Source organism: Nymphalis io, chromosome 20 (assembly GCF_905147045.1).
Source record: "Nymphalis io chromosome 20, ilAglIoxx1.1, whole genome shotgun sequence".
Lineage (NCBI taxonomy): Eukaryota > Metazoa > Arthropoda > Insecta > Lepidoptera > Nymphalidae > Nymphalis > Nymphalis io.
Window position 1 is genome coordinate 3,835,117 of NC_065907.1, and position 72,089 is coordinate 3,907,205.

A 72,089-nucleotide genomic window follows, 5' to 3' on the forward strand; every position below is an offset into this window, starting at 1 on the left:
TTAAAAGACATGGTCTTCAAATTATAATGGGACGAAATTTCATGACCAAAGTTAAATATATATATAATATATATTTTACTATAAATTATCATAATTTTTCAAATTTAGAATACAAGATCTGAACCAAGTAATGAACTATCAATGTCAATACTTTTGCGCCACTTAACATATATAAAAGATAATCGAATTTCAAATTTTCCATTATTTAATGGACAATTCAATCTTTTGAGTTTTGTCTACTCTAGTGATATTCTGTAAATATATTTTCGTCTTGAATAGGCGTGAATCTTATTCTATCACGCTACTCCAATACGGGTCGCTGGTAACAAACGAAGCAGAATTTTAATCGACATGCAAGTATTCTCGCAATGTTTCATATTACCTCCAAATACTAAATAAGCTTTTTGTTTAGCTATGAAAGCGAAAAACTGTAAGTTTAAAAAAATATGTTTACATTTAATGTCACTCATATATTCAAGTTACTATTTATAGTTTTCACACTTGAAAATGAAAGAGTTTCCATTTGTAAAAAGTATTTCTATCAACGCCAGGGACTTTCAAACTTTATAACATAAGGCATTACATATATCACCTTATGATCTTATGACTTATTACTCATCTTTTTCAAATTAATTTTGCAGACTGTACTAAGAAAATATACGTATTTGAAAATTATTTAAAAAACCTACCCTAACTTACCTACCAAGCGTTAAGTCTTAATGGTCAAAGCCTTTTTTACGCAGTGGGAAACCTTTCACAAAGCCCCTGTGGTTGGAACTGGGTTATATGGGATTTTTACCTACTAAGATCACTGCGAAGGCCGTTATTGTCACGGGTCAGAGAGGCTGCAGGATCGTATCGATATACGCATCCACATCCCCTGTGGTGCTGTGCTCAGCCCCCATGATGCCAGTATAACATAGATTTTCACAAGCGTAAATTTCCGTATCGATATCGTGTTATACGGGCCTAAGTTTGAAGACCTCTGTTATACGAGAACGAATGAACTCAACAGCTTGACTAAAGGCTCATAAAAGGAGCTGTTTATTATTTGACTTGACTGATTGAAACTTTTTTCAGTATATATAGTTCAATAAATAACTATATTACCTTCACAAATATATTTTTTAGTACACGGTACAGCCGCAGTATAGGAGGTTGACTCATAATCAGACTCCATCTAACAATATAAAATTAATATGACTGGCAGGTAATTTGAGGCATGGGGTGCATGTCAGTCACCTCCACGTGGTGCACCCTGGGCAACGGGGTCGACCAGCAATCCGATGTGTTTTTCCGGAATGCTTGTCGATCGCGGCTGAGACTGACGCGGCGGAGGAGGAGAAAACCTCAATAAAAAACAACAGGTGGGTCGCTCACCCAAAGCGACGGCCGCAGGTGGGGTCGCGGTGGTGTGCTAACGCGTTCCCGTAACCCCGCCACCATGCGGTGAGAAGGAAACGAGGAGGTTTTAGTGGGTAGGACGATGGCCTTCTGCCCCGTGAGTCCCACATACCCGTCCCGGTCGTGTCCGGGCGGCAGGCGTAAATGCCTTTCATCCTCGAAAAAAAAAAAAAACAAAAAAAGGTAATTTGAGGCATAGGCTTATAAAAAATAAAAAAAGTATATGATGATATAGAATAGCGACATCCATTTATTTTAAAATACCTAAGACCTGCTGCCCCGCCACACGCCAATAAGCGTAATCTAATTTAAAATAAGATTTAAAAAATACTCAATGAGATGGCACACTTATTGACAATAATTATTAGCACCAAATGATCCCATTATGTATGATATGACGAGCCGGTTGGCGTGATTAGTACTTACCTTTCACGCCGAAGGTTGTGGTTTCGACTCCCACACAGGACAGACATTTATGCCCATGAACATGTCTGTTTATCCTGAGTCTGAGTGTAATTATCTGAATAAGTATGTATTTACAAAAGAAAACTACTTTTTCAGCCAAGAATAAAAAGAACATCTAATCGTATCTTTATATATTTTACGATTCGATACTCAATTCTACAATTCGATTTAAAATATATATATTAATTCAAAAGTTTTGTTTGAATATACCTTAAGGATCCGTCTCCGTTTTCGTTCACAGTACATCTTCGTATAAGGACTCCTATGTATACGATGAACTTGCTAGCGTTAAGATATAGTGTTACCAATTTGTGAAACTTGTACTTTGATAGTTACTGGTGTAAACTCAATATGAGGTTCGTGGAAGATGTCTGTATTCAATTACAGACTAGATGCAAGTTAATTTAGTGACGATTTTTAGGTATTTGTTAGCATATATTACTTTATTTTAAAACGTGCGATAAATTTTAACATATTAATTGGCTTTGAATATAAACAAGTTTTATGTAAATCGAATGCTAAATTGTCAATCATTTTAGGTCTTAGCTTGTTATTAATAAGATTTTAATTTTGACAACGATTGGTCTCATTTGTGTCTACACTTTTATACGTGACATTGGCAGAATATTTTGCGTTCAACGAGCGTAGTAGAAACAAGCTAGAAAAAAAGGTTTCTTATTAGATAAATTATTTATTGTTCCATGACTCGCCCTTTTGTATGAAAACAAAAATAAAATTAAAAATATTTTTGATTGCTCTTTCAAAACAAAAGGAATTATAATAAAGCCTTTTAAATTAATAAAATTGAAATATTAAGATTTTAAGTAAACAATTACCGAACATAAAAAAAAAAACATGAAAACAGTGGCGTGTTTTAATTTAACAAAAAAACGACATTAATAAGGAAAAATAACTCGTATTTTATGTTACCCTAAAGATAAATGTTTACGAGCGTATCAAAAGTATTTTAGATATTTACTAAGAAAATTATTTATTACTCGGAAAGAAAAAAAGTTCTTTTTTTCTTTCAAAGAATTCTATTTGAATATTATGTTCTTGATTTATAAGTGTCAAAATTATAAAATATAAATAAAGCAACCACCTTTGGTTACAATCATACAGTGCACATTAACTTCTTACTTAACAAAATTAAAATAAATTTCATGTAAACAATTCTTATTATTATTGGATCAGCTAAACCTATTTCTAACAGTGAGCGATGCGTTCAACTCGGAGCCTCGCGTCATTGTATACAAAGCGTTATTATATTCTTAGCTTAATGTGTTCTATAAACATTGATCGCGTTTGCAGTAATTAACACGTGCTATATTTGTTTGAAATTGGGACAAGCTTTGAAAAAACCTAAGGTCACATTATAATTATGCCTAAAACAAAATGGAATTGTCCTTTAGTTCTATAAAAAAAAAACCTTGTTCCATTTATAAAGATAAACATTAAAACCAATAGAGTTTTTTTATATAATAACAATGTTAATTTATATAAGTTCGATTCATTTTTATTAGCAATTTTTTTTTACGTCACAGTAATTTTATACAAATTACGATATTTATTATACTTGATTGAATTATAACCAACGCCAGAAGGTTTAAACTGGTTTATAATTCGGTTGAAAGATTTAACCAACACATACGTAAAAAACAAAAATATTTTTGTTTAACTTATAAAAGAATATGTAATAAATCGGCTAGATAGGCTATTGTTGCATCCCACTGACAAGATGCGCTCTAACAATTACGGTTTTCAACAATATAATGCTAACGCTAAACACATTTAAAGTTAGGTTTTTGAATCGCGCTTTAATATTTTTCTTTTTGAAACATTTAAAATTGATACAATATCGTAGGATTGTTATTTTTTATATACACACAAAAAACAATCGAAATACACATTAAAATTAAGGACTTACGCATTGTTAAGCAAGATTACATTTCTAAGCACTTTCTAACAAGATCGCAGTTATCATTCGGAGACCGAGATCTGACTCCCAGCTACACTACAGCAATTGAAGTCGTATAAAAATATAAATAAACCAATAAAATATCAATAAATGAACCAATAAATGAATAGTTATAGTTTAGTCGTATTTTCATTAGCTAAACAAACCAGGTATTTATTAAATATTTAAGTCTCATATTCCTTTATAAGCCAATCTATAGATATCATTAATAATCGCAATGTGGAATTTACTTCAAGCAACGTTCAGGATGCATTTGACGTATCGATGGCTAAGTTGTCGGAATTGGCGCTATACGTTTTCCGGCACAAAATTCAATTATTGACTTCTTGGAAAATCTTTGAGAGCTTATTTTGAAGCCGTTATTACATATAATAAAATATCATGGAAACGCATTAAAAAAAACTTGATTGTTTATTAACAACGTAATTTGAAAAGTTTAAAAAACGATTGTATTCAATTTTCACTATTATGTTTAATCACATTATGTTTAAATACTTGATAATATAAATATGGCCTTTTTTAAGTATAGGTAGGCACACGAGCATATGGGCCACCTGATGTATATAGTTATGTCTCTAATTACCATAGACATTGTAAAAAGATTTAACCATTGCTTACATCCTTGCGCCACCAACCTTGGGAATTAAGATGAGTTGTATCCCTTGTGTCTGTAATTACACTGGCTCACTCACCCTTCAAACCGGAACACAACAATACCAAGTACTGCTGTTTTGCGGGAGAATATCTGATGAGTGGGTGGTATCCTACCCAAACGAGCTTGCACAAAGCTCTACCACCAGTATAGTTAATACCCTTGATTTATTTTAGTATTAGTAAGCTGGTTTATGCATGGTATAAATAATCATTTAAACTTGCCTCTATATAAACTCATAAACTTAATATCAAAATGATTATCTTTAGTAATATTATTATAAATGCAAGTCTGTTTGTTTGTTACGCTTTCAAGTCTTAACTATTCAACCGATTATGAAATTTTGCATACATGTTGTCTGGGGTACAGAATAGGACATAAGGTACATAACATCTGCCCTTCGAACACGGGAGAGGCCGCGGGCGGAAACTAGTACATATAATATGTTAATTTACATGCAGTATATATATTAGATTTAGTTAAAGTATTTTCTAAAATCACGAATATTTTTGCAAAAATGGCATCAAATTTGTTGTATTTTCTGATAGCGTTATTAAAATCCCTGTATATGGAGTTATTGTTTGAAGTTTTATCAGAACGGAGAGCTTTATGGACTTGTTTGCGAACGTGTGGTTTATAATAAGAGATAATTTTAGTAAGTTTGTTATACGCGTTACAGTCAATATTGCCAACATTCGTAATTTAGATGCCTTGAAAATAGATTTTATGTATATTTTCAATCTCAAACATGATAACTATAGAGGTCACCGTGTTTTAAAAGTAACGATTACTTTTTTAAAAACTTCTCACAAATGATCGATAACTTTTCAGAATCCAATGCAAGGACTATTAATATATAGTTGGAGTAAAGAAAAAAAATATATTATGGAGCCGAATATATAACGATTACGTTATCTCCAGTCCAGTGAATAGGGAGTTGTTCCGACTACACATTCAAAGTGTTGCGTCCGGCGGAGCTTGTCGCCTTTGCTAGAATTTCGCTCAAACAATAAAATTATAAGCGATTTATAAATAGAATTGTGGAGCGCTGGCGGCGGCTGATCGGTGAGACTCGGTATTCCCAGTCTGGAAGATTGGAGGCGTGTGGTGCGCGCGCTCAACGTCTGTCGACTGCTCGCAGGTTTGTATCACACCTGCCTCACCTCGAGATGTCATTATCACTATTATTATAATACACTTCGCATAGATAACAAAGCTTCAGTCATTGCCCGCGCGCCTTCCCCGACCGCGATCCGTGACTTTGAAGTGTCAAATATCTGTTATGAGTGAAATAAATCTTTACTAACAAAGTAAGTGAATATTATGATGTATTAATTAAAATAGTTCTCGCATGACTTGAAGCAATTATCACGGACTTTATGCGAAACAGGTGTTTTAATTAAGCGTATTCTTTAGGTGCTTAAGTTTATCGTGTAAAATTGTTTTTCGTCTACGATAAAGTTTTTAGTGCATGAAGTTCGCTAGCTATTATAACTTGATCATATTAACTTAGTTCGTAACTTAGCTCATCTTCAGAATCAGAACATGTGTAGATCTTTAAACAGCAACTAAATTACGTATTATAGGTAGATAATTTATATCTAGTGAAATATCTACGTAGTTAGTATATCGGCGAATTGTTTTAAAACGTAAGAAATCTGATGGCAGTCGCCAGTTGCGTGGTATATGTAGATTATTTTCGATGATAGCGTGGGTGGCGTTAACTTTTTACGTTCTGTCGCAATATAAATGCAGTATGAAATTAATTTTGAGTTTATTTTGAGTGACGACCTCGTGCCAATTTTAGGCCTCGTCTGCGTCTTATTTATTTTATATATTGTAATATACAACTCAGTATCTATTAAATAAATATATGGTCCTTGCACTAAATATTTTTATTTGAATTTATTATTATTAATAAAGTTTTAATATTACTATTAATAATTTGTTCATTATCATCAGATATATAATGTAAATATTTTTCATAAGTTTCATTTTCGAAGTTTATTAGATACTACCATAAATATGCTAATATTTATCAGGCGGCCTTTTAATACGAAAGACTGAGCAACAAACTTGGTATCGATGGAAAATTGGGCAATTTTTATGCCATTTTTTAATCATAACTTATTCTTTGAACAGGGGTTTCTTAAAAATATATATATAGATGTATATACTTGTAACATTAATTTTAACTTGAACAGAACAGAGTCAGAAAGTGATATGCGACATTGACCATAATAATTATAACATTTCAAGAATACACCTATCAATGGAGTATATCGCAATAAGTCGGTTTTCAATATTTCACGGGTGAGTAATGAAAAGAGTTTTTACAGAGTAGGACAGTTTATATAAAGTGCAATGCGGTTTTGTTTGCATCATGCAAAATATATCATACCGCGTGATAAACATACATAAAAAATAAAGAAATTTGATAGTAACAAAAATCTATAATCTTGAATGCAAATATATGTTACCTTATATTGCTTAGAAGAATTAATTATATATGTAAGGTTTCTTAATAACCTAGGATATGCTATCTAAGCAGTATTTATACTTCCGTGCCTACCTGTTTCGAGTCGCATTATCCGTCCAGTCAGATTATGGGAGTGACGAATGTAGAGTGCAATGAGTGTGTACTTGTGCTCAACAATATTTCCTGCGCGAGAGAAATCGGACTATAGGACATCATAATCACCCTGCAAATTATGGATGTGATTTCATTCACTAAGTTAACTATTTGTTTAAGGGTTGAATAAACCACAATTTTTTTAAAAAAACATATTTTTCATCTATATATTTGAAATGTTTGTTATATAATGTAAAATCTTGTTTCAGTTTTATTATATTACGTGTACAAGAAAATTATTTATTGTAAGAACGTGATACGTTCCAAGAGATTTCGTAATAGCTTCGGTTAAAAAATACGTTAACATTTCAGTGCCAAACACATTATTTCATTTGGCAGATGTTAGGTAATAACGCGAAATTTGCTGCAAATTATAATACACCGCAGACATTTTCGTAAGCTTGAATTATATTCTCTTAAGAATGTTATGGTGGATTGATATCGTTATTTTCTCGGAAATAGCAGTAGCATCTGTATTATGACCATAGTCAGACCACATAAAACATAACTATGTAAATAAATAGGGCGGCTTGACACCAGTGCCCTGTGTCTATGATTTAAACTTGAAATAAGATGATGTTCATACATTTATTTCATTAATTATTATTTATTAAATTTTAACATGTTGTCTTATTTGCGAAGAGGGTCGGTCGATTTTTCGCCCAGAGGATCGGATTTGAGATTCATAGGAGGAGTGCTCCTCACATTTTATTTTATATTATACTATGATTTTTATATATTTAGGCTTTAATACAGTAACAGCCTGTGAATGTTCCACTGCTGGGTTAAGGCCTCCTTTCCTTTTTTGAGGAGAAGTTTTGGAGCTTATTCCACCATGCTTCTCCAATACGGGTTGGTGGAATACACATGTGGCAGAATTTCGGTGAAATTAGACACATGCAGGTTTTCTTAAGATGTTTTCTTTCACCGTTAAGCACGAGATGAATTATAAACACAAATTTCAGCCAAGACCAACGGCATAACGTGCATTCGCCTTCTCTATAGTATATACCTATCGATATCAAATTTATCCAACAATAGTTAGTCTTTATTTTCCTATTTTTCCGTGGTGTAACAATTTAACTGGTTAATGATTTAGCCATTTCTCGAAAATAAACACATAAACAAATATACCCACTATTGTACTATGGCAATATTTCCTAAAATTTAGTCCATTCCAGTTATTATGGATACGAATTTAAGATTTTCAATTAAATATGGTATACCTATCTGCTGCAGCGGCTATCCAAATATGACATTTGACAAGATGTCGATATTAGTTCCGATTTTGGCCACGCGCCATAATATCCTTGTCGGACTATACAGACATCTGTGCTTATTTTCCGCCATATTTTGATCTTTTTTAACATATAAAATTTCGCCATTTTGTACGTATTTCTTATTTTTCAAATTTATTCGTTTGTGCCTATTGAAAAAAATTGTACTATAGTAACTTCTCTAGTTGTAGCATCGGTCGATCGTCGATATCATATTTAGCACAATATTTTACCCTACGTATACAAGTAAGTGAAGAAGTCAATGTAGTTTTCGAAATATCTATCTTTGTATAATAATTATTAGAAATAGGAAAAAGTTTCTAAACTTTGAAAGCTTGATTAATTTTTCTTCGTAATCAGCAGCACTCAGAATGATCGATTTAATTAAAATCCATTACCCATAATCACTTATAAAATCTTATCTTTTTTTATTATTAATTTAATGAGCAAAGACTTTTGGTACGACAATTTTAATTTAGTCACCTTAACACCGTTAAAAATTGAAATTAGATGTATTTGCTTGGAGCTTCCTCGCAATTATTTATACCTGAGCCGAGTAAGTCGTTAAAATTACGTAATTATGACGTAATATCGGTAATAGTCTGACGTTATCGAAGGTGTGTCAGAAGTCTTATGATTTTGTCTGGATTTAATTTAAATATGAGGGTAGAAAATAATTTAGCTTTACAGCTAAATTTTTTTAAAGAAGATACCAATTGCATGTATATTTTTTGTTTAACAAAAATATTATAGGATTTAATAAGTTATGTATGTAGGTAGGTAACAGCTCGTTAATGTATCACTGCTGAGCTAAAACCTCCTTTACTCTTAGGGAGGAGAGTCTATTATGCCATTATATATTTAAAGTATATATAAAGAGATCGCTCTCTTAGCGATACGACCGCCTTGTATATACCATTAATTTTATTTTTGTTGCTTTATTTTTATTTTACTCTTTTGGCGTTAAATTAGACATTTCATTTCATTTCATCGGTGCTATTTTGTGGTTACATTGTATTTAATATTTAATTATTTTATTAGGAAGAAAATATTATTCTTTTTTCAAATGTTATCATCATTATTGTTATTATAATGTTTACAATAGCCAAAATATTATGGGTTCAGAGTGTCAGTTCAAAGTAACTATAAAAGTTGGTACCACCCACTCATTACATAGTCTACCGCCAATATCAATATTAGTATTCTTTAGTTCAGTCTGAAGGGTGAGTGAATCTACAGTGTACCTACAGATACAAGGGACATATAAAATCTTAGTTCCCAAGCTGGGTGTGTAATGGTTTAAAAATTTGTTTTTAACGGAAGGAAAAAAAATCAAACTCTCGAATAATAGCACGGAAACAAAAGTGCTTGAGAGATGATGAATGAGAATAAATAGGAACCACTTAGTAAGGAATTGAATTCAAACGTTATTTGTATTAGTAAAGTTTCGAGAGGAGATATCGACTGTAATGAACTTCGTCTCTATCAAGACTTCTTGTACTTTGGAATCTTTTGGTTCTTCGAGTGCCAGAACTGCGCACAAGTTACACAAATCTGTTCGTTGCCCGAAGTAAACACGAACTATTCGAAACATGTTTACACTTTGAAAACTTTTACGTCTTATGGATTATGTTTACGGAAAATTGTTTACTTATATATAGCAATAATCAATCAATGAAAAAGTTTTTACATAAGACAATTAGATAAAAATAAACAAATGAAAATCAAACGCAACTATATCCCATCACAAAAAATAAAAATAGCTTTAATAGCTAAAATCAGCTTTTTGTTGTTTCAAATATTTTTCTAACATGTGGGCGAAAAAAAAGCGTTTTTATGGAAAAACATTGTGTTGAAGTAAATTTGAAGTAAAAACCCATATAATTACACATTGATTAACCTTTAATTTTTGTAATGACGAACAATGTCAATTTAAAAAATTAGTTAGAAGACCACAAATCAGCGATAAGTATTTAGTCAAATTCTTTTAGGAACAGAAGTTAGAAATTTCATTTACGATGAAATAAATGTATATGATTTTAAATATTAATGAAATAGAAAAACAAAGTGGGACAACGGGAGCTACTATTATGTGGCATGATTTTGAATCACTTTCATAAATAAACAATAATATTCAAGTGAAATCATGAATTGAAAGAGGTTGGACGATAATGATCACCATTTTTAACTCATTAAATAATTGAAGAATACGTAATAAAGCATCGTCTAGCATATAAGTGCAATTTTATAGACCCATTTGTAGAATGGTATTAAATCTCAGATGGAGGTGTGCCAATATCGTGACGTCATGTTAGGTCATCCAGGTGGAATGTGCCAAGTGTTAATGAACTCCAACGTCGGATAATCTTTTTCCATTTTTAAAGTCGTCAAACCGTACTTATACTTCATAAATTTGGGTAATTTGAGCCTATTTTTGGAAGGCGCGATTGCCTTTCGTGTGCAGGAATGTTTTTCGTTAATAAATGTTTTACATAATTCTATTAAATATCTTGGTATAATATCATTTTCACTGTTTTCGGCTATGGTGACAATTCTTTATGGTGACCAGCTACGCATTAGCTATTGTTATGCATAACTATATTTATGTACAAATTATTTGGACAAACACACGAACATCATCATCATCATGCTAATAATCTGATTGGAATCCATTACGAAGCTATCGATAGGTTTTTTATCCACCACATTCAAGTTTCTTCACGACGTTTTCCTTCATCTCCGAGTACGAGATGAACTATAAACACAAATTGATCACGAATGGTGGTGGTGCTTGCCCAGGTTTGAAGTTGGAATCATCGGTTAAGATTCTTGTCTTCTAACCACTGTGCCATCACGGCTCTAAGCGCATAGATATTAATATCTTCATAAATTATGCGTGTGGTTGCAACTGCAACCACTAGCTGTAATTTATTTCGTGATTTTTGCTGCGCAGCTTAGCCGCTACGTACATAACGTAGCTCCTAGGCGATTCTTAACTTCGAATCATTTCATCCAACTGAAGAATAAAACTTACCTTATAAACAGGTCCATCTTAGACCATACTTATGATTTTGACACATTTTTTTATAGAATAGGAAGGCGGACGAGCATATGGGCCACCTGATGGTAAGTGGTCACCAACGCCCATAGAGATTGGCATTAACCATCGCTTACATCACCAATGCGCCATCAACCTTGGCTCACTCACCCTTCAAACCGGAACATAAAAATACTATAATCTACGTCTAGCTTTTCAATTTCAGGACCATAAATAAGTCCCCTTATGGGATATAAAGGACTTTTGGGTTAAGAGGGAACTACCGACATAATATATTTACGAGTTCTAATATTTAACTTAATGAGCCATAAATTCTGTAACCTCATGTACATATGTAATATATGTTAAACGCCAGCCTTGTTATTGGCTAAATCAGTTATATATAGTTTTATTACAGTCGTATCTATTAATTCGTGCCGACACCGTGCGCAATAAACAGTTACATCGTTGCAATATTTCAATTCCTTGGACTCGCATTCCATACAGTTTATCACGCCAGCTTACGATTAATGAATGTCCAATTTTGAGACTAAACACAAATATCCCTATCTCAAGCACATACATGACATAAAGTTACGTTTTTTGAATATATAGTTCTATCTTCTTAACATATATGCGTAATGTTTGAATGATGGTCATATGTACTCATTAGTATGTGTTTCGTGCTCTTATTTCACGTGGAGTGAAAATCTATAATAATATTATAAATGCGAAAGTAACTCCGTCTGTTTGTTACAAACTGCTAATATAGGTATATATAGGGCTAATATAGGTAGGTGGACGCGCATATGGGCCACCTGATGGTCAGTGGTCACCAACGCCCATAGACATTGGCATTGTAAAAAATGTTAAAAATTGCTTACATCGCCAATGCGCCACCAACCTTGGGAACTAAGATGTTATGTCGCTTGTTCCTGTAATTAAACTGGCTCACTCATCCTTCAAACCGAAACACAACAATGCCAAGTACTGTTATTTTGCGGAAGAATATCTGATGAGTGGGTGGTACCTACCCAGACGAGCACAAAGCCCTACCACCTGTCATCAATTATTTGACATTCAAAAGGAGATGATATAGAATAGTTTCACTAATCATTCCCTAGTCATTAGCCACAACATTTATAGGTAAAGCCTTTAGATTAGATAAATTAAGTAAATTGCAATTTGTAATACACAAATAAGTAAATAGCGTTACATTGATACCGTCAATTTGTAAAAAATACAATAATGTATGGAAATGACGTAAGTGTATGATATGTCACGTGATCAATGATTCACGAATGGAAAATGACGCAGCCAATTGTGTATTTTTAAGCGATTAATTCATTCGATATCGTTTAAATATGGTTTCTTCGGCAGTTTGTCATAAAACTTCTACATACATGATCAGTTTAACACGCGACTTTAATATGTTTTGTCTGCGAATCAATAAATTCTTAATATAAAATGTGTTTTGTCTGACCTCGCTGATATTATACTGTATTCATTATCAAACTAAGCGATTTCTTAACTCATTTAATATATATCGTAATTTCCAATAATACTGGTCATAATTGCAACAAGTAATTCGCGATTTTTATTTGAGTATCTGTTGACGTTTTGTTTTTAAATTGAAATTAAATAATCAATGTATTGGTTTCATTAGATTACTAGTTTCCGGCCGTGGCGTTCTCTGCGTGTGAGTGAGGGGAATATTAGGTACCTGTGCTTGTGTGTACCCATACAACGTGTACGCAAAATTTCATGATGATTGTTTGAGAAGTTAAAACGTGAAAGCGTAACAAACAAAGAAACAAACAAATTGTTAATAAACGAATATAAATTATTATAAATGTATATTACATTTATTTAATTGTAATTTTTCTTTATGATAGTGATACTCCGGATTTGACCCACTGTGTGCGAACTAGTGGGTTAGTTTTAATAAAATTTGCACTTTGCTTAATATAAACCCATTTTTCCTACAAATCCAACGTATATCGTACTAGAGGAGTTATTAAAGGCACATACATCTCACTGCAGCCGTAATTGCAGTAAATATGGCAGCAACAGCTCCCACTGGCGATAAAATACACATATGTCGGAAAAGAAGGTAGCGTCCGCAAAACAAATTTCTTTTTATTTCGTTAGAGTTATTTATGGACGAATAATTCGTAAATTTGTAAAATATATAAAATAATAATAAATATATATAAAATATATATAAATATTAAAACTAGAGTGAATATATTATTAAATTAATAATTTGTCTATAATTAATATTTAACGTTAATGTTGAAAATTAGATTTATTTTTGTTTTAGTCAAAAGTACGATTATTACATGTGTATTATTTAAATGATTAAAAATAATAACAACCGAGTTTCTTGCTGGTGCTACGCGGTAGATTCTACATTCCAAATCGGTAGGTTACATTTAATTTTACCTTGTTAAACGACGATTCAAAAGTGACCTTTCAACATTTGGGAAAATCTACTCAAAAATGGCATCCTCATGAATGTTAATGAAGTCAGATGACTATCACTCCGTGCAGTCATTAGTTTTATCAAGATCGTATTAATAAGTAAGATTTGTCAACACAAGATGAAAATACTAAGAATGTAATCTAATTTCATCCCAAATGTATACTTTGTTGGTAAATTTAGTGAGTTGTGGCGGAGTTAATAAAGGAATTCTTCTCATTGCAATAGTAATTGCAGTAAATACAGCGGTAACACTGGCCGCAAGCGATAAACAAACACATAATTATGTAGTGAAACAGAGTACCGTCAGCAAAACTAAATAATTTATGGAGTTTGTGATTTTTTGACTCATTAGAATTAGATATAGAATAATTAAATTCTGACTTAAGCTTTGATAACAATTTTAATTTAGTTGTCTTTATAATGGATTTTAGATGATTTTAACAACTTTTAATAAGTTTAGCTTATTAGTTCAAATCTAGTCAAGCAACCCTTTTAATATGCTTAATTTGTGTTTGGAAAGTATATACACACAATGTGTTATTTCTTTAAATCAACATATCATTCTTTTTAAAGTATCACATGCTTCACAGTGAAGCTAAAATATCTTAAGGAAACTTGCATGTGTCCACTGACCCGTACTTCAGAAGCGTAATGGATTAAGCTCCAACCCTTTTCCATAATAGGAGACGAGTCCTCGCTCAGCAGTGTTACATTAATGGCTTGTTAAGTTTATTGTTACTTAAATTAATATACATATTTAAATTAATAAATTATTCTAATTTCATCTTAATCGAAAAATTTAGCTGCAAGCTGTACTGACATAAAGACTCATGTAATTGAGATAGTAGATAATAAAACGTTGTTCTCGCTATTCTCCCCATTATAGAGGTGACTTTAAAATAGTCTAGACGAATTTAAAATACCGTTTAATTTTGTGTATCTTGAATAGAGAATATTCCAGTAATGACATGACATGAAGCGCATGAGCACAAACGTAATTTACCAAAATATAATTAAGAAAATTAAAATATTTTTTTCTAAACGAAATATAGCAAGTATATACCTAAGTTTATTTACATAAATACATATGGTGCGATGTCTGGTATAAACAATTTTTAAATTAATTTTCAAGGACCTTAAAATTTTTGGCTATTCTATTCCTTATGTTTAAAAGGTTAAAAAAGATAGCCAAGCCTTTTAGTTCACCCTTCCATGTTCCAACGCAATCGGTGGATTCACACTTGGCAGATTTTTATCCGACATATGCAGGTTTTCTCACGATGTTTTCCATCATCGCCTAGCACGAGCCGAAAAAACGAATTACCTGGGTTTGAATTCATAATATTCGGTTTAGATTCACGTGTTTTAACCAATGGGCTATTTACTATATAGATAGAGATTCAGTGTATGTGAATTAAATAGGCAACAAGCCAAAAGTCGAATACGTTTGGATTAGACAATAACTAAATCGTGTCTAGAAATGTATTACGTCGACAACTAATAATTCATCTAATTGCTTAATGGACTAAACATAATGTATGTTATTTATTGTATACTGACTTCCTAACTTTTCGACTGCGTTTGATTTGATTTATTTCGAATAGAATTGCATTAGAAAAAAAGTTTTTTAATCTATCATAAAATTCTTACGTCATTCTTATATTAATTTAAACAATTATTATACCATTTGTAGAATATATAAATAATATGAAAATCGATGTATACTTAAAAAAACTTTTAACTAGATTTTTTGAATATTCAGTGACTAAATTCGATGTTAAGAGGAATGTGCAATAATAAAGCGTATAACAGGCTATAACAAGTCTTATGTATAATTAGTTATTTAAACGAATTGCGAAATTAAAAAAAAACCAACTTCGTCATTAATAATAATAATAATATGATTTAAATTTGTTACAGGAAACATATTTTTACATGATTTATATAATGAAAATTTAATCTTAAAACCATATTAAAGTCTACGCCCTGAACGATATTATCACAGTAAAATATATTTCCGTACTTTTATATTGATATTTTAAATCAATTTCTTTCCTGTCCGTTTCATTTATAAGCGTTGGAAAATAAATTATTAGGATGTCGCGAACAATAATGAACTGTTCTTAGCAGTAAATAATAACAAATGCAATTGCTTTTATGGTGTTTTTTTCTATTCAATTTAAAGGAAATTAAGCTAGTGCAAGATGTGTTCGTGGTTGTTATATTTATTATTATTATTTACTGGAACTTGTTAGATTAAAACTATTAAGTTTTTATAAATTTTCAGTATGTATGGGTCAAATCTTGTAACTGTATTTGAAAGCCAGTTTCAACCAATTTTACTTTGGTGGTAAGGCTTTGTGTAAGCCCGTAGGGTAAGTACCACCCACTCATCACATATTCGCCAACCAGCGATACTTAATATTGTTGTGCTCTAGTTTGAAGGGTGAATGAGCCAGTTTATCGGCGGTAGTGACCACTTACCATTTTGCCCATGCCCTACTAATTCCATAACAAGTCCAAAACTAAAGCAAAAAGACATTAGCTCTGTAAGTAATATTAACCAACCCTTACATGCTCCACCATCTTGTGAAGTATGTAATCATATCTTATATTATTGTTATTTTTAAATACTTTTATTATACCTTGCTTTCATATTATTGCTGGTTTCAGGGTTTGATTAGAAGCCACTATGCAAATCTGTACTGTATAGGTTCCACTTACCAGATAACCATTAGTATCAATGATATGTACTGTGAAGTTACGGTGATTGTTGAATCAAGGTCACTGCTATATCAACTGGGATATTATCAGTAGCAGCCTGTGAATGTCCCACTGCTGAGCTAAGGCCTCCTCTCCCTTTTTGAGGAGAAAGTTAACTCGGATATTCGTTGTTAGTGATTTGATGTTGTCTATCAAATATGTCTAAAATTACCAATGATGTGCAAAGCGAATTTGGTAAATAGCTGATCACATTACAAAGCCTGAGCTCACTATCATCATCATCATCTTTTTGTCGTCCACTGCTGGACATCTCTTTAATGGAACGCCACTGAACTCGATCTTCAGTTCAAGAATCAGAAGATAGAAAAGGTCACTATGTGACACTAATTTCACTTACAGGTAGTGACAGGGTGCAAATTTGATCTAGTTTAATTTTATATACAATTTTTTTAATATTATATACAAATTTATATACTATAACTTTAGTTAAATAGTAGTAGCTATTTAGTATATTCAAATAATATTGTCAGACTTTGGTTTAGTTCCGATTTCGATAACCTTTGTCAATGTGCAATCTGGAGTTTGGTCATTCGAAGTATGCACAATTCACGGTATCGAAACACAAAACAAAGTCGGGTGTATTGACCCGTCGGATTATGAGAGTGAGAGAATAGAGAGTGCACCTGTGATTGCACACACTTGTGGACTATGTCGTCATCGCAATCATCATGTAATGTTGTTTATATTTTGTGATACTTTATTACGCCAACATAGTCGGTCGCTTTCCAAATGAACGCTGCCAAAACTATGTATTTTTAAAAACGCCAACAAAAAAGTTTACTTACCTTATAGATATGTAAATAAATTTCCGAAAAAAAAACAGGACGGTGGGCATATAGTTAGATATGTTAACAGTACATAAGGGCAATTAGAGATGTATGTTTATGTCTCATTACATAAAAATTGTACTATAATTTATAATATGTACCACAATTTATTCATTTAAATACAGCGAGCTTACATATTTCTGGAAGTTTCCTTAACAGGAATGGTGGCTAGCTGTACGGTTACTGATAGTAAGAAAAGAATCGTTTAACCTTGTAATATATTTTATATTATATCGAGCGAACGTTAACGTATTTTGTTAACAAAGGCAAACAGATGTTTCCTGTAAATAAAAGTATTCGTAGTAAGATAAACTGCTAGATTTAGTATAAAATATTAGTAACTTTCTATAAACAAAATGTTTTCGTTTTTGTTTACCTATATACATTTTTCCAATATATTTGATAGTTTTAATATCGATGTATATAAAAGTATGTTGTCCTTTCAATACTAACCGGATCGTATATTTAAATCTTAATAAAAGGAATTTTCTTAATAAAACTATACAAAAAACATTTTTATTATTAATCTTAAAATAAACAAATAAAGCTTATAGGTACAAAGATAGCATATAAGAATATTTTGATTAGATAAGATCAAAATCCATGAGGTATAAAAGAAAATTTATTCAAAACCATTTATACCATCAAGTAACGTGCGATATAATATTATACGAGGTCTACTGCCGCAGGAAATCTCATCCGAACGAACTTATCCCCGAGCATTTGGCTTTCAAACTATGAGATTTTTCCGCAATCTCCGCCATTATTTCGTATAACATACGGCATACGCAGGTCTATTCAGAGCGAACAACCTAATGGATATTTCTTCCTTCATTCTCGGCTATATTTTATCAAAAGTATTCTTTAAACCGGACGCAAATCGCTCGCATGTCCACTGCGATGTAAAATGGCGTGGCATGAGCGTGGCGCGTCCCGATTTATTAGAACGCTTTTATTTTTAGGTTTCCCTCCTGAAAAAAATAGTTTATTACATGGATCTTTCCATTTGCTTATGCATGAAAGCTGGATAACTCTTTGATCAGGGTTAATGCTCGTATCTTGTTGGATTGCTGCCTAATGCTCACTTGACACGCATGATTTGTTTTTTTTTGGGAACTCGTCAGAAATATACATGCACTAATGCAAACATTTTATATTTGATGTAGAAATATGCTAATGTTGGTATTCCATCGTATTTATGATCATGTTAATTTAATATAATATAATAATAATAATAATATCCTGGGACATTTTTCACACACGGCCATCTGATCCCAAATTAAGCTTGTACAGAGCTTGTACTATGGAAACAAGATTACTGATATACTACATATACTATTTTTCTTTTGTGGACACATACTTATATATATAATTACACCCAGACTCTGGACAAACAGACATGTTCATCCATACAAATATCTGTGTTACCGTTTTACATAACACTTTTCCAATCAAAATCACGGATAGAAACTAGTATTGAATAAAATAGTATTCTTAATTCTTAAGCAAATTTTATGTTGTAATTTGTTAAAGCTTTGTTTGATAACGAAATCGGAAACATTGAATATTGCTTATTCGAAGTATATTGTCGCGTGTAAAGGTGCAAGGATGCATGCAAAGATAATATCTCCGAAACCCGGATGTCGGCAATGCACTGCAAGCTAGTGTGAGAAGTTTACGATTTCTGGAAACGAGATCTGTCTGTCTGAATTATTGTTATTTTAGTTTGGAAGAAAATTATTCGTTTTTATATATTTCTGGTATTCAAATGAATCAATCGATTAGAAATATACTTTATTCAAGAATCAAGCAATTTTTAGGATCAAATTCAATGCATTGGAACCACCTGTTCGGAAAATTATAGTATACAATATTTTACATATATCGTATACGTAATATCTGTCTTTTATGGGAATCACCAAATGCTTTTTTAATAATTCGAATTGTGAAGTATGTGCTTATCATCTTTTATAAGTAGATTAAAATTTGTTCATTTGCAATGATAAAAAATATTTATTTAAGAATTACTTATAATCTTTGGAATGAAAAAAATATAATTATTTCATATAATTAAGCAATATCAACATAATTCACCGAAAATTACTCTATAAAAATCTACTGAAGATATAAAGAGATATGTAGGCCAAATAATATAAATAATAGATTGTAGCAATAGTTTTTCTTTGTCAATAGAATTGATAATTATATTCAAATGTAAAAACATATGCAAATTGATACTTATAATAAATATTGTATATGAAAAGTTAATTCTGTACCACTGTGAGAATTATAGTCGCCATAAATCCGAGAATTTACGTATTTTGGCTCGAACAATAGTAACGTAAGTAGTTTACGATCAATCTAATTGTCCAATAACCTTATTAATGTGTTATTTGTGTTTTTAAATATTTGCGTTCTGAAAATATTATTGATAAATAAATAAAATCGAAAGTATTAAAGAATCGAGTTGACAAACGAGAGTCTTAGAAATATTCACACTCAAATGGAAATAAAATGTTTATTCATAGTAGTTAAAATTTATACTATAACTAGTATTCTCCTGTGGATTTAGAGGCTTACTAACTAAAAGGTAAATTATAAAGATAAATTAAGTACATGATAATTCTGTAATGTTTGCCCGGCTTTGAATCCGTAATCATCGGTAAAGATTCACACGTTGTAACCATTGGGCCTAAAATTAAAAAGTTGAAATGAAACAATCAATTAATCACAGATATAATTACAGAGCTAAATAAACACTTATGTCTCTCATAAAACCGTCTAATGGTCGAATAAATTTATTAATGTGCTGTTTACATTTTACGTATGTTTTCGTTTTGAAAATATTGTTGTTAAAAGAAAAAGGTATTAAAAAATTGCTACATCTTTACTGTCTGGCATGCATTGCATTTCTCTTTAAATTTTATTATACACAATTATCTGCTATGCTATGCTATGCCAGCAACCTTCGCGCACATGCCAAAAACAACTGCACAATGTTTCACATCAATCAGTTGCTTGAACGGATATAAGTACTATAACTGATTATATATATTTATATATATTTTTTTGCTAACAGTTTTTGACAGGCCGGTTGGCGTGGTTGGTAGATACTTGCCTTTCACGCCGAAGCTTGTGGGTTCGATTCCCACCCAGGACAGACATTTGTGTGCATGAACAAGTCTGTTTATCCTGAGTCTCGGTGTAATTATCAATATGAGTATGTATTTATAAAAGTAGTACATGTAGTATATAAGTTGTCTGGTGAATAATGTCCCAGAATATTATTATTATTAAAATGTTAGAACATTACTCGATAGTAGATTTCAATAGCCCGCCTGGGTAGGTACCATTCAGTGATCACATATTCTAGCGATTAATCGCAGTTGTTGTGTTCTCGTTTAAAAGACGATTGTACCAGTGAAATTAAATTCATAAGGGATATAGCATTTAAGATTTTCTGGTGGTACATTGACAATGAAGTGTTTTGTACTTATTTCTATGCTTGTGTCTACCATTTACAATTAGGTGCGACCTATTTGGTCAAATAAATAAATATAGTAAATTATATATCATAAAAACTTTACATTTTTGACATATAGTTTCATTTAATCAATCTCTTAACTGGTAATATAAGTAAATAATTTACAACACACTGCGTACACTTTCTTTTTATTTCATTTATAGTTTATTTTATTTAAAAAAGAATATATACGTATTTAATTCTATAAACTTAAATTATTGCGAAGCCATCAAATAACAGCTTTCGTGACGATTTTATTGTTACTATCGTGATTTTTGGTCAAAAATATCCGATTAATAACGCATAAAAACAGTCAAATGAAAGCACCGCTTAATTTTATTAAACCATTTTCCGATAATGTTGGATTTATATTGAATTTAAAACAATATGTTCGATAAAAGTAATTTTGTTTGACTTTATTATATCTTCATAATTTAATTTGTTCATGAAATTTATTATATAAAGAACAGTTTCGTATTACGATGGTAATTGTATTATTAGTACATATTATTTTCTCGCCTGTCTGGGTTGTTGTTGATTGGCTATTAATAATTGCCTTCATTTTCACCTCTCGACATCTATAAACTTTGAGTCTAATTCAATCATAAACAAACATATTCACATTTAAATTTATATATTAGTAAGAATGCTGTGTGATTCGATTAATGATATCAGAACTAGAAATACCCGGCAGACGTTGTGCTGTCTGTGTATATGCATATACATATAAAAGAATAATGCCTTCGATCGATTTCGGTTACGGCGGCCAATCTCAAGAGAGATTAGAAACTACGCAGGAGATATTATAGTGGACAAGTGTGTGCGCGAACACAGGTACACTCTCTCTTCCCTCACTCTCATAATCCGATGGGACGGCAATCCAACAGGACCGGAAAGAGTTCAGGCGCAGGACCAACGGCTTTACGTGCTTTCCGAGGCACGAGAGTGTACATATTCCAACTTCCAGACTCTGGGATGCTACTGAGAATTTTCTGACAGAAAAACCCAATAACGTTTTATTGGCCCGACCTGGGAATTGAACCCAATACCTCCGGGTCTGCGGCATTACATCGAGCCACTAGACCAACAAGGCAGTCAAAGAATAACTGGCTGATTGAATGGCATATAAACGCACATCCCAAACTATTGGGGCACCATGCATACGGGTTCCCTTGAGAAGGTAGCACTAAGGATAAAGGTAATTAAATTTTGCGTGAAAACTTTTATTTTTGAAGAAAGAGCTATGGAAATTGGTATTTAGTAATTCAGAATTATGACGCGAGCAAAACCGCTGGTAAAGCGTTGGCATATATCAAGTGTCTCGGCCTATATAACATAAAACAAATAAATATCTGAGTGAGAATCGATTTTTAAGACCAGACACTAATACTTGTATCAATACGGCAAAAAATATTATGAGTAGTAAATTATTATTAATTACATGTTTGTATTTAATTTCGAAGATAACATATCTATTAAAATTCGTATATTTTTTTAAATAAATTATTAATTTTGTATGTACAAGTACGTTTGTTTCTCAGACAAACAAGAAATACGAACGAGTTCGAATATTCAGTAAAATTTTGTGCGAAAGATTTTGGACCAACTTTTTATTATCAAAATATCCCATTTTAACATTGTCATTACCGTCACAAACAAATCGCATTCCACTACTGAACATCTCGCTATGTGTGCTAGAATTCCTGGTTCTCTGCTTTCCGTATTCAGTTCTACCTTTTTCAAATCAATGTATAAGAATATTATTTTTTAAATGAAAATAATAGACCACCTGATGATAAGTGGTCACTACCGCCCATAGACATTGACAATGTAACAAATATTAACCATCCTCTACATCACCAGTGTGCTACCAACCTTGGGAACCCTAGTGCCTGTAATTATACAGGTTCAATCACCCTTCAAACCGGAATACAACATTACTATAAGTATGGCTGTTTGGCATAATTAAATGTTGGCATGGCAGAATAGAATATATGATGAGTAGGTTTTGCCAACCCGGTTTTGCACACAATAATAATAATTTATCGTAAATTAATGATTGTGTTGGAAGCAGAATCTGACTTTCACGTAACTCATTGTGAGAATTTATTTCTTTTTAAAATATTTTCCTATATTTTAATTGGAAAAATAATGAAACAATCATTAATCGTGAACGTTTCTCTTTGTATTGGTTTATTATTTTCTTATTATTTATGTTTTTTTCTTTTTTTACAGAATGTCGTCTGAAGGGGAGTCAATTAAGACAGAAGTGAAAGTAAGTCAATAAGTGTGACATAGAAGCTCTTGAAAGTTAACAACTTAAATACACTTTTTAACATAATACTTTTCAGTGTTTATTTACTGATATTGATACTAAATAAAAATATTAAATAACAGTAATTATAATAACAAAGTATATTAGATTATGCTTTAGCTATTGCACTTGCAATTCTATTTTGTAATAAAAGATACAGATTAAAATAGTAAATATATAATTATGAAGAAAACCCATCACATATATATGTTTTGTAGAGGAAAGTGACAACATATAACTATAGCTCGATCACCTAGTATGGTTCCCATGAGAAAATACATGCGTAATTTATAAGATAATGGTGAATATGCCAAAATGATGGCTCAGTGATAAGAACGCGTAAATCTTAACCGATGATCGTAAGTTCGAATCCGGGCAAGCACCGCTGAATTTTCATGTGCTTAATTTGTGATTATAATTCATCTCGTGATAGACGGTGGAGAAAAACATCGCGAGGAAACCTGCATGTGTCTAATTTCACTAAAATTCTGCCACATGTGTATTCCACCAATCCGCATTATAGCAGCGAGGTGGAATAAGCTCCAAAAACCTTCTCCTCAAAAAGGAAGAGGAGGCCTTAGCCCTGCAGTGGGACATTTACAGGCTGTTACTGTACTGTAGTGTACTGGAGGAAATACATTTTGTACACAATGGAGTGATTGTATTATTGACACCTAGCTCCATATTACTGTGAATAAAATAATTACATAAAAAATAACAGTTATAGTTTATGATCAGTAATCGAATAAAATCATAAATCGAAATGGCGCGAAAATCACGCAAATGCACAGATAATTATAATGAAAATAAAGTAAAAACGGCATCAATCACAACCAGTGACGGATCCTATAGCCATTTATTGTGGAAATATCCAAAGACTTTAGACGAGATTATGACGAATTAAAGTAAATTAAAAATGTATCCATTGTTTTTTTCAAGGATTTCATACCATTAGTTCCTATCTCTAACAGGAAATAGATAATGATGTCAATCCATAGATTAGCATAGAAAAAATTCTTTGTCACCGGATTTCGTTGAAGGAAACAAACTTACTTATTAAGCTAACACTGATTAAAAATTGTGGAGTTTTAATGTAGGTATGTAAGTTTTAATAAGGAAATTCCGACACGAAGGATTTGTTGACGGATTTTAAATGACTAAAAAAAGGTCATGAGCTAATTAATATGAAAATAAGGATCGCGCTAAAAATACGACAGGATTTATCTTTAAAAATATAATATTTTAAATAAATTATTTGTCGATATAAAATATAGTATTATATATAATGTACGGCAAATGTATTGTCTAATATGAGGAATATAATAAAAAAGTAATGGTAGGAAAGGGTAATGAACTGCAGGTCCAAGAGCAAAATGTTTTGGAAAAAAATATTAACAAATGAAATAATAATTATTAAACTTCGAATCGACTGACAATCAATTACCTGGTTATTCTGGGATGAGGATAATGCCTTTCTATCAAAGATATATCTCATAATGTTAAAATATTGATAAAGCTTAAAATATATCGCACTGGAATGAATAGGTCAATGGACTTTGAATTTCAATCGTCTTGTCTTTCGACAATACATATTCAATTCATATAAACATTTTTATTCTGTTTAAATAAACTTTTTTTTTGTTTGTGTATGTTGTACAGATTTAATACATTTTTGGATTATGGCCAATGAAAGATGCATAATCTTCTTGGCGAAGTCGCATTTGTATTTTATTCTAAAGCCATTGTGAAAATTTTCTGTAATAAAATTAATCTGAAGTAATTTGCTGCAACAACAAATGTAGCGAGTTATAAATAATGGCGATTAAAATACATTCCTTAAATATGATATGTTTTTCTCATGTCTCACGTATTTATACAGCATGCTGTTTTGAATGAAACACTTATTACTGAACAGTATGTTTACAAGACGTGGTCGAGAACAACCATATATTTTCTTAAACGAGAAGCAAAGGAACTATTTGTTTATGCTACTACTGCAAAACAGCCATCACACTGGAAAAACAGTAAAAAAAACCTAAGCAATTGTTTTGATCAGAAGAAATCGTATTAAAAAACACCTGGAATCAATCGTCAAATTCGAGTATCATATTTACTAAATATAATCAATCTTTCGAAAGTAACCATAACGTTGTTGTGACGATACGCCCAAGACAAATTGTAGACAAGGCGCCCGCTAATATTGGGGTCGCGACCAAAATACATGGCGGTAGCGAGCAAACGGCAGTAGGCGGCAGGCGGCGCACGCGCCGACCGCGCGCAACAATTCCCGGATTCAAATCCATTGGCTCATTTACTATCTCTATGCTATATATAACTTACCAGATAATTTGCATTTTCTATCACAAAAAGTTATTATTTTCCTAAGTTTACAAGTGACGTGAATACCGATAAACGTTTAGTGTTGTAGCTGGTTAGTGAATTGTATAAATGTGTTCACAATACAAACACTCCAAATATTCATGACGTTACAGTACAGGAAGTACATGTAATAATTTACCGTTAACGTCGGCTCTAGTGAGTATCTCATATCTATTTTTTACTGTACTTGTCAATTTGCCAAATGGCTTTCTTGTTTTCGACGTTATTTATACCGTAACGGTTAAATCGAATAGATTAATGTTAGTTATATTTAATACAATATTATTGTAAAAACTCCTTTCAGCAAGATGAATCCTCCGTCAGCGTTATACGGAGCTATGAATAAAGAACGTAAGCCGTTCACATATACGCCAGGAGGACTGGATCTCTCAGAGATTAAGTCGGAACGGATGGCTAAGCGATTAATGAGAAATGCTATGAGCGAAGGAGTTCCTGAAACACCCGCTCAAACTTTAAAATCTCCTCCGGTCACTCCTGGTACCATACCGAATTTCAATTGCTTGCCGGTGCAGGTTTTTCCTACATTTCAATTACCAGCTAATCCCAAGTCTTTACTGAAAACAAGGAGTATTTCGGATGCACCTAAAGAATCTCCATCGAGTAATAATCCTCCGACGTCTACACTGAGTACTAATAAGTACAGTAATGATTCATGGAGAGAAATAAACAAGCCTTCGTCGGAATTCTCTAATAACAATATAAGTTCTAATTATAAACCAGCTGTAATTGATAATTATAAGAAAACAACTAGTATTCCAACTACAATACTACAAAATTATGGTAGCTATAGTAGTACCGATATTTTACTGCCTGAAAAAAGTTATGATGCTAAATATTTTCAATCTGAACCTCAAGGAACAATAACGGATATTGGAAGAAAATGGTCTGGTACCGAAGAAAAGACTCAGCAATACGAGAACTCCCAAGTACATAATTCAAATGTTTTACTAAAAAATGCTACTGATAACGAAATTAATCCAGTATCAAGTATCAGTATCCAGTTAACATCTACGCCATTGCAAGATGTAGCGACAAATAATTACGAACAGGTCGATTTAAAATTACTGTGCTCTTATTATATCTGTATTTATATGTCTGTTTACATTGTATGCTATACGTATTTACTCTACAATATTAAAGAATTCAAAAGAATGCATTAATACTAATTGTGAGTTTATTAACTTTTCTTATTACTTTAAATAAGTTCTAACTTTTATCGTTACTATAACTACTTCAATATATTTATGTCACTAACCATTTAATTATATGGTAATATTGTCTATTTTTATATATTATTTGCTATAATTATTGATTCTTATTTTCATTTATTATATTTCAGAAACAAGTGAAGATTGTTAAAAAACAAACCAACACGGAAAATGAATCGGATCCAAATGGAGATACTGAAGCAGCAGTTTTTATTAAGCTACCTACTAAAACGTCAGCCGCAAAAACTGAGACTAAGGTTGAAGTTTTAAAGAAAATTTTGCCTGATGGTACCATTGAAGAAATTAAAAAAACAATTACGAAAACTACAAAAGACGGTAAAACAGAAATTTCTACAAAAACAGAGACTCGAACAATACCTAAGGAGGTCGCTGATGATGTAGTCGAAATTGAAGAAGAAGAGGACGAAATTGAAGATGATGTGGAGGTAAACGATAATGAAGATGACGTCGAAGTGTCAAAAGAAGATTTTAAAAGTAAAGTCACTGAATCCAAGGAAAATGGGGAAGAAACTGTAGAGCAAAGTGATGATGAAGTGGTTAGTGAAAAAACAAAGACTGAAGTAAAAGAAAATAGACATATCATTACAGGTGAAGAAAAATTAGAATCGAGCACAACAAAAAAAGTTGTTGTAATACAATCGACTGGTGAAGAATCTGAAGAAGAAATTGAGGAAGAAGTAGAAGAAGAGGAACAAGAGGAAGATGGAGATGTTGATGTTGAGGAAGTAGTAATAATTAAGAAACCAACAAAAACACAACCTGAAGAAAATGAAAACGAAAATGTGGAAGATACTGAAGAAATAGAAAATGCTGTAGAAATTACGAAAGAAATAGAGTCTGATGAGCAAGAGAAAGAAATCGAACAAGAAGAGGAGATTGAGGACGAAGAGGAAAAAGAAAATGTTGAAAAATCTGCTTCTAACAAAGATGTGGAAAATGTGTTAAAAGAAACTGAAGCAAGTGATGAAAACGAGCAAGAAAGTGAGGAAAAAGTACAGAAAACTGAGATAGAAAATGTCGTAGAGGAAGATAACAGCTTAAAAAAAGAAAATAACGAAGAGGTTGAAGAAAGTTATGAAGAAACTGAAGATCTTGAAACGAAAGTTGAAGTCAATGAAAAGACTCTTGTTACACCTATAGAAGAAAAATCTCAAAATGATATTAATTTTGAGTTAAAAGCTAAGGAAGAAAATAAAAGCAATGACAAGGTAGATATCTCACGCGAGCCTGTAGCCGAGACAATAACCACAAAAGAAGAGACTAAAAAACAAGAAATTGGTGAAGAATTTCTCCACAAAACAATTAATTCTGAACCTAAGGTATCATTTAGGGAGCCTTCAATACCTTTTGAAAAAGTAGAAGATATTGAAATTAAGCCTATTGGTCCAGCTCAAGAGATTATAAAAAAATCGCATACCGAAATTATAACAAAAACAACAGACCAACCGACTGGAGCTTTAAGTACACAGACTGAATATAACAGAATAGAAAATGTTGTAACGGTAAACCGTACAACAAAGACTTTAGATCATGCCTATGAGCAACCACAACAAACAATTCCTACATTAAAAACTTATTTTTCACCAATTAATGATAGAGTATTGACTACTCCACAACCAATATCTAAACCATATCAGCCTATATACACACCAGATCCACAAACCGAAAGACGTCATAGCTTACTTCTAGACAGGCTGAGTGTGGATCGTCAAGTTCCTACTTCAGATATATATCAAAACAATTATCAGAGTAGTCAAAGCTATGAACAAAATCAATGGTCGGAAGAGCCACAATCCGAAATTTTAACAGTAAGTAATGTAAAACCTAGCACAATAACTAAAAACCAACAGTGGTATCAACAAACTATGAAAGAAAACGTCATATCAAATACCGTATCACCGACTCCTGTTCTTCCCAGCCAAATTTGGAATCAACAAAATCAAGCTCCATCACACACCCAAATACCAACGCAACCACAATATCAAACATTTACTCAGCAACAATACACACCTAAACCAGAGTTCCAATCGTCTTACGCAGAAAATAATGCTCAGAACATATATAAGAGTAATACAAACAATGCTCAATCTAATATCTATCCAAGTTATACGCCAAAGCCAAGTTGGGTAAGCAGTACGTTTGATACAAAACCGATTTCTAATACTGCATCTAATCAATACTCATCATTGAAAAAAGAATCCACAGAAAGCTATCAAAAGTCAACACAGCAATTTAACTCGTCCTATGTTCCACCTCCTTGGGAACAGGATTCTAGTTACATAACTGAGAATCAAAGTTACTATCAACCACCACCTACGATATCTTATACTCCTAGCATAAACCAAACTAATCAAAGCTGGAAACCAAAGCCGCCACCAGGCAAGTTTTCAAAAGCGACACCTACTGCGTACATACCGCCAGCTCCAAATCAGTCTTTCGTTAAGCCAGTGACGGTTGATGATACGTCTAAAATTTCTGGCCGTAAAACGTACTACAGTGAATATGAACGGCGTTATATATCTGTACCGGAATCAACTTACGTACCAAACGAGACTAAGCTCTCAGTTCAGCCTGACCCATCGCCTCAATATTATTATGATAACAATGAACCAACCGAATTTGTAGAGCCTCAATGGCGTAAGGAATTAAGAGAGTTTACAGAGAAGGCTTCTCAAACGACTACTCAAACTGAAAATACTTCTATAAGACCACCGTGGGAAGATGATCCTAAGTATTCTGCAACAAGTGAATACTCAGCGACAGTGACACCAAGTTGGACGCAAACGTTAAGGCCACGATCATGGCGGGAAAGAAGCTATGAGCCAGAATATATTGGTTCTAAAGAATGGCCAAAAACAAATACTCTTGGTCGTGGACGGCCACAAAGTTCGTATGTTAAAAGTAATATAAATACGATTCAAGAGAGACCAAGAGGAGTATCGGTTGATAGATACAACCCAAATAATTACCAGTCTCCATTACCGTCGGAACATCCACCCGTTCAGAGCCACACGTTAAATCCGACTATTCATCCAAAAACTTACCATAACCCAACAGTGCCTGCATACCACAGTCGTGCTTCTGCAGAACCAAGGTTAGTCTTATGATTTAGATCGTTGGTATATTTTGGTTTTTCCTGTATCTTAGAGTAAGATGAGTATTTCATTTAACGATCATTATAGACTTATATTAAAGGTTGAATTGGTCCAGTTTCGACCATAACACTTGGATCTTTACTGAAGATCGCGGTTAGACATTCGCAACTTAGTGGTGCTTAGTTTTCATATGCTTAATTTGTATATATATCTCTTCCTCGACGCAGAAGTAGAATGTCGTGAAGAAACTTTCATGTGTCGGATGAATTTCTGACACATGTTATTAACATTTATCTTTGATTTATAAATCGATTGCTTGAAAAAACAAATTGTAATTTAAAATAATAATCACATAATATCTCATGCGAAACTTTGATGAAAATATTTTTAGTACATTACCTATTACTATTTACATTTAGGTAATTTTTTTTTCAATTCGCATGAGATATTATGTGTTTACTAGTGGCTTTGTTACACCAAAGTTATTATTTAGGCTTAAATTAAAGCTTTTAGTAGTAGTAGTACAATAAAATTATATATAAATAATGAATTCGTTATGTCAGAGTAATGATTATATAAACAAAAAATACCGTAAATTATTTTAAGGGCTTGGTATTCTGAGCAGATATTCTAGTGTATGTTTTTTGTTTAGATATACATGGAAACTAAAATTATTACTATTATTATTAATAATATTAAGCATTGCTGTGTAGCGGTAGAATATATGATGAGTGGGTAGTACCTACTCAGCAGGACTTGCTTATTGCCCTACCACCTTTGTATGATATTATTATTAGCTATTGCGATCCCGCTTCGCTTTTATTTTAGGAATACTCGACATGTTTCGGGAACTCACTTTCGATCCTCATATAAGACCGAAATAACTAATAATAATAAAGAAGTAAATTACTAAGAAATACATTATTTACCATGTAATTATATTTATGGCAATTTGTATATTTACAGAGAGCAAACAACGGCATATCCAAAACAACGGATGAGAGTAGATACGAGAGCGCCTCCCGTCCAGTCAAGATCGTTCAAATACCTCCAATGGATAACCGGTACCGAAGATTAAGTAACTTATTCGTTATTATAAAAATACTGTAATTATTATTTTTAATATTTGCTAAGTGTATCATCTATCGAATCATTAAAATATCGAAAGCGAAATATTGTTTCTAAATTAAGAGCATAAATAATGTTTTATATTAAGATTTTTATTAATTATTTAATCGTTAACGACATTATAAACGTTGTTTAGTTAAACAATGATTTATCTCTTTCTGTTATCAATGATTTGACATTTGAAAGAAGAAGACACAATTGTTTAACTTATTCATAATAAGCTACTGAAATTATGTTAAACAAATTTGCAAAAAATTAGTTCAAATTTGTTGAACTATTAAGGTTCATATATTCATATATTTTTATCAATTTTAACCATAATCATCATCTTATTAAAAAAGGCATTGTTTATATAATATTTATAACACACAATATCGTCTTAGTTAAAAATCTCTCTAGTCTTAGTTTTAGGAGAATTTATCAAATTGATATAATTAATAAAAGCTGTTTCTTTCTGTTTTTATACTCATAGTTTATTTAACTTTGAAAGAATAGTTTTATAAACTTGGCTTAACCAAATAAGTTCCAAATAGGTAGAAATGGGTTGTATTTATTGAACCATGTGTAAGCAACCAAACGGTTTAATTTGCCAGCAAATTTTTATTTTTAACGCATAAACTTTGAGCCGTTGAATCCTAAATTTACTAAAATATATTCATGTCTGAATGGGTTTGTATTTTTTTGCCAATTGTGAAGCAGTCTTTAAGTCATACTAATTTTGTAACCCGTCTGGGTAGCTACCACACACTGATATTCTACCGTCAAATAACAATATTTAGTATTGTTGTTTTCCGGTTTGAAGGAGGTGGGCCAGTGAAACTACAGGCACAAGGGACATGACATCTTAGTTCACAAGGTTGGTGGCATTGGCGATGTAAGAAATCGAAAATTAATATTTCTTACAGTTTCGATGTCTATGGGCGGTGGTAATCATTTACCATCAGGTGGTCCACTTGCCCTTCCGCCTAACTATTTTATAAAAAATAACGTGTTTATACGTACGGTGTTACTCTACATTTTTTTGTAATTAAAAAAATGTTTTATGTTCTCCCTGGTACATTACTGATTGCTTATTTACTTTAATTATATTTAATTTAATTAACATACCAAATAAATTGTGCCATATTTATTTTTTAAACAGTTGCATGAATCACGTTGTAATAAGTTATCGTTTTATTTAATTGTGTATTATTGTTGAGTTTTATTAATAAAATATTAAATGATTTTCACGTGTATTATTTAATTTTTGTATGTTTTAATAAATATTTCGTTATTTTATATTACATATATTTTTGTTCTTATTTCATAAACAATAAATTAAATATATTTTTTAATTTTTGATTTACTTAACTAAAGAGAAGTCAGAGAAATACTTTTAAATTAAATTTCTAATTGGGATTGCCAAATTCGTGAGATCACCTATGTCAGGGTTCGAATCGCTGGTTGGGCCAATAGAAGTTTACTAGTGGCTTTGTGCAAGCTCGTCTGGGTAGGTACCACCCACTCATCAGATATTCTACCGCAAAACAGCATATTTGGTATTGTTGTGTTCCGGTTTGAAGGGTGAGTGAGCCAGTGTAATTACAGGCAGAAGGGAAATAAAATCTTAGGTCCCAAGGTTAGTGGCGGATTGGATATGTAAGCGATGGTTAACATTTCTTACAATGCCGATGTCTATGGGCGTTGGTAACCATTTACCATCAGGGGGTATATGGACCCCTTCCTATTCTATAAAAAAAATGTGTTTTCTAAGAAACCATCCCGGCGGCTTCTAGTGAAAATTCGAGGTATTTCACTAACGCGCCTCGGAAAGCACGTATGCCGATGCCGATGTCCTATTCTCTTTCTTTAGGAATATGAGAGTGAGTGAAAAGTGCAATAGGTAATTTATTTTATAAGCAAGCCATTATTTTAAATAACATCTGTTTTATTTAAGAAAACTTCATTAAGAAAACCAGCTATACGTATTAATCACGCAAGTGAAAAGTGTCACTCACGCTTTTAATATATCTGATTTATAATTCAATTTAATAATAATTTGACTTTATTACAATGTTTCTTCGTGTTTTTATTACTAGGATGCATTATAAATAAATTTTATCACGGTCAAGCGTATAAAAATTACCTAAATGTAAATAGTAATAGGTAATGTACTAAAAATATTTTCATCAAAGTTTCGCATGAGATATTATGTGATTATTGTTTTAAATTACAATTTGTTTTTTCAAGCAATCGATTTATAAATCAAAGATAAACCTAAAAGAAGATGAAAAATTTATTAGTGTCGGTAATCTAAGATGTATTGCTACCTAACAATTTATTTGAAAATATTTCGAATGGATTCGGTCGTATGAAAGTTCCTGCGTTCTTCTTTGGAAAACTTTTGGGTCTCAGGTATATTTTACCGCAAATAAATGTAGGGGCATGGCTGTCAAAAACTTACGATATAAAGTAGTCGTTTTCATTTTGAGTTATTTTATTCTCAACATATTTTGCAATTGTTGAAATGTATTTTACAGTGCAACCTTAATATAACGTACCTCAATATAACGACTTCATCGATTTAACAAATTCTTTGTAATCCCCTTGAATTGTCCATTAGAGTCAATGTAAATTATTCCTTTACATTACGAAGATTTTTTGCGAACAACCTCTTTATAACGATTTTTCAACTATCAAGAAAAAGTATAGATACCTCTAATTAACGAATTTTGTCAACCCAAAACCTTTATATGAAGTTCCCACCAATGTATAATTTTTAATCTCATAGTATGTGATTCATGTCCTGACAGGTTTCGACACGCTTTTGTTCGTAAAACAATCATTGTTGTTTGATGGAAAGTAATGAAAACACTACTGCTCGTCACTATTGCAAATGATTCAAGTTGAAATAGCTCAGAAACGTAAAAGGTGTTCCTTATCGTTCACAGAAAAGCGAACCATCATTAATTATGTTGACAAAAATCCTATGACGAAAAAATTAGACATAGCTAATAAGTTCGGGATTCCCGCAAGTACATTTTACAATATACCTACAATTTTAAAATTTATAGATAAGTTTTCAGAAGAAAGTGGTTTGCCTGTAAATAGTAGAAGATTAAAATCATGCGAGTTCTAAGACGTAGAGGAATATGTGTTGAAGTGGTTAAAACAGTACAATTGGAGAATTGTGACCTTTTTATCTCGGTACTGGTGGTACTGGTGGCCCTACCCTTCAGGAAAAGGCTGAGCATTTTGCAGTAGAATTGGGACATGCGAAGTTATATCAACGGGTGGCTTCAAAATTTCGAATAACGAAACGAAATTGTTTTTGGAAAAAATTGTGGTGAAAGTGGTAGTTAATGTTAGTCGTTAATGAAAAAGTATGTGATGATTGGAAAGACAAAATGGCAGAGCTGACCGCCGGATACGATCCCGAAGACGTCTTTAACGTCGATGAAACTGGACTTGTCTTTAAATGTTTACCTGACAAAACCTTATCATTCAAAAGCGATGAATGTAATGGCGGAAAAAACAGCAAACTTTATTTTTTAAATATTGTTTAAGACAGTATAATTTTATCGTAATTTAATTTATCTGGAGGTAGGGCTTTGTGCAGGCCTGGGTAAGTAACGCCAACTTATCACTTATTATAACGATGCACAGTATTATTTGGTATTGTTCTGTTTTGGTTTGGAGGGTGAGAGAGCCAGTGTAGTTTAAAATACAAGACTAAGCAGAATAATCTCCAGAGCATCTTACGTCATTTACAGGCTGTTACAATGCTATAGTTCAAAGGAAACATTGCTTCTTCTTTATTTCGTATGTATTTTGTACATTGAAATCGTATTTAAAGTACCGTATATATTCTTATCGGAATCGTTCGCTCGAAAAACTTTTTTTTTAAATTTTATTTATATATTTATTATAAGATATTTTACGCATACCAAAGATTATCAAATTTAAATCAAACGCTCAATAGAAACATAAGCAAACCAAGCTTCCTTGACTGTATCAAAATAAATAATTATCCCTACTTTGCTAAAAGAAAATAAAAAATTAGCAAGAGCAATGTAAAATACCTAACATTTTTAAATCCTTTTAGTTAAATCAAATGCAAGGCTGTGGTCACGTACCGGCGCAAATAAGGATATACGCCATCTCTCCTTTCCTCCTACACCGTAAAAACCTCTTTTTACAGTCGTGTTACAACGAAACGCTCTCCTGGCTCCAAACTGTACCACTTAGCGTATATAGCTGTACTAGCTACGGCTTGCGGTGCGATTTTAAATGCACTGATTTAATTTATTTAGCCACATTACGCCTTTTATTCGGATGCACTAAATGGCCGTGGTTTAAATATAAGAAATGTTTTTGACCATAATATGATCATAGAATTAAATATTATCAAAGGACTTAAGACGTTTCGCCATTGTAGATTTAATTTAAAACGCCCAAAACGGTTTACTTTTAATGTAATTAAATATAATTAATTATATTTTGTTCTTTTTTCAAATTAGTATTCAAATCAGAAAAGTAATCGAGTAAAGTAATTAGTTTTAGACGTCTGATGTCGAACTTACGATGGAGGAAAAAAACTTGCGTTCTAAAATCTAGGTTAATGATTGAACTTTGTAAGTATAAAATTTCACATAAAAATAAATAAAGAAATAACTTCAGTTATTGCATTTGTGAGCTTGTCGTTTGATTACTATATATCTTAATACTAAACGCTCATTTGAAAAATTCAGATTCAATTAAAATTTGTTTTGCTAACATTGATCAGAATTTCAGCAGCTGGAGACTAAAAATACAAGAAATTCTTTTGACTATTAGCAAGTAATAATTATAAATGCTTAAAAAAATTGTTATTCATTGCTTACATAATTTAAAAAAATAAGTGAATTAAAGTAATCGTACTAAAAATAAAAGAAACTAACAGTGTTGTTTTTGCTGCTGAATTTCATCTGAAGCACATCAGGTTTTCTCACGATACTTCACACACCCACTCACATATTCCATCATCATCAAGCTACATGCAAGCAAATAAAAATCCACTAAGATTTGAACTCGAAACCTTCTATTAAGATTCACATGCTGCAACCACTGAGCCATCTCGTCTAACTGTTATTTATTAAAAGACATTCAATAGTATCAAATAAGGGATGGCCATATCATTATATCGTTGTCAACAATAAGCATTAAATCCACAGAAAGTGATATTCAGAGATGGCGACGTGCCAAAACATTTATCATGCACAACAACGAACTGTTATCTCATCAATGTATTATGATTCTGGATAAACATCACATTTTAGGTGAAATATTCGATCGTAGGGAACATTTTCGCTTACAACTATTTATCAGTGAATGATAATTGTATTGTTTGTACTTTTATATGTGACGTTATTAAGATGATATTGTAATAGATAAGAATTATTTTTGGAAACGAAAATATGTATATAAAAAAAATCATTTATTAAACATATAACACTTTGTCTCATTGCCGTCACAAGTGACAAGAGTGCTTTTTCATTTTTCTTCCAGATAAATAATCGGATTTGCGTTTCAACGGGCTAATGTTGCTAGGATTCTTGCCAAAATTCATGTTGTCACGATATGTAAAGAAGTTATTTTTTTTAATTTTGATTTGGTAATCCAACGGCGCATAACGGATAATGTGTAACTTCAGTACATATAACCAGTAAATAGAAAAAAAATACACAATATAATTTGATTATAGTGACATTACGATTCAAAATGACATGAAACGAAAATGTGTGTTTGCGTGTATGAGTGCGTGTGTATGCTTTTGTGCGTAGAGCATTTTGCATTTAATTTTTGTATTTTCTTATTTAAGTTAATTGTAAAGTTTGCTTAAAATTTTGAATTCCGCTTGCTATTATTATTTAAATAATTACATAAAATCTGCATTAAATTTACATACGGAAATAATTTTATTATGTAAAACGTTGTGCGCCAGAAATGGCTGAATGCATATTGTGATCACATCAAATAAATAAATATTAATATAATGTAAATGGTCGTGTCAGTCTGTAAATGAGTAACAGCTGGTAAATATCCCATTGCTTTTTTTTATAAAATAGATAGGCGGACGGGCAAATGGGCGTCCTGATGGTAAGTGGTCATCACTGCCCATAGGCATTGGACGTAAGAAATAATAACTTTTCTTTACATCGTCAACGCGACACCTTTTTTGACTTTGATATTGAGACTTTGGCTGGAAATGAAATTTGGAAATTTCATCCCAAAAATTCTTTTGTTTAAGCAATTCGTTCGAGTACTAGATGAATTATTATGAACACAAATTAGACTTGTAAAAATAGTGATGTTTATCCTTCTAGAGCAGGGGGACCCCCCTATAATGTCAATCAATCAATCAATCAACAGCCAATCGTTGTCCACTGCTGAACATAGGCCTCTCCCAAGGTGCGCCAAAGCTCCCTGTCCTTCGCCTTCCGCATCCAGTTGGTGCCCGCCACCTTCTTAAGGTCGTCGGTCCACCTGGCTGGAGGGCGCCCTACGCTACGCTTGCCGATTCGCGGTCTCCACTCTAGGACTCGTCTGCTCCAACGGCCATCGGTCCTACGACATAATATGATATATATTATAATCCTATAATGTGATACATTAAAATACCCCCGGTCATCGTTTGAGAACTACACACTAGGCAATATCGATTCTCTATGTATGTTTAAAAAAATACAATCTAGAAGCAGAAAACACAATCACAAATGTTTATTTGTCGACGGATGAAAATTACTAGATAGAATTTCCGACATAGCATTCGTTTTTATTTAATCCGCACTTTTTATTCCACGAACTGAGTCACGAGGACGATGATTATTCATTTGAAGTAATTATTTTATATGTGTTCTTTTTTACATGGTTTATTTACATGGTTTTGCTTCTAACAGTTATTATATAGGTATTCGTGACATTAGCAGACCACACATTATTTGTATTGCTGTTCGATATGGAGTGAGTAAGCCAGCTTAAACGCAGGCACAACTGACATAACAAATTCGTTTGTATGGTTAGCGAAGGATCCGCATTGGAGCAGCGTGGTGGAATAAACTCTAATTCTTCTCTTGTAGAGGAAATGAAGTCTTAAAGTTGCTTATAATTATAGTTCATATAGTTTAGTTCTCAAACAAAATATGTATTTGATTACAGAATAAAAAATACAAAAAAAAAGTAAAAATATGATTGTATGCTTTATCTATGCGTAGTATTCAAAGATATTACTGGGTTCTTGATAGATATTATACTATTTCAAATCTTTATATTTATTATTGAAAAGCATATGTTTAGAAATCGTTTAACACATAAAAAATGGCATTTCTAAACAACTAATTTGTTTTACAACGATAACAAACTATAGATAATTCATCGTTAATTATTTACATGTGCGTCATCTGAGAATTTTCTTAATAAAACAACCAATTTGAGAGTAACAAGCTATTTCCCTGAGACAGCAGTTGTGGAGCGTTGCCAAGACATCACGGAATGCATTCGAGGTAGTTATCCAATTATTGCATTGTGTGTCAAGTCAAACTTCGCTGATATTTGATCGTAAACTGGTGCTAATAGACGTTCTAGATAAAATGCCTTCCCTTGTAGAGCATGCTTTATTATATTTTCTTTTATAGAATGCATTTGCTGTATATGTTTGTGTTTTCGTTTACAGTACTTCAACTATTGAGTGTCGTTTTTTTATTTTTTTATGTTCTTTTATGTGTTTCAGTCAATATTTGATTACATAGATGATAAAAAGGCGTGGGCTTATACAAAATATATTTTATTACAAAACTGTCCAAAAACAGAGTAATGCTTTCAGGGTCCATGTATATATGTGAGTTTCATTAGATGTTAAAAAATAATGCCATTAATAATTGTATAACCATGAAAATTGCACACGAATTCTATGGTGCTTACTCGCACTCGAAGCCGTAATTTTCGTTTAAGGTTCAGGAGTTCTAACCACTTTTCAAAATCATCTTCACGTATATTTCCTTACATAATATAACCAATCACGCAGCATTATATAACTTGCAAAGGAAATTCTATGTAAGGCGTATAGATTAGAGCAATTTACGATATATCATTTCTTCTAAGATAATGGGCCTCCCTCGGCGAGAGATAACGAACTTCGTGGATTGGTCTTGGCAAATTGTAGAAGGTTACAAGGTTTTAGGGTTCCGTGTTCACGTGTGCGATGTAAACTTTTAAATCCTACGTTAAAATAATTATAGGTTTCAATCATTTTTGAATGAATAGTAAAAGTATGTCAGTAACATATCTGTGAATGTCCCACAGCTGGGCTAAGGCCTTCTCTTCTTTTTTTTTGAGGAGAAGATTTGGAGCTTGTTACACTACGATGCTCTAATGCGGGTCTGTGGAATACACATGTGGCAGAATTTTAGTGAAAATAGACACATGCAGGTTTCTACACGATTTTTTCCTTCACCGTCAATCACGTGATGAATTATAAACATAAATTAAGCATATGAAAATTCAGTGATTCTTGCCTGGATTTGAGCCCACGATCATAGGTTAAAATTCAAGCGTTCTAACCATTGGGCCAACTCGGCTTTTTTGAATAATAGTAATGCATGTAAAATGATGAGGCTTATGCTTATGGTGAAATTTAGGTGAGTACGAAACAGTTTAAGAACACTCACATCGCTATGGTCATATATGGTCATTTCAAAGGACAGTAGACTATGAATTCCTTTTTCATGAATGGAAGCGAAGATATTTACATTATGTACATCTTTGTTCGTCCACTATTAATCCTCAATCACATAGTCCCTATAATTTATCGAACTCCCTTAAATTCATACGACATCTTGCCATGAACCCTTATAACTTACTCAATTTATTGTATATACCCATAATAATTTATAAGATTGAAAACGGTTCGATTTCAAGTTTTTCTCACTTTTATCATTTCTTTAAGCAATTATTATAATTTCTCAATTAAGTTTTTTATTAGAAAACGTCTTCTAGACCGCAGATTGCGAGATCAAACCCATTAATTTAATGTGATTAATTTGTATTTTATTTATTGTATATGTTGCTTTCGTATCTGGGTCGTTGGTCAAATATTACAATTATAAAAACGTAAACTCGCATCGTTTTGTATGAATACACTACAAATATCTTTGTCTAAATATGCATAGACAAAACTATTGGGAACCTTATTCTTCTATCTATGTCAACATTTTTTTTTGTTTGGTAGCCATTGCCGAATATGTTATCAATAAAATAGGAAAAACACAGAATAATAATGTTAGAAATATGTATTCATATATTTTTATAAAATTTTCAATAATGATTATGGTTGCATTTCGACTTTTTGCACTGGGGAGCTTGTATTATTTATTGAACTGAAATTGTAACTTTTTTTAAATAAACGACTTTTTGTGCGAATAAGGGTTAAAAGCTGTAACAAAGAATTTTAAGAATACGGAATCATTATGATACGTAAATTTACTTGGATGAAGCATTTTTTATAGAAAATGTTGGGATTAGTCTCCTAACGAAGGTAAAGGAATTCTCTTGAGTGATGCCGTTTAGTGGTTAAGAGCATGCCCTTGTTTATATAGACTATTAAGTGTTACTTCTAAAAGGCTTCTATTGCCCTTTACCTCAGAACGAAGAGAAAAGCAAATTATTGCTAATGAACAATATTTACTTCATTATACGGAAAAAATATAAACATAAAATATATATTATATCTTAGGAAAGTTGTGCAAAATTTTAATAGTTACATATAACATAACATAACATAACACAAAGAGTATTAACATAACACATACGGAACTCACCGCACGCACACTGTACAGAGTATTAGTTATAGGCAGCAAATTTTAATGGTTATCCAAACAAATTTATCGATTGTATAATTCTATATAGTACAGTAAAGGGGAATTGGGCAAAGGCCATTTCATCTTGAAAGGATATTGCATGGAAATTATTTCACCGAAACCTACATCTCACAATTTCTTAAAACAGTAACAAGTGTCATAAGTTTGAATTGTTTAGAAATAATATAAAATTATATATAACGATCGCATGAAATAAAGTCAATAGTTAATTTATTGTGATACATTAAAATACCATTGAGCAAATCTATTGTAAATAATGCAATGAAAGTTACGAATTTACTTATCAATGTGTAGGTATTGTTCCTGGCTTTAAGACTGTTTCATATCATAGAATATTACTCGATGGTAGTTCGCGTGTGCATCCGACTAAGTTTCCACGTTAATTGGATTCCACGGAGATCTCCCAAAGGCTGTCTGTCAAGACTAGCCCGAACATGAGTACCAAGAACTGTTGGAATTAAAGCGATATTGCTTTTGATATTAAATACATTATATACCATTGAAAATTAATTCACGATATATCTTTTGTTTGTAGACAAAATTCGTAAACAATAAGATAAATAGAACTATATAACTGACTAAACTTGTACTATACATATTACATTTATGAAGATAATATGAAAGAGTCTGTTTCAGTCTTTCCGTAGTGATTTTTAAAATGCAATAGGTGAAGGCATAGATTTGATTGCAAAAAACTCTTTGAAAATACTGTCTATGCAGAATGGATAAAAGAGAGGATAAAAACACATCCTATCTTATTACATGACGTATCCTTTACAATATTTGCAAAATTATTACTAAAAATAGCCAAGATGACCTATATATACAGTGGATAGAACACGTGAATTTTTACCGATGATCGTTGGTTCAAGCCCGGGCAAGCACCACTGAATTTTCATGTGCTTAGTTTCTGTTTATAATTCACCTCGTGATTGATGGTGAAGGAAAACATCGTGAAAAAACCTGCATGTATTAATTTCACTGAAATTCTGCCACATGTGTATTCCACCAACCCGCATTGGAGCAGCGTTATAAAATAATCTCCAAACCTTCTCCTCAAAAAAGGTGAAGAGGCCTTAGTCCAGCAGTGGGACATTCAAAGGCCAATACTTTTTCTAGTAATGGACATTAATTATTATAGATGAGACATATTGACGAGCCGGTTGGCGTGGTTGGTAGAACACTTGCCTTTCACGCCGAAGGTTGTGGGTTCGATTCCCACCCAGGACCGACATTTGTGTGCATGAACATGTCTGTTTGTCCTGAGTCTGGGTGTAATTATCTATATAAGTATATATTTATAAAAAAAAAGTAGTATATGTAAAATATCAGTTGTCTGGTTTCCATAGCACAAGCTTTGTACAAGCTTAATTTGGGATCAGATGGCCGTGTGTGAAAAATGTCCCAGGATATTAAAAAAAAAAATATATTTTTATTCGAGTCATGCAACGTGCAACTAACATATTTTTCTTTCACCAAACAAGCAATAAACACAACAACAACACAGTTACTGTAAATCTGCTATTTTTTTTCCTTTTTTATTTAAAATAGGTAAGGCAGTTGCGACTCCGTTGGGCACTTCTGATCATTGTGTGATCAGGTCGATTTACAACTTCCACCCTCTGGACTCTGGTCCCACTGGAACCAAACGGGTGTGGCGATACAAGTCGGCAGACTGGGACGAGATGCGACACTTTTTTGCATCCTATCCTTGGCGGCAGATAATGCTTCTCTTCCAATGATCCGTCGTGCTGCGAACAAGCAATATCTGAAGTGATACGTCAGGCTATGGAGTTCTTTATTCCATATGCTGTCGCATCATTAGATGGCAAGATCCCTAGGTGGTACAACACCGAGTGCGCTGAAGCTGAGGCCCGTAAAAACACAGCGTTTGTAGCGTGGGCAGTTGCCCGCACCACCAAAGCTCCGGACATTGCAAATAAGAAGAAAGCCTTTTACTCTGCTGCCAAGTCCTACAAGAAGGTCCTCAAGTAGGTTCGTTTCATCCGAACTAGACGTCTTGGAGCCAAATTAGCTTCCTATCCCCGTGGTAGTAAAGCATTCTGGTCCCTGTCCAAGTCGGTTGAGACGAACTTCTGTCGTCCATCGCTACCTCCACTGCTGAAGCCTGACGGATCCCTGGCCTTTACGGCAACAGAAAAGGCTAACTTATTAGCGGCTCTGTTTGCCGAAAATTCACGTCTCGATGCGGAAAGTGCCTCACTACCAAACATACCACCTTGCGACTCAATCATGCTAGAGATACGAATTCGCCAAAGAGAGGTTCTAAAAATTCTGCACACCTTGAATGTGAATAAGGCCAGCGCCCCTGATGGGACTCCAGCAATAGTCATGAGTAATTGTGCACCTGAGTTGTCCCCTATTCTAACACGCTTGTACCACCTCTCTCTTAAATCCACTCAAGTACCTAAGGCTTGGAAGATTGTAAACGTACAACCAGTATCTAAGAAGAATAGCCCTGCCGACCCGGCTAATTACAGACCCATAGCAATCAACTCCATACTTTGCAAATGTATGGAGCGTGTATTGAATAACAAACTCCAGGCGTAACTCGAAGAAAGCGATCTCCTATCGGACCAGCAGTACGGCTTTCGTCGGAATCGATCAACAGGAGATCTCTTAGTGTATGCTACTCACATCTGGGGCGAGGCCATGGACAAGTACGGTGAAGCGTTAGCCGTTTCACTTGACGTGTCCGAGGCTTTCGACCGGGTCTGGCATAAGGGGCTTCTGAGCAAGCTTCCTAGCTACGGGATACCTGTTGGCCTTTGCAACTGGATATCAGATTTCCTGAGTGGACGATCATTTCGAGTTGTCCTAGATGGCTTCTCGTCTGATCTAATGGCGATTAATGCCAGTGTTCCTCAGGGATCAATTCTCTCCGCTACATTCTTCCTGCTGCATATAAACGATCTGCTGAAACCCGGTATCTTTGGGTACGCAGACGACAGCACTGTAATAAAGAGATACATATCCGGTCCCCGAGCTAAAGCAGCCGAAATTCGTGAGCACTTGGCCTTGGTAGAACACATCAATTTGACATTGGAAGAGGTATCGAATTGGGGCGATGATAACCAAGTCAAATTTAATCCTACCAAGACTCAAGCGTGTTTATTCACCGCCAAGAAGAGTCCATTCCACCTGACTCCAACTTTCTGAGGTGTATCTGTACCCATCACCGACAGTATAGAGCTTCTAGGAGTTACATTAACATCCAAACTCAACTTTGGACAATACATTGAATCCAAAGCTAAAACTGCTAGCAAAAAACTTGGCATCCTCAATAAGGTCAAGCAGTAATTCACACCGGAACAGCTTCTGACTCTATATCAAGCCCAAGTCAGATCGTGCATGGAGTACTGCAGCCATTTATGGGACGGCTCTGCTAAGTACCAGCTTGAAGTTTTGGATTAAGTGGATCGTCGTGCTAGAAGGCTCATTGGCGACCAGACACTGGTCACAAAACTCCAGACCTTAGAACATCGTCTTAAGGTTGCCTGTCTGTCGGTATTCTACAAGATATATTTCGGAGAGTATGCTCAGGAACTATTTCATTTGGTTCCCCCGTCACCTTTTTACCAGAACTGCGAGGCATCGAAAAGACCTGTATCCGTACGTAGTTGATGTATTTAAGACACGTACGAAACGATTTGCTTCCTCGTTTATGATACGCACCGCCAAGGTCTGGAATACTCTCCCGACCTCCGTTTTCCCCACCACCTACAATGTGGGTACCTTCAAGTTTAGAGTGAATAGGCATCTTCTAGGCAAGCGCGCTTCATCTTAGTCAGTTATCTTCCATCAGGTGTGATAACAGTCAAGCGCTAGCCTATACATTTAAAAAAAAAAGTAGATTCAACGGACCACACTTTGGTCAGTCACTCATAGACTTTAACATCGCAATGCGCCATCAACCTCGGTTTATACTGACTGACTCACTCTTCAATAACAAAACAATACTAAGTATTGCTATTTTTTTTATATTTGCCAATGTAGGCAATCTCCATCTGATGGTAAGAGGTAGTAGACGCAAATAAGGTAGAATATGTGATGGAGTCGGTGGTACCTATCCAGACGGACTTGCACATAGCCCTACCATCATACTTCATCAATAAAATTATTTATTTTAAAAGAAAATAACATTTAAAATAATTTATGTAACGCGAACTTGTAACCAAAACGATTTTAGTGGAATGTTTTTTGATAATGCCCTTACAGACCTTTTTCCTCTCAAGGGACATCTTATATTTATGGTTTCCAAAAAATAGGGCGGGATTCCAACAAGTTTCTCCGGGATGGCTTAGTATTGCTTTCCGCGATGTAATTGATTTATTTTATTTTGCAATATAAAATAAAACTACAGTTGTATTTTTTTAAATGTTGTATTTAAAAGTTGTCCAATTCTTAATAGAATAAAACAAAGACCCTATCAGTGACTGTTCTTCCGCTTAGTTCTTTAAATTGCGACTTGCACTTTAATTTGGATATTTTACCCCGAGAGGGTTAATAACGATGATTAAATTATTTTTCTGATATATTTTTATTATAATTATTTTTTGTGGATTTTTTAAGAATACATTAATTTTTAATACAATGTATACATAAAAAAAATAAAAATAATAAAAATAAAATCGCAACACCGATCCTGGGTATTAAAATTATGAGGAAAGTCCACGAAGATTTGTATCTATCTTTTTATGTCATATAAATAGTCACAGTAAACGTTATCAGGTTTAAATTAATTAAAAAAAATTAAACGGTTTTTTTAGATAAATTTATTTGTTTTAATTAAGAAAAAAAATCTCTTATATATTTTGCCTTTTACACTTAGCAATTGTCAATAGTTTTAGAGATATCACACGATACTTGATAAAGAACGATGACTCGTAGTAATAAAGGCTTGTATTCGACATTAGTGAAACATGACCAGTTTTTTTCCTCCGTAATTCTCATATTATCAACTTCGGATTTCATGGCCTTGGACTAACTAATATATTTTTTTTTTCTTCTTTATAATATATGTAGTCGAACGAGCAGAAGGGCTACTTGATGGTTAGTAGCCCATCTGCCTATAGACTATTAACCATTTGTTACAATGTCAATACCGCAGATATTAAGTCCTTTGTGCTTGTAGTGGCTCACTAACCTTTCCAACTGGACCATAACAATACTACTTATCACTGTTTGGCAGTAGAGTATGTTATTAGTGGGTATCTACCCAGACAGGCTTGCACAAAGGCCTAATATTTTTTTTAAATTAAACGTGCTTAATAAAAAGCAAGCACCACTGAATTTTCATGTGCTTAATTTGTGATTATAATTCATCTCGTGCTTTACGGTGAAGGAAAACATCGTGAGGAAACCTGCATGTGTCTAATTTCACTGAAATTCTGCCACATGTGAATTCTACCAACCCGCATTGGAGCAGCGTGGTGGAATAAGCTCCAAACCTTCTCCTCAAAAAGAGGAGAGGAGGCCTTTAGCCCAGAAGTGGGACATTCACAGGCTGTTACGGTACGGTACGGTAATAAAAATAAAATAATAAAATTGTGACCATTACTTTCAATGTTCCATACAAATAAAATAAGCTGTAGAGTCGAAATTGTCAAACAATACGGCCCTGACATGTAATACAAAAAAAAATTAATAAAAATGAATAAACAATAATCGATAATTAAAAATAATAACGGTATTTATATTTCCGACATAATAACATCGTCGTAAATTTCACGACATTTATAACAATATTATACATATACATATATATATTATCTCGGATGAATTAATTCAACAAAAGACTTCGCAAAAACAACTGTCACGTCTACTAATGAGGGAAATGCCGTGTAAATACAACCTTTATGACAGTGCTGAATATGTTAGTAGCAACTCTGACCCGGCACAATTAAAACTAGTTGACACAGAATCAGTAACACGTGTTTGATATTCACGCGTTTAAAACACACATTCTGTTTTGAGACAAATTTTTGGGTTCGCGAAATTTCAAGCCCGTTTCAGACTTAAAATTTTCAGTTCTAAACGCAACAATGCTTAATATCAACGAGGGTTTTATTTAAATTTTGTTTTGAGCTAATATATTTTTTTGTAATACGTGACCTGCTGTATTCGACTTTTAAACAATGCTTGCAATGTAATAATATGTTTTTTTAAATAATTGAGTCTTTTGTATCGGCTTGTCGTACATACTCTCCTCCGACTTAATGTAGGAAAAGCGTAATGTAAAAAATGCATCCAGTGTGATTAAAAAAAGTTTGCCTTTTGTATCCGAAAAAAAAACATTATTCCATATTCAAAATATTACTGCGGATTTTCTTCGTCTAATATTTGAATTAAATCCAAAAACTGACAACTCTAGAGAAATAAAAATTATGGTTTTAACTAGACTTCCTCAAAAGTGTATAATGTTTTAGAACTTTCAAAATAAATTGAATAGATTTTATATAATTATACTTGCTTCTCTATTAGTTTATTTTAGCAATATTTTACCCTTTGGTTTTCCATAGAAGTTTCTTTGAAGAGCGCCTATTTGTACATCTTTATTTCAACACCGTTTTTTATTGGCTATATAACAAAGTATTTTTTTTAAATAATATGTATTTATTTTTCGGCTACATAGCTGCAAATGGCCTGATAACACGGGCCTAAGTGAAGTGATCATCAGTTGTTGGTTTACTTAGCAGAAAAGATAGGTATAATGATGTTTAGTTTAGAAGGTTGAATGAAAGATGGTAGTGTGTTTGTGTGCGTGTTTTCGTGACATCCATTTCACACTGGAGAAACTTTTTGACCATATTGAAACTGTATTTTTTTTAAATTTTTAATAGGTAATGGGCTCACAGAAACATTACTTACATACATTGGCGCTGTAAGAAGTATTCCCGAATGATGCTAATGCGAATGAAGTTTTAATATAAAACGGCATAAAGTCGCGTTTTCTACTTAGTCTTCACTAACTTAGACGATGTGAAATATAATTTGAAAATATAAGCTTTGTTTTGTTTCAATGTTGTCATAAAACTTTTGGTCTTGCAGTTCATTTGCAAGTTTTCGCGCAGATGTTTGAAATGTACGTGTCGCTGAGTGGGAACTGTCGAAAGATGAATTATTCAAGTCTCATATTCAAAATTAGTTCATTAATTTTGTGATTTTATTCATTTAAGTTTGATCAGACGCAACCCTTGAAAATATAATGTAGTTAAATACAATATTTTATTTTTAGCTTCGACCTGGATGCATACTTTGGTGGCTGTGAAAACTCGTCTGGGTAGATTCTACCCACACATCATATATTCTAAAGCATAAAATTCTACAGCATAAATAAGTATTGTTGTGTTACGGTTTGAAGGGTGAGTGAGCGCAACTACAGGAACATGAGACATAACAATTTAGTTCTCAAGGTTGGTCGCATTTTCGATGTAAAGGGTTAATATTTATTACAGTGCCAATATCTATGGCCAGTCCTAAATATTCTATAAAAAAAATAATTAAAATAGCTTTTCGCTTTAAACTCTATCTTAACACGCATATACCCGTTTAAGATTCAAGCATTCTACCCACTGAATCGTTTTATTAAAAAATTAGATATAATAAAGAAATCAATTTACTGTATTTACTTTTCTAATAAATATCATTTAGCGAAAATAAGCGATGAAACATTGATGTTTCTCTCTTAAGTCGTATTCCTAAGAGAAAAGTATCGTATAAACCGTCTTCGAAACTTTACACATTACGCCAACGTTCATAAAGAGAAATTACAGCTAGTCGTCTGCGTCTACAGCGCGAAAATCTGATTTTATACGAGTCGAACTATGAAAATATGGTCTTTTCATTTTGAAATAAGTAATAGAAAAAAATAGAATAAATTGTGTAATTAAAAATTTTATTTGAAAATAAATACACTTTAATGACGTGTAAATTTTCTTAGCGCTCGTTACACGGTAAACTGGTACTGGGTTTGATACTGGGGTATACTGAGTTACGGTAGCATGTGCAAGGGATCCCGTGGCGTTTCTCGTTGAGACGGAAAGGGTACCGCTGGATTTTAGTGGGTATTCCGATGATCGGGGCGCACTCGGCGCCTTGGACAACGGCGAGCCCCACACACCCACTGTTCCTGCGGGGGAAATGCGTAATGCGTTTTTCCAGCGTAAAAAAAAGGGGTGATACTGATCGTGAGAGTTCCGAGATGGCCTAGAGTGGTTAGAACGCCTGAATCTTATCCGATGATCGTGGGTTCAAACCCGGGCAAGCACCACTGAATTTTTATGTGCTTAATTTGTGTTTATAATTCATCTCGTGCTTGACGGTGAAGGAAAACATCGTGAGGAAACCTGCATGTGTCTAATTTCATTGAAATTCTGCCACATGTGTATTCTACCAACCCGTATTGGAGCAGCGTGGTGGAAAAGCTCGAAATCTTCTCCTCAAAAGGGAGAGGAGGCCTTAGCCCAGCTGTGGGACATTAACAGGCCGTTATTGTATGTGGCGCTGTAGTCGCGCGTCTAACCAATAGGAACATTTCTATTCGGTTTCCTCTATTATGAATGAAGAAAGTACTCAAACTCATTCCCAAAAAAAAATCAAATCTAGATAATTCGTGTTTCTAAAGATTGTGTTGTCTTATAAATTAAAATGAAAACACATAATTAAATTTGTAGTACAAATTCTGATGAGAAATTAATTTAAGTTTATTCCGGTTCGAAGCAAGTGTTACGTTACTCAATATTATAATAATGTCCTCCAGACCGATTTCGGCCACCGCAGCCAATCTCAAGAGAGATTAGTTTTAGATAGATATAGTAGATTACAAATATTAACATCAGTATGAACTGTTTTAGTTCAATTTTATAATTACTCTTATAGTTAATGTATTTTTTTTTAACTTAATCATATTTTTCGGTGTCTTTCTAGTGTACAGAGATCTATCAAACTGAAAACAAATCGAAAAGAAATTGTAGCAGTACGTCGATACGCACATAGCTACAAGAATACACACGCCACACATACCGCATTATATGACGTCATCGTTTGAAACAACGAATAGCTCTGAAAAGATCTGTTTATTTGAAACAAAAAGCAGCATGCAATGACGTAGTATGACGTAATGTCAACCTCTTAAAGAACTGTTTTTATATGTATTATCTATCTTCGCTTCAATTGGTTTGACTTCTTAAACGAAAACAACTCAATTTGCTGACTTCTTGAAACACATCTATACTCCACGCGCCGCTCGAACTGACTGAACGCGAAGCCGCGGTAAAACGAGTATTTGTAGAATCAGCCGCGCATCGTCGATAGTGGGGAATTAAGCGCGGAAGTAAGAAGCAAAACATATTTTTACGCGCCAATCAAAATCATCATTTGATATTATTTTAAAAAAATTTAATTTATATATTATATTTTTCTTATATTCTCATTGGCTAATTTTTATTTCACTTTTGATATATATTCTCGTACCGTTTTTCAATAAAGCATTCCACCATAATCCACCAGTTCCACCGTTCTCAAGAAGTTTTATTTCACTGCTACAACGTCCACCTCCTAAAAAATAAATATAATAAATTCCTAACAGAAAATACATTAGACTATTTTCGTAAACGTAAATTTCTGTATCAAAAAAATAAACATTACGTAAATTATTATATGAAAAATGTTATCGCTAATTCGTTACAATTATGTACCTATACTAATAATAATTGTCTTATACGCTTTCATGGGTAAACCACTGTATCGATTTTGATAAAATTTAGTATGAAACAAGCTTGAAACACAAGGAAGGACATAGGCTACTTTTTTATACCCAACACTTGACCCTCCCAATACGAGAGTAGAAACTAGTATGAATATAATTCAATAAAATCATCTTTGAAATGTTGAATGAAACCTCACTAAGGAACAAAGTTACTTGAACTTTCCTACTCAATTACTTCCTAGTTTCTAACTTAATAAGAATTTTGTTAGTAATAGAACCTCAGATGCCTCCCGGATAAAGATTCTATAAAACAGTTTCACATTTTGTTAAATAATGTCGATATGACGTCATTTATGTGTTATAAAAAAATATTCATGTTTTTTCTGTAGCTACCAAACAAAAAAAATTGGTTGACAAAGAGTACTTTACTGGTGGCTTTGTGTAAGCTCGTCTGAGTAGGTAACACCCACTCATGAGATATTCTACCGCAAAACAGCAGTACTTGATATTGTTGTGTTCCAGTTTGAAGGGTGAGTGAGCCAGTGTAACTACAGGCACAAGGGACATAAAATCTCAGTTCCCAAGGTTGGTGGCGCATTGGCTATGTAAGCGATGGTTGACATTTCTTACAATGCCAATGTCTAAGGGCGCTGGTGACCATTTACCATCAGGTGGCCAATACGCTTGTTCTCCTTCTTATTCTATAAAAAAAGAGTACGTACATAATTATATCAGTTATTAATAAAGGAAGATGTTTCTGATGCTAAGTGAAACATAGTAGAAGTTGAGTGGTGTCTTTGAAAGGCGCGAAGACTATATTGCTACGTCAGACATTATTTAGGCTTTGCACCTACTTAAACAGTTTCATAGGACCTGTAAATAAAAAAGAGTTTTATATTTTTATTACATTTAAAAATGTATTGGTAAAAACTACTCAAAAAGAGGAGAGGAGGCCTTAAGCCCAGCAGTGGGACATTCACAGGCTGTTACGGATTACGGATTACGGATTACGGAAAAACTACTATAATTTATTAGTAGTAGGTATTTTGCTACATTTTTTTTATTAATGTGATATGATTTTATTTGTATTTTGGAAATGAAAGCCTTCGCAGGATAATTTATGATAAAATTTTAATGAGTATCCATAATAATGGTTTTGTTTTTATTCTGTGTAACATTGAAATGATCTCGCTGTATAAATATTCACTTATAATTAACTCAACTCTGTCGCAATAAGCAGAGAGTCAAATTAGGAATGACTTATTTTAGAAAATGCCTTATGAGTTGTTCCATTTGATGTGTGTTTTTTATTAATTATATATCTAAGTAGCTATTACATACATATCGTTCCCTTACACCGTCGTCGTATGTCGTGATAGCAAATGGCATGTCGCTCTCTTATGTCGTCGTCGTATGCCATAACAGCAAATGGTATGTCGGTCCCTTATGCCGTTGTCGTATGGCATAACAGCAGGCATGACGCTTTCTTATTCCATCATGACTTCTCTTCTCCGCCACTACTACTTCCTTATGAAATTTATTATATTATTATATATATATATATATTAATAATAAATAAAACGAATGTTCATGTTTTTTATTATAATGTCCTCCAGACCGATTTCGCCCTGGCGGCCGATCTCAAGAGAGATTAGCCAACTACGCAGGATATATTATAGTGCACAAGTGTGTTCGCAAACACAGGTGCACTCTCTATTCCCTCACTCTCATAATCCGATGGGACGGCAATCCGATACGACCGGAAAGAGTTCAGGCGCTGTACCAACGGCTTTACGTGCTTTCCGAGGCACGGGAGTGTACACACTTCCAACTTCCAGACTTCGGGCTGCTACTGAGAATTTTCTGACAGAAAAACCCAATAATTTTTTATTGGCCCGACCTGGGAATTGAACCCAGGACCTCCGGGTCTGCGGCCTTACATCAAGTCACTGGACCAACGAGGCAATTTTTTTTTTATATTTTTTTATTATACTTTATATTTATTTATTGCTCTCCTTTAATTATAAATTCCTTCATAACCAACAATTTCGATATTTAATTTTTGCCCGGCGCCCCGAGAAGGTACATTTTTTTAATAAAATAGTGGCAGCCTCACCTGCGTAAATTGTAATTTATTACTGACTCATAATTTGATAGCTATTTATAGATAAATCAGCTTGGAGAATTTTTGCGTTTGTAGTAATGTAATATATACAGTGACTAAAACCGAAAAAAACCAGTTTGTGCACGTGGTAGCTACGTGGTTCAAATTTTAAGTAGTATTAGAAGTGTCATTTTGCCTATTATTATTTTCTTACTGATTAGTTTATAATAAAATTTAAGGCGAAAAGTGAAAATTTATGTCGCAAAGAAATTACGTAATGAATATTAATGCTATGATGACTTTACTGAGGAAAAATTTAATGCCTTAACTGTAGAGAAACGAAATATTTGTATATAAGTATATTTATTCTATTGAAGAAGAAAAGTATATTGAATAAATTCATGACCTATAAAAATAAAAATAAATTAAATATATATATTATTTATTTAATTTTTTTTTATCCGACGAAAGACGAAAGTCGAAGAGCGTATCACAAGGTTAAAGTGGAGATGGGCTGGTCACTTGGCCAGACAAGAAGACGGAAGGTGGACTGAGGTCGTCACGGAGTGGTGGCCTAGAGATACGAAAGCTTTTTCGCAGTAGGCAGACGACCCGCCCGATGACCGATGGTCAGACGATTTAAGAAAAATGGCGGGTGCTCAATGGATACGATTAGCATGGAACCGGGAGACTTGGCGCGCTTGTGAGAAGGCCTATGTCCAACAGTGGATTAATGTGGGCTGAATATGAAAATGATGTTGATTATTTATTTATCTGCAGACGGTGCACTACAAACGCAAAAAGTCTCCAAACTAATTTGACTGTACATGATTGACTATTAATATATTCCCTTCATAGGTAGTAGTAGATCAAAATAGTTCGAGTTTTAAGTCGAGACATGAGCTTTTTAAACTATCCACTATTTTTTGTATTTTACTTGAACAAATAGATTCCACTTTTATAATTTTATTGAATTAAATATCGAGCGAGTTGAAAGAACACTTAAATTTGCTTAAAGTAACGGACATAGAATTGAAAGTAAGATTAATATTCTTTCGCAAGAATATTAAGCCCGGTGGTAAGAACGCGTGAATCTTAGTCGATGATCGTGGGTTCAAACCCGGGCAAGCACCACTGAATTTTCATGTGCTTAATTTGTGATTATAATTCATCTCGTGCTTTACGGTGAAGGAAAACATCGTGAGGAAACCTGCATGTGTCTAATTTCACTGAAATTCTGCCACATGTGAATTCTACCAACCCGCATTGGAGCAGCGTGGTGGAATAAGCTCCAAACCTTCTCCTCAAAAAGAGGAGAGGAGGCCTTTAGCCCAGCAGTGGGACATTCACAGGCTGTTACAGTTACAGTTACAGTAATAATTCGAATGTTAAGTAGTGGTAATGTTGCCGTTCATAAGTTCTTTGTATTTTTGAATTTCCATATATATTTTTAAATATTTATTAAATATAAAAAATATTGATAGTACAGTAATTAAGTAATGTTATTAAACAAAACGTTGAGCGCTAAACATTTATAATTTAAATTTATTTGATTTTGTTTTGTTTATAATATACAGTAAATGCGAATATTCTGTAAAACGATGATAAATATAACTGGAAATGAAATTGTATGAATAATGAGAAATATAAAATTATAATAATTATTAATTAACGTTTGTCACAGAGGTGATTATTAAGTGAACACATTCTCAAATTATTTTAATATTTAAATATAACCTTCCATTTTCTTAAACTAACAAAATTATAAACCAAATTTAGTAAACTAACAAACTGAAGTTAGTTAAAGAATAATAGAAACGTCGTTTTTGAAATTAATTTGACCGTGGCTGTACAATTTCGTGGTTAAAATGAAGTAGAATGAAAGAAAGAAAATTAGAACGAAATGTGGACGAGTGGAGTAACTTGTGAAAATTTCATTTTGGTTGGACACAAAATAGTTAACGGAATTAAGCAGAACGTACGTGAGGGGAATGCTGACGGGCGTCTAATGAAGCGACGGACTTCCCTCGCGAAATATGAGAGATACTAAAAAAATAATAAATAAAGTACTATATCAACTGGGTGCTGAATTTTTTTACACGGAGCTGTGAATACGCGAATAAAATTATTGTCACGTCGTTGGATGATATAATTTAATTTTTCAAATGTTTGTTTCGTTTCCTATTCAATTTTTGTTTATTTTATTTTAATTACATTACACGCATTAATCGGGTCTGAGTAATACTGGAATACTTTTTTAAATCCGAACGTTGTGTGACTAGGAAACAAAATTTAAAATTGATATCTTAACGTTGCCCTTTTTGTTTAAAATTAAACAGGTCATTTGTAAGAAATCGTATAACTTTTAAAGTATCTACGACATTCCCTAAAAGCATTCAAAAGTATGAAGCTTTCAATAACACGGAAACTTCGTGACTGTCCACACCATTAACAAGAGTTGGCTTTTATAAAGCAATTCTTTATTTGAGGAAAAGTTCAATCTTTCATGTAATAATAATATAATATATATTATTTTATTGAATAACATAACTCACACATTCACATACTCACACACTAAATACACATCTCTATACTTACCATATTTTACTGGGATTATTATATTCCTGGTTATATATTTATTTAAAGTAATTATTGTAATTATATTTTAGTTTTGGTTACCTGGAAATACTAATGTAATAAGTTAAGTAAATTGTCGGATTGCTTAATAAATAAATAACATTGCCAGGTCGTTATTTCCGGGAAAAAGTTATTTATTTGCTGTGCAAAATATACTGGTATACAATGTGCGATGTATACTATGTATATAAAAAGTTTAAAGGAGATATTTGAAATCAGAATAGGTATATAAAATTTTGAAAAATCAAAAAATTATTTAAGATTATGAAAAAATTACAAACTTTAATTTAATAAAGGTTATATATATAACGTATACATAGATGCCGATGTAAGAAAACACAGAACCTTCACGCTTAAAATTCAAAAAAGATCAATTCTTATTCCAAATTCCATTCCTTTTTTGCTCCCATGAGGTATAAATATCCAAAAAAATACAACTGCCTTTTTCATAAACAGGAGCGTACCAATTTAATTTCCATATTTTTTCAAAACTCATTCCATTTCATACCATATAATATATTGCAGACGTTTTCAAAATATTTAACTTTTTTTTTCTAAGCATGAACACTCACTATGTCACCTACGTTTTGTAGGTCCTATGCAAAACTCCATGCTTCTGGTAGTACTTTAAGTTATCGTTATACTTTCTTTTATTAAGTAGATTTAAAGACGTCTTTTAAAATCTTTAATAGCAAAACGCTGTGAAGTCGTAAAACGTACTTGAAAGGCTACGTACGTAAAATCGCCAACTTGATTTCTGACGGGTTTTTATGATTTATACGAATCTAGCTCGAGTAGGTCATTCAACTTATTATATAAAATAAAAAATAAATTATATTTTTTATTTCAAAAGGCGTTATTATATACACTGAATGAATAAATATTAAAATTTCAAAAATTACACTTTCAAAATTGTAATTTTTGGGAGCAAAATAAATCAAATGCCAACCGCCATGCAATTATTTTTTAAGTTTCAAGTTCATTTGGTTAAAATATAATAATTTGTGGCTTACAAACATTTTGATATTAAAAGACAAATTGTCATTACTAATAAGAACTGTTAATTCTCTCTTCTCTTACTTTACTTTTTCTGTTTTTATACTAAAAAAAGGGACGAGTGATACCCGAATTTTTCGCAAGCTAGGCTGTAATGGATAGCTATTATTATATACTTTTATATAGAAATATATTTGTTAGTATATTCATGACCACAACACAATTAGGTAGATATAAAACAAAAAACCATTTAACGATTAAAATTCGAAATTACGAAGTCTGTTTGTACAATTTACGCTTTTTAAAATTCAAACACGGCAATCGGAGGAAGTGACGCGTCAAAGTGGCGTGCAATGAAACGCCATTTCGTTCCCGCTCAAATGTACCGGCATCCGTGACATACTGTTTCAAGTTATATTTTCATGGTTATAGCTGTATTCGAATTAAAAATTCAAAAAGACGAATATCGTATCCATTTTAGGTATATTAAACAAACTCAATAAACGTCTGATGTTTAAACTATAATGACGTATTTTATTTTGGAAGTGGCCACTTTCACAGCCACATAAAACACTCTTTTATTGTCAATGCGTTACGAACTCTGAGATCTAAGTTGTCATATCCTTTGTGCTTGTAATTAAACTGGCTTATTATTCCTTCAAGCTGTAATAAATTAATATAAAGTAAGCTAATATTTCCATTTAAAATAAAAAACCTAGAATAACAATTAAAAAAATATATAAACAGAGCTTGATGCTTAAGGACGTGACAAAGGTGCAAAATTTGGCGCAGGGTTATGTGCTACTTTTACGAAGTACCATAAATGAATGTGAAGTGTCGCACAGTTTAGCACTTTTTTCAGCAACGGGACTTATACATCTATGCGTTGGTATGCGCTTAGCGTCACCTAGTGTTCGTTGCTTGTGATACGTACGCGAGCATACTCCGCGCTCCGCTTCGGCAGATGTGCTAGTTCTGGTCACAAAAGTCAAGGTAAACAATAGGTAAATATTATAGCTGTGAAATTATTTTATGATCAATAATTTCTATAGCCTTTATAAAAATTGAATATTATAATAAGCAATTAATGATATGCAGGGCTCGGGCAAGGTAAAGGGATGTACGTGTTTTTCGGGCTGTCAACATATAACATTGACCTAATTTATATTTCCTTCCTACTCCATCCTTTCCTTATTATATACTTTATAAAACATATTTAGGTATATATTTATTTGATTCAGAATTATTTTATAAAAATATTTTAGATTAACAATTACTATCACAAGCAGCTTAATTATTATTTTTTCAATTTTATATTTTTGCTAAATAAATTATATTTTATTTTAGGTTTACATTAAATAAATGTGCTGTCGAATTGGACGGCGTTCGTAGCTATGACGCAGCTTAATTGTAGTTACTATCGTATATATTGTTTGTGATATGTATTAATTGTTTAAAATAAATAAAATACATAAATAAACTTGAAATTCAGAAAACTTTGAGTTTTATGGAAAATCCTTTTAATTAAAAAGTTTTTTTTTTATATTGGAGCAATAATTGGCTGCTATGACAAATTAGAAATGTGGGGTACATCTGTTCAAAAACGGCTTAAAAACGCTGAAAAAGGTTTTAAAACGCTTAAATTCTGCAGCATGCAATATGAAGTGGCGAATCTAAATCGCGTGAAATAAAACGCACCCAAGTTGCCATTTTATTACTTTAATGGTTTACCATTTTCCTCTGCTACCAGTGGCTTAGGTTGAAACTTTAGGATGGGATATAAGTTTGTGTTTGCTTAGAATACCATTGATGATCACAATCAGTGAGAAGTGTTTGTCTTCATTCATTTCATACACTAAAATGTTATTATATATACATATATGTTATTAAGAACAGTTTCCACCTGTTAGGTAACCCTAAGTTCTTTTAAAATTCAAATATAGACACTTTCGCGTTTTTAATATTAGGATTATTTACATGGATATGTTGAATAATAACCAATTAACAAATTCTAATTAAAAATAGCTTACGTTCAAATCTTGACGCCGTGATGGCGGCAAGAATGCTAGCAGCCATTTTTGCACTGTTGACTTTTCTACATAACAATTCCAGTTCTCAGGGCAAATATTAACCAGCCCTTTTAACACGTGAGATGTAAAAAAAGAAAATTTACTCCACTTCTACCGTTGGCTTAATTGAAACCAGTTACCTTGGCCAGAATTCGCCAGGAGAATGTCATTATTAGAATAATAATAAATTTCAAACAACGTTTTCTTTTGTTTTTAATCCTAAATGCAACTTCACATATACTTGTTGTCACGTATTATTAGTAAACAAGTTAAATCAAGCATTATAATCGATGTGCAAACTAATCTAAACTTTTATTGAGTAGACAGAATCGGTGATGGTCACTTGGGCATAACTTTTGATTAGCCGAAAGTCAATGATCTCCCAGTTCACTCTTTTGTTTGTTCATAGTAGGATTGAAGGACATTCGGCCAAGTCGATTTCATGTGAGTTGATATTACCTATGGGATCAACTACAATAACCGATTATGTGAAATATCTTCGTGTTTAGATTGTTTTGTATGTAATGTAGATCACTTTTATGACTATCGAAATTAACAGTGTTATACTAAAGTATACACAACTTAATAAATGTCCAAAAACGTGACGTTTGGCAGTTATATAATAACATGAAGCTTAGTCGTAAAGGAAATTGTAAAAATTTTAATTTATGGTCGTGAATTCGGGCACCGATGACGTAAAACACGAAAATGAAACGTAATAAACAAAATAGCATATTTTTGATGTCGAGGGGCTACCGTGTCATTAGCACAATCTTTTGAAAGGCACCCCTACCCTTAAAGCAATAAATATGTAATACACTATTACCATTTGTCACGTCAAATCTCAATATTTATTTATTTTTCGCAGGAAATTAACGTCCGAATGTACAAACAATAAAAATTTTCTCTGTTTCTGCGAAATAGAAATAAATATCAACACCAAGATATTTTATGCGCTTGAGTGTTTTCATATCAGTACATTTTATTTATCAGTTATAATAGACTTAGGTTCAACTATCTTATATCATTATGATTTGATAAGATTTTAATTTAGATTATATTGGCTTGCTTGTAGATAATATTGATTTTCGTTGCTAATTGCAAAATAGATAGAATATTCGATATTGAAATTTTACTAAGCATTATTAAGCGAGTAATTAGTTCATGCTGTGTCTTCTTCCGTCTTCGTCTTTCGAATGTCTAAACGAGAATGACAGAAACAGCGAAACATATTAGCGTTTTACGAAACAGCCGCTAAGCAACGTTTATCAAAAAGGCTGTTAATATATAATTTTTAGGTGCTTTGATTATTATTTGAACATGACAAAATTGAAGCCAAGATATTTTGCTGAGAATCAAAAATGTGATGACTCCATGAAAGGCAATTTACCAAAATCGAACAATCAATGCTTGTTATGGACTACTAAAGACTTTTAAAAAAACTATAAATCATAATTGATTAAATGTCGAATGTTATTACAAAATGAAAATAATTTTGTTCGAGTGAAATCGATACCACATGTAATGTGATCTAAAAATTCCATTCTGCGCAGAAACCGGTATTGGATACTAGGTTTACTGCCAATCGCCAATAGGCTAAGCCAACGCTACATTCGAAAGCTGTAAAAAATTTACGACAAATAAAACTAGGGTCGGGGCTAAGTATGATTACTATATACGACAACAAGATCAGTGTTTCCCGATTGATCGTGCTGAGACATCGATACTAGATGGATAAACGTCCGGTTTAGGTTAATGGGTAAATTGATGAGTTTCCGAAGATCGGACTTCGTATGACGTCATTATACTTTGCTTCTTATTTCGAAAAAATATTCTTAAAATAATAGTAGTTTAAATCCGATAAGAAAATTCTAGACGACCGTTAAATTTTAAATGGATATTCTTTCTAATACAAATGAGTGTAAAAATGGTTTACAGTCATTATTATTATTTCTTAAGAAATGAAAGCACTAAAAATTGGTCGCAATATTTATTTATTTATTAGAGCCCAATAGGCACAACGTTATGTCATGAAACTGATAGGAGCTGTATATCAATGGTTTAAAGGCGTTTTATTAAATGAAATTATGAATAAACTTCGCACTCTAGTGTAAACTAATGACACTGAATAAAGTTCTGTTGAATTTTAAGTGTATTGTCAAATTTTGATTTTGACGTGAAAACTGCAACGACGGCAAATGGCTTGGCGCTGTCTTATATATATTATATACCGTGGTAGATTTTTGCCAATCAATAAGCAAATTTAACGCTTTTAAATAAGATTTAAGATTTTGACATTGACGCTCCCTCTCCGTTGCTTCCCTCAATTGTGTGCGCGTGGCGCGTATTACTAACGAAACTCAACGTTTTTAATTATTTTACCAAATTTATTTATTGGTTTTAATTTATCTTTATATCCTTTCAATAACCATCAATTTCATTGTTTCATATCTGCGGGGCGTACTTAATTACGGCTGTATTTTTTTTCTTTGTTATATTTGCTCTGTACAAACTTTAATTGTAAAAGTCTGCTATCATAAAAGTCTAGCGCCATATTTGGAAAGTGACGCAAAATATTTTATAACACTTAACTGTTATAAAAAAGTTTTAAATTTGAAACAAGCTGGTACAGTTCTCTTTATAAAGCCGTAAAAAATACGTTGTAATTTTGTATAAGAAGAACAAAAAAAGTGACGATGACAAACTGTTCGAAGTTACTTTCAGCTCAAATTTACGTCACAAAAAAGTATTCAAGTCGAAAATAACAGGAGATGAAGCTAAAATAATTTACAGTTACAAGTTTTGAAATGTTGTTTTCATGTATTTACTCCGTAAATCTCAGTATAGTCGGATGTAATGTTAATTTACCGACTTTGCGTCAGCGTTGATTACGTTTGATGCCCGGCCGAGGTGTTCGGTATTGTCTATGTCAAAGGACCTTTATTTCAAAATACAATGCGGATAAAAAATTAAATTACTTTTCATGATGAATATGCCCAAAATTATTTTTATGAGACAGATTTGAAAAATATGCGTGTTGTTTTAAGACTGTTGATTTACTTCACTTTTATTGTATAAATGCGAACGAGAATACCGGTATCTCGATGGTCGGTGGTCACCATAACATAGACTGTCATTTTCAGAAGTAAAAACCAGGTTATGGATATGAAATTTCAAATCTAGATATGAATATACGAATAATACTTTGTCGGTTTCAGAAACGGTTCGGTATCGGTTCAGAATCGGATAAATTCATTTACGGATTTTAGATTATTAAGGAATTATGAAAGGGAATACAATTAACAAGGTAGGACGCTCAGATACAAAATCAACAAGTTTACATTACAATACAAAAATACAATGAATAAACAGTTTTTGATAGTTTTTTTATATTCGATGGTTTCGATTCAGTTACGCAGCTCCATAACACCCCTGGCTATAAGCCACTTTTAAATATTGTAACGTCCTATGTGCCTATAATTACACTGGTTCACTTTTCATACTGTTCTAACAATACAACTTATTATTGTTTGGCAGTAGAATTTGTAAGCGGCATCTACCCGGTAGATCTTGTACAAATAACAACCACCGGCGAAGATTTTACACAATACTACATTATAACTGCGATTTATAAACAAATAATGACAGCGCTGTTTTTATTCCAAGCAAATCTTTAAATGTCAACGCTATCGAATAAGTATAAAAACTCGCACCAGACACACAGATCTCTGACTGTCGCAGTTGTCAAAGCTGATCGCTAGCGGTTGACGGTTTGATTCCACCCATGACAGTTATTTTTATTTTATTTTATAGAATAGGTTTGTCCAGAGGGTGGATCTACCAGTTATCTGTCCGATAGCTGGTTGGGATCACTACGGGTACGCGACCCCGGACTGCTCTAGCTACTAGTGTCGCATTCCTGTATCTTCCGTGATCACAGTATCCTCACCCCTCTCCTTGATACGTTGTTTCCCAAAATTATCCCAGCGTCACGCCAAAGAAGAAGGAAAACTAATATTAAACCCGGAGCGGTGCCTCCGTTTAGGCGTAAGCCAGTCACCTGCGGCCAAACCAGCACCACACGTATTGACTCGTCATTCCTGCGGATCCTGCTGGGGAGGAGGAGAGGGTGGCATGGGTACTGGGCAAGCCCGTGTTGCCATAAAGTCGCCTGCCCAGGCGTAGCAGCATCCACGGAGAGGACACTTCGCTCACCTGTCTTGCAGGTGGAAAACAACACGGAGAGTGGCTTGCTTAAATCATTTGACAAAGATGCAGAGGCCTAGAATAGGTAGGCGGACGAGCATATTGGCCACCTGATGGTAAGTGGTCAACAAAGCAAACAGACATTGGCATTGTAAGAAATGTTAACCATCGCTTTCATCGCCAATGCGTCACCAACCTTGGGAACTAAGATGTTATGTCCCTTGTGCCTGTAACTACACTGGCTCACTCACCCTTCAAACCAGAACACAACAATACCAAGTAAGTAATAATATATAATAATAATATAATAATATCCTGGGACATTTTTCACACACGGCCATCTGATCCCAAATTAAGCTTGTACAAAGCTTGTGCTATGGAAACCAGACAACTGATATACTACATATACTACTTATGTAAATACATACTTATATAGATAATTACACCCAGACTCAAGACAAACAGACATGTTCATGCACACAAATGTCTGTCCTGGGTGGGAATCGAACCCACAACCGTTGGCGTGAAAAGCAAGTATCTACCGACCTCGCCAACCGGCTCGTCAAAATTAATTGTAAGTACTGCTGTTATGCGGTAGAATATCTGATGAGTGGGTGATACCTACCCAGACTATTTTTTGATATGGCAACACTGATGTTTTAATAATTGGTATACTGTTTCCATTATACTTGTTTTAAAGTTGCTTTAATGAAGCACCAGTACTATTACTATACTATTCTGTAAGTAATAACTTCATTATTCACCCGTCAAGTGTTGACAATTGACTTATGTTGATATGCTATTTTGATTCGTGTGTTCTTGATATGTTATAATTATTATGTTCAATGTCACATACCATTTTTGGATATTTCACGACCGTTTTCTGCTGTGAGTTTCGAGTTTGTTCTTACAGAATATCCCATACTAAGCGGTTTGAAGGTTTATTTATTTATATTGTAAATAATTGAAAAATATGATGTTTTCTAAATCGTTTGGTATTCGGCTACTCATGTAATGTTTAAGGAAAATAAATGTAGATAACGATCATGGATGGAATTTCGAACAAACAAATGAGAATATTGAACTTTTTCTTTTCAGCGCTTAAGTTAGAAATTTATAACCCCTACCATAATGATAGTTTTTTCCAAAAAATAATAATAAGCGACTTTAAACTTTTGCCTAAATATTTAATATCAATAAAATCGAGATAGGGTCTTGGTGATATACTGAATTCAATGTAAAACAAAACATTAAAATCAGTTTATAAAAAGATATACTCCAACAAATTTGTGTATACACACAGAGGAATTTTAACATTTTTTTTAAGTCGATAAAAAAGTAAGGCATGGTTTTTGTTAAATCTTATATTTATTATCATTTTTTTTTCGACTGCTTATGTAAGCTGAGGTGAATTGAGATGATCGCGGATTGTAAGCTTTATATTTTGTTAATACACAGCATACTTCACCAAACATGTTCCAAAGTCAAGTCTTTGAATAGCGTAGAACAGCAATAAATTATAATATCCGCAGATTAATAAATTCATCATCATCATATCCAGCCCACATTAATACCGTGCTGGACATAGGCCTTCTCACAGGCGCGCCAATTTTCCCGGTCCTGTGCTAATTGCATCCATTGAGCATCCGCCATTTTTCTAAAATCGTCTGACCATCGGGCGGGTGGTCTGCCCACTGGCTTTTTGCTTCTCTAGGCTACCACTCCGTGACGACTTTAGTCCACCTTCCGCCTTACCGACCGGTCAAGAGTCCCACCCATCTCAACTTTAACCTCATGATACGCTTCCAAAATTAATAAATTTCTATAAAAATATTTAAGTGAGTATTGTTCGAGAATAAGTAGTAATTGGTGCAAGATTATCTCTTTGTCAGCGATTTTCAATAAGTCTTTATACTCATACAAGAAAACGATCTGGGGAATGAACTGAACGATCTTCAGTTTATTGTGTAGCTTTAAATAAATAAGAGAAAAGCATTAGATAAGCAAAACAAATTTGAGAACGAACTTATTTAACTTTGGCAATTAATTTTAAAATATTTTAACGGAAGATAATATATTATAAATAATTAAGGGAAATTACTCAACTCAAGTTTATATAGATGTTTGGGGTTACCCGATACTGCTGTACTAATTCAAGAATGAAGCTACTGAATATGCTGCTGGTCAGATAACTTTATTGTTCTGACACTTAAAAACAACAAGCCTTAGTAAGTACAATACATAGTTATAGCATGATGTAAAATTCAACTAGCGCCATCCGTTGAAGAAAAGAATAATTAAATTGACATTTGACATAATGTTATTTGATCTTGATCAATAGCCGATTAAAAAGGGTGAAGTTTCTCGTGCTATTTGTTAACTTTCAGGAGATATATATATGTCTATATGTATATAAATTTAAACGTCGAATCGATGGTTAAAATAAAAATAAAAATATAGATATTGAAATATACTTTTACAAGTACTTTTCAATAGCAGTACTTTTTTACAATGGCGGATATAAAACACAATCATATTTATTTATTTACTAATAAGTGTTTTAATCAAATTGCTATTCATTTAATATAATCCTGTAAAATGACGATTAACACCTGTACTTGAAAAAAAATATTTTTTAATTTAGTTTCTTTTTTTATATGATATATAATTAAAAAAAATGATACACTTGACCTTTTAAAGCTTTTATGATATTATTTTGTTGGCAAAAATATAAATTGTGAAACACTATGATTTTCATTCATATATAAATCGCTAGCGACAAGTTAGTCCATAATAATTTTGAAGACCGCAGCGTTCGATGCAATCGGTTTTGGCAACACCGGTTGTGGTTTGGATGTACTCGTATGACGAGTAGCCCTGTCAGATATTTACCGTATGTATCTTTATCTGTTGGCTGACCATATATTTAGAAAAACTGTATTAAGCTAACTTCATTTCTTTACATTTTAGTTAGAATGTATGCCTTAGTACACAATTCATATATAACATTAATTAATAATCGTAAAAGTTTAAAGGTTATCAAATCATTATTTTTTTAATCATAGCAGTATTTTACTAGGTGCTGGAAGTTGAAGGTGCCTCGGCAAGCACGTAAAACCGTTGGTCTTGCGCCTGAACTCTTTTCGGTCGTGTTGGATTGCCGACCCATCGGATTATGAGAGTTAGGCAATAGAGAGTGCACCTGTGTTTGCGCACACACTTGTGCATAATATGCTGCGCAGTTGGCTAATCTCTCTTGAGATTGGCTACCGTGGCTAAACTCGATCTGGAGGATATTATTTACTAACAGGAAAGCCAGTGTAGGTGTCTTCCACTCATCAGACCGCCAAAAATAGCAATGTTTTGTTGTGTTTTGGTTTGAAGGGTGAATGAGCCAGTGTAATTATAGGTACATGAGACATAACACCTTAGATTTAGAACTAAAATAAGGGATGGTTAATTTTTGTTATAGCGCCAATATCTATTGTCTTTGGTTGGTTGAACTACTTATCCTCAGATGGCCATATTGCCCGTTCACTTATTGAATTAGAAAAAAAAATCAAGCGATTCAGTTTAGTCAAATATAATTATATAAATTGATAAAGGATATTGATTAAAATATCACATTTTCAAAGAGAAATAGAATAAGAGCTTCTTGTCTAGCAATTTACTTTCATCCTAGCCAAAAAATACAAATGCATTATATATACATTTCAGAGTATAAATGATTTGGTCTGAACGACCATTGCCCTTCATATGTCTATCAAAATTGTTCAACCATTCGACTATGTAAATATTTATAACACTCGATGATGATTACAAACTGAGGTACGGTCCCTCGGGTCCGTACCCGCATAATTTGTTACAAAATTACTATGTAACAGGGACAATAAACTGTTTGTGACGTGAGGAAAAATTAAAAAGTTTTAACCTGATTAAAATTTGTTTTATGTATCTTTAGAGTATGATATTTATATTTTGTTCTATTAAGAAACAATAAGTATACAATACATTTAAATAAAATACAATAATTGCTAAAATAAACAGCAATTAAATTACCCAGAACACAAATACCATCATATATTGTTTACATACTTGTTTTAAGTGGTAAATGGTACGTCCATTCACCGTAAATGAAACGCTCTTCGTAAATCGTAACAAGGTATCCACGACAAAAGCTTGCTTAGTGTGGATGCCACCGGAAATACAATTATGATATCGTTTCAGCAAACAACCCAGCTGTATCAACAGTATCAAGTGTGTAATATTGTGATTTATAAAGTAAAGTAACAGCCTGTAAATGTCCCACTGCTGGGCTATGGCCTCCTCTGCCTTTTTGAGGAGAAGCATTGGAGTTTATTCCACCACGCTGCTCTAAAACGGGTTTGTTGAATACAAACGTGAAAGACTTGCATTTAGAATTAGATAAATGCAGGTTTCCTCACGATGTTTTCGCTTCAGTGGTGCTTGCCCGGGTTTGAACCCAAGGTCATCAGTTAAGTTTCACTCGTTTTAACCTCTAGGCCATTCCGGCTATATTGTGATTTATATTTTTCTGTAAATAAAGTATTTTAATTTGCTTCAAATATATAAAATAAAGGTATAAATCTTCGAATGGTTATTTTAAGTTTTAAATGAATTTTTACCGAGAAGATAAAGAATGTCGATTTTACTATCGTGATTGACCTAAAAAGGGTTATGATTTTCAGTTTATATGTATGTTTGTTGATTTGTATGTTTACATTTGTCTACCTGGTTGGTTTACTGGGTACCATATAAGGCATATTCTGAGGCCTTGTGTTTAACAAAAGCGTTATTTGGTCTGGTAAGAAATCTTGAGTTTGCATGTTGACAGGGTTTTGACTCCAATGCTTCTGAATTATGCCATCGGCCTGGCGATATTGTAATGCTTTAAGAACTAAGCCGTGGCCGAAATCATTCAGGGTGACATTGTAGATAAAAATCAATATTCCATAACAGATTATATATAATAATAAACAGCCAAGGAATTTAGAGCTTAAAGCTTATTTTGATTTTGATCTGGAATATTTCTAAGATAGAATATATCATTACAAATTAGAAAGCTAGTTAAAAAAGAGATTTTTTTTATATCGATCGAAACTAATCTGTTATAGTTATAATCAAACAAAACATATTTTAAGCCGACGCATATTTTCCAATAAAACGCATCCGTTACTGCTTTCTAAGGTCGATTTCATTTCAGCAAATCAGTCAAAGACTGAAGTGACTTGTAGTAAGCCTGTAAATTTGCTGCTGCTGAAATGTGGTTGGATAAACATGCGGCAGATATTCATGAAAGTTTTCTTAAGACGTTTTCCTAAGATACACTGATGCTCGGGCAAGCTTGAACCCACAATATTCACACACACATACACTAGACCGTCACTACCACAAAGTAATATAATATAATTTATTTATTACGATAGGACTACCCAATAATTATCCCTAGTTATGTATTATTCTGTAAATACATTGAGAACGAATACTAATTTAATATCAAATTTCGCTTGAATTCCGTCTTAATTAAATTATTTGTTAGTACAAATATTGTATTACAAATGTTCACCAGTTATGGCTAACGTATGAAGGTATGAGCAATTAAACTTGTCATTTAATTGCTCATATCTTCACCGTGTGCAAAACTGCATGTATCTAATTTCACTGAAATTCTGCCACATGTGTATTCCACCAGCCCGCATTGGAGCAGCGTGGTGGAATAAGCTCCAAACCTTCTCCTCAAAAAGGCAGAGGAGGCCTTAGCCCAGCAGTGGGATATTAACAGGCTGTTACTGTACTGTACTGTACTCGCCGTGATACAGTCGATAGAAAGCGCTCAGTGCTGCTATCTCGCGACGCAATTGTAAAGGTTCAAGAGTGTTTGTGACCTTTACGTCGCCAATAATGCGTACTGCACGTCGCTGCAACCGGTCCAAGGCCTCCAGTAGGTACTTAGTGGAGCCATCCCAAAGGTGCGAGCAATATTCAACGCAAGACCGTACCTCTGTTTATAACAGGCACAGTTGTTGTGGCGTGAAAAAACGCCGCACCTTGTTCAGAACTCCGAGTTTCCGTAAGGCTGTTTTTATAATAGCCTCGATGTAATCCCTTGGACTAAGGTCGCAGCGAACGTCCATCCCCAGCATGGCGATTTTGCTTTGTATCACCAGCGGTGTGCCACAGGCCTTTGCCCAGCAGTGGGATATTCATAGGCTGTTACTGTACTTCACTGTACGAGTATATTCATATAATCTCAAAGAAATCAAGTATTTTTATTTTACTGCCAAATATTCTACAAAAATTAGCACAATTTACGTGGGATAAAATTTTTTCGCTCGGTCTTTCAAATATTTATTCCTGATACAGGGCCAATGCGACAATGCATTTAGCATTTTCATAATCCTGCTCATCTTCTTCCCCGTGATCCCAGTGAGTCCATTACGTATTTATTCATCAATTGATTTATTTAAAATTTAATTTAATTTCAATGCCCCGCATAGTTACATAAATTTAATATAGTTATACGTTTGTTATATTAACAACGCTGCAATATTAACAAAGGATTGCTGTGCAATGTGATTCGCGTCTCAGAGATACAAGTTTCTAAGAATCAGGATTCATCGCTGTCCAAACAAATGCTCTCGAGATTCATTTGAATGGAAGTAAGCTGCTTCAAGCGTTACTAATGTTGTTACTTTTATTATATAAATCTGGAGTGGAAAATAATACACATAATATAAAATGTATATTTATGTATACGAAGTTTTGATGTTTTTTACACTTTAATCATTATTAAATCTACTGTATCTGAATGTAAATTTACCAAAAAAAAGGACTTTTGAAATTTAATATATGTATGTACCATTATTTGTATATAGAAACAAATTTAAATCTTTCGTTCAAAATATTAATATACAATAAGGCTTATTACACAATAGAATAATATAGAAAAGCTTAAGAGTTAATTCGTCGATTCCTATATATGATAAATTATATAGTTTACTTTATACTATACTTGAATTTTATAAAAGCAGTAAATACTATTTATCGTGACGATTTTCTCGATAGAATCTATGTCTTAAACTTTATTATTTCTTCTTAAGCTGTAAGTTAATTCGGTTAAAATAACATTTCGATATTTACAGATATAAGAAACGCTTCCTACAACACTAATTTATATACTTTTATTCATATATAACTATATAAATTACGATGTCCTAGCTGATTATAAACCCACAACTTAGACTATGATGTATAGCAATTAAAAATTGGAATAAGTTCTTTCATGGTTACACTTCTCACACGACCTACAATTCACTCACAAAACATTGAATTTCATCCAATCGTAGCAACGTTCATCATTCTAATATTTTCAGCAAAACGAGAACTCAACGCACGGGTTAGTGGATACACATGTTACTGACTTTCAGTGAAATTAGACACATGTAAGTTTCAGGACGTTTTCCTTCACGTCATCTAACATCGAGCAAACACATGAAATATATATAATTACAGTAACAGTACAGTAACAGCCTGTTAATGTCCCACTGCTGGGCTAAGGCCTCCTCTCCCTTTTGAGGAGAAGGTTTGGAGCTTATTCCACCACGCTGCTCCAATGCGGGTTGGTAGAATACACATGTGGCAGAATTTCAATGAAATTAGACACATGCAGGTTTCCTCACGATGTTTTCCTTCACCGTTAAGCACGAGATGAATTATAAACACAAATTAAGCACATGAAAATTCAGTGGTGCTTGCCCGGGTTTGAACCCACGATCATCGGTTAAGATTCACGCGTTCTTACCACTAGGCCATCTCGGCTTTTTATATATAATTAAACACATGAAAATTCAACGGTGCTTTCTTGGTTTTGTATCCGTGCTCGTCGTTTAAGAATCACGTGTTCTAGCCTCTGAGCCATCTCAGCTCTAATCAATGTTATATAAAGGTTTATTTTCGTCTCCCGAGTTTTAGGAGTTCTAATTTTATAACGGTTTACGTAGGACTTTCGCAAAAGTTTGATTAATTCGTAGGCGATAAAATTGTAATCGTTGGTCAACCGAATCTACGTAATACATGTTGCGTAAATAGATACTATTGATAGACATATCTAACGAAGGGGGGTGGCCTAGCGGCTCGACTTGATCACGTGATGGTCATCGTGATGGGGTCTGACCCTGTCGAGCTCATCGGCTGACCAGGCTGGCGTTACCCACTTCTGCTTGGACTCTCGGTTGTGGCGGATATCTCATAAATAATATTTCAGTTACTCAGTCTTGATTCTTTGGTCTATTTTTGTGTCTAAATTGTATACATCGATATATGTTTATTTTAAAGTTCTATAGTTGTTTTGATTTATCTTTTTAAAAATACCTATTTCCATCCTGGTTCCTAAAACTATATATTTTTATGTTTAATCTGTAGCAAACATTTTTTTCCTGGGTGACTTTATGCTATCGAAAAAGATGAAAAATTTTCGTTAGAATGAGTTATGTTTTTATTATCGGTATAAAAAATTTACGTCAAACGTTTTTTATTAATAATAATTATCTTATTCAAACTCAAGCTATACAATAATAAAGAAAACAGATAAAAGAAAGAAAAAAACGTACATGTGATAGAAAATACTCAGAGTTTATCATTGTGTATACATCTCTTTTTTGCTCCACTTCCATGGCGTTGAAATATAAAGCTCTGTTTCTCTTTCTCTCATGAGACGAATTAAGCCTAAACGTGACCTGTTTTTAAAATTTTAATGTCAATTTTCTCATTAATGGATTATCGAAACACTGTCTAAGAAGTTGAATTTAAAAAATTCAAATTTTTTAGAATTTATTATGATAAGGTAAGGATGCCTCTTTCACGGTCGTATGCGTAAGCGATCCCGTGTCGCTCCTCGTTAAGACGGTAAGGGTACCGCTGGTTTTTTAGCAAGTATTCATACAGTTTTTATACACTCGGCGCCTTGGAAACCGGTGAGCCCCACATACCCCCCTACTGTTGCCGAGGGGGAACGCGTAAAGCGTTTTTCCAGCGTATAAAAAAAACACTTGCTTCATCTATGAAATGGGTACCTAGCTTTGATGATTGCGGCTTCAAATTCAGGTCGAAAGCTGAAGCTGTTATGATTATCTGTCGGCTATTTTTATTAAAATTAGGATTGTTTGAAGTAATAAGTGTGGGAAAGGTTACACTTTGTGAGTGTA

General features: G+C 33.0%; 1 protein-coding gene across 4 annotated transcripts; it reads left to right on the forward strand.

Annotated features, from left to right (window-relative positions):
- Positions 1-5,465: 5,465 nt before the first annotated feature.
- On the forward strand, positions 5,466-32,454 carry LOC126776561 (uncharacterized). 4 transcript variants are annotated; one of them, XM_050499178.1, is made up of 4 exons: positions 5,466-5,640; positions 23,300-23,339; positions 27,118-30,101; positions 31,069-32,454. In XM_050499178.1, exons 2-4 carry the CDS (start codon positions 23,301-23,303, stop codon positions 31,178-31,180), a joined length of 3,135 nt encoding a protein of 1,044 aa, XP_050355135.1. In that variant the 5' UTR covers positions 5,466-5,640; position 23,300; the 3' UTR covers positions 31,181-32,454. The 4 variants fall into 4 exon arrangements, with proteins under 4 accessions (XP_050355135.1, XP_050355136.1, XP_050355133.1 ...); XM_050499179.1 differs by lacking the exon at positions 5,466-5,640 and adding an exon at positions 5,712-5,809; XM_050499176.1 differs by lacking the exons at positions 5,466-5,640; positions 23,300-23,339 and adding exons at positions 25,616-25,913; positions 26,062-26,827.
- The last annotated feature ends 39,635 nt before the right edge of the window (positions 32,455-72,089 follow it).

What these genes read in the sequence shown, in the direction of transcription:
- LOC126776561 (XM_050499176.1), top strand. Translation starts at nt 26,066, where the DNA reads ATGAATCCTCCGTCAGCGTTATACGGAGCTATGAATAAAGAACGTAAG. An exon ending in CGACAAATAATTACGAACAG is followed by an intron (nt 26,828 to 27,117) that starts GTCGATTTAAAA and finishes ATTATATTTCAG; the next exon opens with AAACAAGTGAAGATTGTTAA. An exon ending in CGTGCTTCTGCAGAACCAAG is followed by an intron (nt 30,102 to 31,068) that starts GTTAGTCTTATG and finishes GTATATTTACAG; the next exon opens with AGAGCAAACAACGGCATATC.